Source organism: Anthonomus grandis, chromosome 4, assembly GCF_022605725.1.
Source record: "Anthonomus grandis grandis chromosome 4, icAntGran1.3, whole genome shotgun sequence".
Lineage (NCBI taxonomy): Eukaryota > Metazoa > Arthropoda > Insecta > Coleoptera > Curculionidae > Anthonomus > Anthonomus grandis.
Window position 1 is genome coordinate 3,983,640 of NC_065549.1, and position 51,749 is coordinate 4,035,388.

General features: G+C 30.7%; 1 protein-coding gene across 1 annotated transcript; it reads left to right on the forward strand.

Moving 5' to 3' along the window:
- The first annotated feature begins 23,018 nt into the window (after positions 1-23,018).
- On the forward strand, positions 23,019-51,473 carry LOC126735305 (pecanex-like protein 1). Its single transcript, XM_050439255.1, has 9 exons — positions 23,019-23,158; positions 25,210-25,286; positions 35,610-35,753; positions 35,806-36,160; positions 40,764-40,900; positions 41,303-41,416; positions 41,479-41,739; positions 50,946-51,130; positions 51,186-51,473. Exons 2-9 carry the CDS (start codon positions 25,260-25,262, stop codon positions 51,286-51,288), a joined length of 1,326 nt encoding a protein of 441 aa, XP_050295212.1. The 5' UTR covers positions 23,019-23,158; positions 25,210-25,259; the 3' UTR covers positions 51,289-51,473.
- Positions 51,474-51,749: the final 276 nt, after the last annotated feature.

The following is a 51,749-nucleotide window of genomic DNA, read 5'->3' on the forward strand; positions in this document are numbered from 1 at the left end:
CGTTTACATAATATATTTTTCTTTCGGTTAAAATAGAAAATATTTATTTATATTAAATAAGCAAGTTTAATAATAAATATCTTTCGTAAAAATAAATTTAATAAATTTTTTATTGTACCCACTACAAAAAGCATTAGCCACTACCGTTAATATCAGCTGATTTTAACGCCACTTGTCATTTTAACACACAGACGCCTGCAGTACCTTAACCATTCCCAGTCATATCACTTGTCATTTTAGTCACTATTTCTGCATGTCACTTGTCACTTGATACACCTTAGAAAGTTTTAACTTTTAAACACCTTACACACACCTTACACACCTACACACCGTACACACCTTACAAAGCTTTAACCGTTACCATTAAAATCCGCTGATTTCAACGCCACTTGTCGTTCTTGTCATTTTCAAATCAATTTCAAGCGGTCCTGGTTATAATACGCGGTTGGTTATTATACGGTCTAGGCACGCCTTGAATCATCTTGAAATTTCACTTTTCTTAAGTAATTGAACCTACTAGAGACGTAATGCATTATTTCATACGGATCTTCAAGGATTCATGTATCTCAGATAGGTTTAAAGGTCAAAAAGTCGTTAAAAAGTGCATTTGTTCGGTTTCTACCGCATCTCATAGTCTAGGTACTTGAATCATCTTAGGATTTTACTTTTCTTAAATGGTCGAACCCACTAGAGACGTGAAGTATCATTTCATCACGATCATGAAGGATTCATGAATCTTAGATGGATTTAAAGGTTGAAAAGTACACTTTTTCGGATTCTACCTCATCTCATGGTCCAGCCACGCCTTGAATCATCTAGAAATTTTACTTTTTTGAAGTAGTTAAGTCCACTGAGATGTGAAGCATCATTTTATAGAGATCGTTAAAGATTCATGGATCTCAGATGGGTTTAAAGGTCAAAAGTGGTTAAAAAGTGCACTTTTTTGGATTCTACCACATTTCATGGTCCAAGTACAGCTTAAATCATCTTGAAATTTTACTTTTCTTAAGTAGTTAAACCCACTAGAGACGTGAAGTATCATTTCATAGCGATCGTCAAGGATTCATGGATCTCAGATGGGTTTAAATGTCAAAAAATCGTTACGAAGTGCATTTTTTCGGTTTCTACCGCATCTCACAGTCCAGCCACGCCTTGAATCATCTAGAAATTTTACTTTTTTGAAGTAGTCAAATCCATTGAGATGTGAAGCATCATTTTATAGAGATCGTCAAAGATTCATGGATCTCAGATGGGTTTAAAGGTCAAAAGTGGTTAAAAAGTGCACTTTTTTCGATTCTACCACATTTCATGGTCCAAGTACAGCTTAAATCATCTTGAAATTTTACTTTTCTTAAGTAGTTAAACCCACTAGAGGCGTGAAGTATCATTTCATAGCGATCGTCAAGGATTCATGGATCTCAGATGGGTTTAAATGTCAAAAAATCGTTACGAAGTGCATTTTTTCGGTTTCTACCGCATCTCATAGTCCAGGGGCGCCTTGAATCATCTTGAACTTTTTCTTTTTTGAAGTAGTTAAGTCCACTGAGATGTGAAGCATCATTTTATAGAGATCGTCAAAGATTCATGGATCTCAGATGGGTTTAAAGGTCAAAAGTGGTTAAAAAGTGCACGCACTTTGTTGGATTCTACCGCATTTCATGGTCCAAGCACAGCTTAAATCATCTTGAAATTTTACTTTTCTTAAGTAGTTAAACCCACTAGAGACGTGAAGTATCATTTCATAGCGATCGTCAAGGATTCATGGATCTCAAATGGGTTTAAATGTCAAAAAATCGTTACAAAGTGCAATTTTCGGTTTCCACCGCATCTCATAGTCCAGGGGCGCCTTGAATCATCTTGAAATTTTACTTTTCTTAAGTGGTCGAACCCTCTAGAGATATCAAGCATCAGTTCATCGCGATCATCAAGAATTCATGGATTTCAGGTCGGTTTAAAGGTCAAAAAGTCACTTGTCATTCTAACACACAGACGCTTGGAATACCTTAACCATTCCCAGTAATATCACTTGTCATTCCAGTCATTATTTCTGCATGTCACTTGTCACTTGATACACCTTAGAAAGTTTTAACTTTTAAATCATATTTTCCCTTTCAGTTAAAATAAACAATATTAAATTATATTAAATAAACAAATTTAATAAATAACTTTTATAAAAGTTAAATTCTTTGACGTACACACCTTAGAAAGCTTTAACCACTACCGTTAAAATCCGCTGATTTCAACGCCACTTGTCATTCTTGTCATTTTCAAATCAATTTCAAGCGGCCCTGGTTATTATACGGTCTAGGCACGCCTTGAATCATCTTGAAATTTCACTTTTCTTAACTAATTGAACCTACTAGAGACGTAAAGCATTATTTCATAGGGATCTTCAAGGATTCATGTATTTCAGATAGGTTTAAAGGTCAAAAAGTCGTTAAAAAGTGCATTTTTTCGGTTTCCACCGCATCTCATAGTCTAGGTACGCCTTGAATCATTTTAGAATTTTACTTTTCTTAAATAGTCGAACCCAATAGAGACGTGAAGTATCATTTCATCACGATCATCAAGGATTCATGAATCTTAGATGGATTTAAAGGTTGAAAAGTACACTTTTTCGGATTCTACCTCATCTCATGGTCCAGCCACGCCTTGAATCATCTAGAGATTTTACTTTTTTGAAGTAGTTAAGTCCACTGAGATGTGAAGCATCATTTTATAGAGATCGTCAAAGATTCATGGATCTCAGATAGGTTTAAAGGTCAAAAGTGGTTAAAAAGTGCACTTTGTTGGATTCTACCGCATTTTATGGTCCAAGCACAGCTTAAATCATCTTGAAATTTTACTTTTCTTAAGTAGTTAAACCCACTAGAGACGTGAAGTATCATTTCATAGCGATCGTCAAGGATTCATGGATTTCAGATGGGTTTAAATGTCAAAAAATCGTTACGAAGTGCATTTTTTCGGTTTCTACCGCATCTCATAGTCCAGCCACGCCTTGAATCATCTAGAAATTTTACTTTTTTGAAGTAGTTAAGTCCACTGAGATGTGAAGCATCATTTTATAGAGATCGTCAAAGATTCATGGATCTCAGATGGGTTTAAAGGTCAAAAGTGGTTAAAAAGTGCACTTTGTTGGATTCTACCGCATTTTATGGTCCAAGCATAGCTTAAATCATCTTGAAATTTTACTTTTCTTAAGTAGTTAAACCCACTAGAGACGTGAAGTATCATTTCATAGCGATCGTCAAGGATTCATGGATCTCAGATGGGTTTAAATGTCAAAAAATCGTTACGAAGTGCATTTTTCGGTTTCCACCGCATCTCATAGTCGAGGGGCGCCTTGAATCATCTTGAAATTTTACTTTTCTTAAGTGGTCGAACCCTCTAGAGATGTCAAGCATCATTTTATCGCGATCATAAAGAATTCATGGATTTCAGGTTGGTTTAAAGGTCAAAAAGTCACTTGTCATTCTAACACACAGACGCTTGGAATACCTTAACCATTCCCAGTAATATCACTTGTCATTTCAGTCATTATTTCTGCATGTCACTTGTCACTCGATACACCTTAGAAAGTTTTAACTTGTAAATCATATTTTTCCTTTCAGTTAAAATAAACAATATTAAATTATATTAAATAAACAAATTTAATAAATAACTTTTGTAAAAGTTAAATTCTTTGACGTACACACCTTAGAAAGCTTTAACCACTACCGTTAAAATCCGCTGATTTCAACGCCACTTGTCATTCTTGTCATTTTCAAATCAATTTCAAGCGGTCCTGGTTATAATACGCGGTTGGTTATTATACGGTCTAGGCACGCCTTGAATCATCTTGAAATTTCACTTTTCTTAAGTAATTGAACCTACTAGAGACGTAAAGCATTATTTTATAGGGATCTTCAAGGATTCATGTATCTCAGATGGGTTTAAAGGTCAAAAAGTCGTTAAAAAGTGCATTTGTTCGGTTTCTACCGCATCTCATAGTCTAGGTACGCCTTGAATCATCTTAGAATTTTACTTTTCTTAAATGGTCGAACCCACTAGAGACGTGAAGTATCATTTCATCACGATCATCAAGGATTCACGAATCTTAGATGAATTTAAAGGTTGAAAAGAACACTTTTTCGGATTCTACCTCATCTCATGGTCCAGCCACGCCTTGAATCATCTAGAAATTTTACTTTTTTGAAGTAGTTAAGTCCACTGAGATGTGAAGCATCATTTTATAGAAATCGTCAAAGATTCCTGGATCTCAGATGGGTTTAAAGTTCAAAAGTGGTTAAAAAGTGCACTTTTTTGGATTCTACCGCATTTCATGGTCCAAGCACAGCTTAAATCATCTTGAAATTTTACTTTTCTTAAGTAGTTAAACCCACTAGAGACGTGAAGTATCATTTCATAGCGATCGTCAAGGATTCATGGATCTGAGATGGGTTTAAATGTCAAAAAATCGTTACAAAGCGCATTTTTTCGGTTTCTACCGCATCTACCGCGTCCAGGGGCGCCTTGAATCATCTTGAAATTTTACTTTTCTTAAGTGGTCGAACCCACTAGAGATGTCAAGCATCATTTCATCGCGATCATAAAGAATTCATGGATTTCAGGTCGGTTTAAAGGTCAAAAAGTCACTTGTCATTCTAACACACAGACGCTTGGAATACCTTAACCATTCCCAGTAATATAACTTCTCATTCCAGTCATTATTTCTGCACGTCAATTGTCACTTGATACACCTTAGAAAGTTTTAACTGTTAAATCATATTTTTCCTTTCAGTTAAAATAAACAATATTAAATTATATTAAATAAACAAATTTAATAAATAACTTTTATAAAAGTTAAATTTTTTGACGTACACACCTTAAAAAGCTTTAACCACTACCGTTAAAATCCGCTGATTTCAACGCCACTTGTCATTCTTGTCATTTTCAAATCAATTTCAAGCGGCCCTGGTTATTATACGGTCTAGGCACGCCTTGAATCATCTTGAAATTTCACTTTTCTTAAGTAATTGAACCTACTAGAGATGTAATGCATTATTTCATAGGAATCTTCAAGGATTCATGTATCTCAGATGGGTTTAAAGGTCAAAAAGTCGTTAAAAAGTGCATTTTTTCGGTTTCCACCGCATCTCATAGTCCAGGGGCGCCTTGAATCATCTTGAAATTTTACTTTTCTTAAGTGGTCGAACCCTCTAGAGATGTCAAGCATCATTTTATTGCGATCATCAAGAATTCATGGATTTCAGGTCGGTTTAAAGGTCAAAAAGTCACTTGTCATTCTAACACACAGACGCTTGGAATACCTTAACCATTCCCAGTAATATAACTTCTCATTCCAGTCATTATTTCTGCACGTCAATTGTCACTTGATACACCTTAGAAAGTTTTAACTGTTAAATCATATTTTTCCTTTCAGTTAAAATAAACAATATTAAATTATATTAAATAAACAAATTTAATAAATAACTTTTATAAAAGTTAAATTCTTTGACGTACACACCTTAGAAAGCTTTAACCACTACCGTTAAAATCCGCTGATTTCAACGCCACTTGTCATTCTTGTCATTTTCAAATCAATTTCAAGCGGCCCTGGTTATTATACGGTCTAGGCACGCCTTGAATCATCTTGAAATTTCACTTTTCTTAAGTAATTGAACCTACTAGAGACGTAAAGCATTACTTCATAGGGATCTTCAAGGATTCATGTATCTCAGATAGGTTTAAAGGTCAAAAAGTCGTTAAAAAGTGCATTTTTTCGGTTTCTACCGCATCTCATAGTTTAGGTCCGCCTTGAATCATCTTAGAATTTTACTTTTCTTAAATGGTCGAACCCACTAGAGAGTTGAAGTATCATTTCATCACGATCATCAAGGATTCATGAATCTTAGATGGATTTAAAGGTTGAAAAGTACACTTTTTCGGATTCTACCTCATCTTATGGTCCAGCCACGCCTTGAATCATCTAGAAATTTTACTTTTTTGAAGTAGTTAAGTCCACTGAGATGTGAAGCATCATTTTATAGAGATCGTCAAAGATTCATGGATCTCAGATGGGTTTAAAGGTCAAAAGTGGTTAAAAAGTGTACTTTGTTGGATTCTACCGCATTTCATGGTCCAAGCACAGCTTAAATCATCTTGAAATTTTACTTTTCTTAAGTAGTTAAACCCACTAGAGACGTGAAGTATTATTTCATAGCGATCGTCAAGGATTCATGGATCTGAGATGGGTTTAAATGTCAAAAAATCGTTACGAAGTGCATTTTTTCGGTTTCTACCGCATCTCATAGTCCAGGGGCGCCTTGAATCATCTTATAATTTTACTTTTCTTAAGTGGACGAACCCACTAGAGATGTCAAGCATCATTTTATCGCGATCATCAAGAATTCATGGATTTCAGGTGGGTTTAAAGGTCAAAAAGTCACTTGTCATTCGTAAAAAAAAATAGTTAAAGCGGCGTCCAGATCTGTACTACGTCGCGCAACCGTACCACGTCGCGAACCAATTTGGACGTCGAAACGCGATCCAGGGCGCTCGTCGCGATCCAGGGCGAGTCGGTTTTGACGAAACATCAAAGGATTGGTACGCGACGACGCCAAGCAAGTCTGGATGGGAAACGAACGACGAGACCGTACGATACGATTTGTTTCTTTATTTTAGTATTATTTTGGCTATCGGCAGGTGTCATGGAGTGGACTGACGAGCGTGTATCTCTTTTAATTGCGTTCTATAGGCATCATGAATGTTTATGGAATCCAAAACATGGATTCTATTACATTAAAAATAAAAAAATTGATTCTTGGACTCAAATATCCTCTAAGTTAAATACAACGGTGGATGAAATTAAAAAGAAGATGACTAATTTGCTTTCCTCATTTCGAAGGGAGTGCAGGAGCAACATCTATTCTGAGCGCTAAATTAACCACTGACAAAAATTAAAATATCAGTAAAATGGATCGCACAAACGGTTGCCATGCGAGGTGCGAGGCGTTGTTCGGTACGGCGTACGTGAACGTGGGTTTTCTGCTCGCATCGTGGTACGCGACGTGGTATGGTTGCGCGACGTGGTACAGATCTGGACGCGGCTTAACGTACACACCTGTAATGCATAAGGCACTACCACTAATCGCCTATTTATTATGTCGTTTGTCATTCTCGTCACTTTACTTGCATGTCACTCGTCACTATCGTTATAAATTTTTGACTTGAACGTCACTTCTCATTATACGATATTATTTAAAGTGTATTGTCACTTGTCACTCTTAAAAGTCTTACAAAATGAGGTCCTTGACGTTCACAGCTGTAATGCCTTAGACACTACTACTAATCAACAGTTATTAACCGATTCCAAGCGATCTATCGGTTAAGCCCTTGGTTCTTAAAAGAGAAAACTTAATAGCCATAATAAATTTTGTGTCATTTTTAAAAAGGAAATAATTAGTTGTTTGTTTTTATTTTTTCCCGCACTTATTTCAATATCTTTGACGTTTGACGTTTAGAAAACAGCTCCGGACGTGGGTAATTACTGTTCCAAATTGATGATGTATAAAGGGCTAATTGGTGACGTCACGTATCTCAAGCGGTTATAACTGTAACCGCTTGGACGTGTTTGGTTAAAATCATTTAGGAACGGTAATTACAGATAGACCGCTTGGAATCGGTTATTGTATTAACTGATTTGTCATTTTTGTCACTTTTCCTGCATGTCACATCATTGTCATTGCAACACACACACTTTAACCACTCCCATAAACTTCAGTTCCTCTTTACGTCGTTTGTCATTCCTGTCACTTTCGAAGCCAATTTAAAGGAGTGGTACCGCCTAAAGTTTATTTACAAAAGTGACGTAAACGTTAATTTTATTTAAAAATTATACGCTGCAAGGCTCTTAAACTACATTCCCATTACCGACGCTCAATTATAATTTGATAGTAAAACGTTAAATTAATGGTCTTTAGGGATAGTTTATACGTGTCTTAGATGAATATAATATTTAAATATACAGGGTAAATTATAAAAAGCTTACTGAAAAGCATAAAATAGGGAAAAATGGCACTTTGACAACCAACAGTTACTCATTTTTAACGTCCACAGTTATTACTAAAAGTAGAAGATTATGACGTTAAATTGAGGTTAATTTACGTACAAAGTAAGTTAAAATGTGACCAATGAGGTTAGTTTAAGGTTGTAATATACGTTTTTTAACGTTAATGCTAGTGAAGTCATTTATGCTTTTCTGTATGTTTTAGTTAGTTTACCTTAGAGTATATATGTCTTAGAAGAGTCTGATATTATATAATAATTGATGTAACTAGACATAATTTGGTAATTTTATTATATATATCTAGAAGTGCTATGGATGTCGATTATTAAACCTTTTATATAATATAATATGATCCTATAGTACTATGTGTATAACTATAATTGAGTCAAAATTACTCGTAAGTATATAAATATAACTAGACTGAATAGATTATAGTAAATAATGGTTTGTGTCAGACTATTTAGTATATAGTTCGGTTTATTATATGTTTTTCGAATGTCATAAGAACACTGCCAAATTTAATAGATTTCCTAATAACATCTGTTATATATATACTTCTGTTATATAGCCTATAGACTGTATATTTTTATATACAGGCTCATAAAAATAATAATGCCCTGTATAAACAACGTATGAAATGACGAAGAAACATTAAGTAAATAAATTTACATAATATTTTAACGTAGAGCAGTGCGCCTAGATACTTATGTAATATCATCATCCTATATTTTAATAAAATTGAAAATTATTTATTTATTTATTTATTAAACAGGGTGGTTTTGGTGTAAAGGGTGAATTTAATAAGCAAAAGCAAACAATTTCATTTAAAACCATTTATTGACTAAAGCACAAAATAAATAAATATAACAGCTCAATTACTACTCTCTATGTGCCAAATCCAAGTACATAAAAAAAATAATCCCATTCTATGTATTTAGTTATAACATAAAGATATTAATATATTATATTAAAACTCTAGAGCCCCTATTTTTGTTATATAACGATATGTACCTAAGCCTGAGTATCTTTACTATTTGTATTATATATTCTTATAGATTTCAAATATTTATAAAGGTGTGTGCATTTAGATTATTTATTTTTTTTGTATAGATCGATATTACTATCTATTGATGTGTCCTATAGAATGAAATGGATTTAGTGATGTAATAAAAATAGATAAAAAAATATGGTTTCATTTAATCGCGTATGTTATGTAAGAAAGGTGCCATTTCCAGGTTATCCAGGAGTAATTTTTCCCATTTATGATTTTTATATGTAGGTTTTTATTAATTTATTAAAGAAGTTATATTAAAGAGTTATTTGATCAAAACATAATTTAAAGCGTGGATTAACGTTATTAACCTTCCGGAGCTCGCGCTAAGTATTTTGGAAAGGACGCTCGCATGCGGACTCAGAGTCCGCAGCCTTCAAATGTGCATATTTCTAAAAATTATTAGCAATAGAAGCTAATTTTTATTTATTTTAAGATTTTATTCATCGAATACATTGATTTTGGCATTTTAACTAAACTTATTGCTACAAAAAAATTAAAATAAACATTTAACAACACATAAAACTTTCTAGAAATAAAAAATAAAAATGTGTTTCATTCTGAGCGGCATTCATGACAAATAACAAGTGAATGCTCTAAACAAACACATTTGTGGCATTCAACACCAAAAAAACGAGAAGGTCTATTTTTTTTTCTATCGCAGTATGACCAACGTCCACGTTGTCCTGCTCAGGTGTAGGTGTTTCCAGTCCGAAAAGTTCTTTTATTCTCAACTGCGTAGCCTTAGGAATAGTTTGCGTCATTCGACGGCGAATATAGCCCTCCACTTATCGAAATGAGAAAGATCGCAAAAACTTTCTTCGTCGTATACTTTCATTATTATTCATTAAATAATCAACAAAAGAGTTTGATCCCGATACATTGAGTAACGAATAGAACACAACCATGGGCTATCTTCTTGTATTACGTGCACAGTTATAAGACGCACATAGCTTGTCCACACAGTCAACACCTCCTTTAGATGAGTTGTAGTCCAATATCATATCTGGTTTTCCAGTAGAAGCATCTATCTTATCGTCAAAATGCATACTTGATAAAAGCAGCACGTTTTTTTTCTTTTTTGGTGTATATGATACTAAAGTACAGTTATGACGAAAGGCGAACATGGACGATAAAAGTGGACGACCCAAAGGATTCGAAAATTCAGGTGGCAATTCCCTTTTGTTTTTTCTAACTGTACCTAATAAAGTTAGCTTGAAATCGGACTAAAGGGAATTGAGTAGCTCCATATTCGTAAACCAGTTGTCAACTGTAATATTACGACAGTTTCCTTTTATTGATTGGCACAATCTCTGCACCACTGCAGTGGGAGAATTACTCGCTTGGAATAGACCCTCAGACTGCTTTCCTACGTAAACCTCCATGTTGCAGGTGTAGAAAGCCTTGGCGTCTACCATAGCAAATATTTTTAGCCCATATTTATTGGGTGTGCTAGGTATATACTGCCTAAAGTTGCAACGCCCCCGAAATGCTTCTAGCTTCTTGTCTATTGTTAGCCATTCAAAAGGTGTATAGGCTGAATCAAACTTACCAACAACTGTATCAAACTCTGTCCGGATGGCGGCTAGCTTGTCAGTCTGTTTTCGTTCGTCTCTAGTTGCCAAATTATCAAAACGTAAATGTTCTAGCAGAAATCGAAATCGACATTGGGATATCGTTAGTCGAAAAAGCTCGACGCCAGTACCATTCTGCGTCCATATTTCCTCAAAATTAAGTCGAGCAAAAAAGTAAAGCAATCTAATCAGTGCTTGTATTTCTAATATGTCCGTGTCTTTTGCATCTCTTTCACGTTGGTAATTGCCTCTACTCATGGCAATATGTCTGTTTGTATTTTCGACTATCGAATTCAGTACTTCGTCTGTAAAAAAAGCTTCCAAATGTCAAAGGAAGATTCTTTATCAAGTTCTCCGCCCTGGTTTTCACATTTCTTTTCGTCATATGTTTGGCCCACTCAGTTCCATCTTTGCCAATAAACACAGGGTAATGTCCCCTAGCGACTTCATCAGTGGCTTCCGTCTCCGAAGTTTCTTGTTCGGTATCACTATCCAAATCTTGCCTGTCTAAATTGTCTTCTTCTCCATCATCTTCTTGGTCCTCAACTTCACTCTTTGGCTCCTCATCATCTTCTTCCAAACATTCTTGCATGAGCTTTTGCAAACGAGGCTCCTTGGCTCCAGGAGCACGCCATCTATAAAAGTGTAGGGTAAACTGTCCAACAGTGAACCATTTTTATTTTTTACTCATTTTTTAAAGAAAATAGAGAAGGTAAAAAGTTGCAAACTTCAGTTTATATTAGTTATTATAATGATGTATTAAATACAGGCACCATTTAACAAAAAATAATATAGAGTTAATCTTTATAATTTTTTTTTTAAAACCTGTTTTGTGGTTTACTGTGTACCACCTTGTGGGTACAATGAACCATCTACACTGTTCACAGTGAACCAAAAACAAAAAAAAACGAATGAAGTATGATTATGTACTTTTCAATAATAACAACCAGTTTTAAAGTTTTAAATTCTAAAAATAAGTTAACAAAAATAAGAACTTCTTTTAAAAAACTAAGAACAAAAAACAAAACAAAAAAAACTTAACTTTTACAAAAAAATAGGAATTTTAACGAACATCTAATAAACCTAAATTAACATAAATTTAAAATAGGAATTTTGCCTTGAGGTACTTCCATTAATATGAGGCTTTGTTAAAATAGTTTTTATGTCCGCTAGATCTATATCTGCTATATCTGTAACAAGAGGCATGTAAAACATATTGCCTATAACTTTTCTACTCAAGAACGTTACAGAAAAACTATTTTTATTTTCTTTTAAAATTTTCCCCACATAATAAATAATATTTTTCTTTAATTGAAATTCTACAAGCACAAAGTCATCAGGAAGTGGGGCTCTCTCAAAAGCAAAGTTAATACCTGGCAACGCTTCATCTTCTGATGTCTCATTATCACTGTCTAAAACCAACGATGTGTCTGAGCTTGACGATGAACTTTCCATTAGGACTCTCTTTGTCTTCTTCGGAACTATTCGTCTTCTACCTTGTTGCTCCATTTCCAAGAGGTCCTTTTCAGGAGTGTCAGTTGCAATTAGACTCCTTCCCGCTTTGCGTCTTTTCCTTGTATTTTTTCTGGCGGCTGCACGGAGTGGTGGTTGAAATTCTTTGGGAGATATAAAAATATTTTCGTTGTTTTGTTGATACGAAGTGGATGGAATAGGAGACTCGATATTTAGGTTTTTCTCGATACCATCTGGTTGATTGGATATAGTAGCTTTTTCTTTTGACATGTCACGTTGTGAAGAGTTTGTGTTTTCTTCAATATCATCTCTCTCATCTGGGTTTCCATTTTCCACCTCTTGGTCCAAAATATATAGGTTTCGATCCCCAGGGTCAGGTCTATCGGTGACGGAGCTAGGCATAAAGTCAACTTCTGAAAAAATGTTACGATCAAACGGGAATATGCCTGTTTTCCGAAATGCATTTGTAATTGTAGATGGTGTCATAGCTTTCTGATAAGCTATTCCAATAAAAGATGCTAATTCATAAATAGTAACGGGAATCCCAGGATTTCTCAGCATCCAAGAATCAATAGAGGCATTATAATATTCTTTAAACGGCTTCATTATACCAACACCTAATGGTTGGGTTTTCTGCGTTGTATGGGGTGGAAGGGTTAAAATATTAACACCGTTTTCCTTTGTAATATCAATAGCTCTGATTGTCAGGTGCGATTCGTGGTTTTCCATAATCAATATGGATGGATTCTCTTTTGAAGATGAGCTATGCTTGACAAAATGAAGCATCACCTCGCTAAAGAGATCTGAATTCATCCAGCCACTGGACGTTGCCAAGCCCAAAGAGCCTGGTGGAGCTCTATTAAGCATATGCGGTTTAAAATGCACTCTGGAAAATATTAAAGCTGGCGGTAGACTTTGCCCACTTGCACTTACGATACAACATGTAATAACTAATGTTCCCTTTTCTCCACTGGTTACTTTGGGCAAGCATCTTATACCCTTGGGTGCCAAGACTCTTTGAGGTTTTTGCACGGTAGTAGTGGAAGTTTCGTCCAAATTAAAGATTCGCGTCCCATCGGCAAACCGTGGATCTCTTTGCAAAATATTATAAAGATTATCAAAAAATTTTCCCACATTTGATCGGTTAAAAGAGGTTGCTCTGGCTAGACTACAACGCTCTGGGCATCTTAGCGTCAAGGTTGGATGTCTTTAAAAAGAATCAACAATAGATGACACTATCAAACATTTCAAAATATTTGAGCAAACACCTCAAAAACATTGGGTAAATGAACAAACGAAATTTAGTTTGCTTACCTGAAAACACACAATTGCACGTGCCGCTTTTAAAATAATACTGATCGACGAGAATCGACTAGCATACGTTAGAGATGCTTTAAGCGGTCCCCACCACACACACTAACGACCGTTGGTAAATGTAGTTGCGCCAAATTTGAAAATGGTTTTCTGTGTACTGTGGTTCACTGTTGGACAGTTTACCCTACAAATAATAATAATCTATCTTAAATTTTAATAATAAAAGCTAACACTCACCATTGCACAACACTCCGTTGCGGAGTGAGAGTCCGCGCGCGACCTCCGGAAAGTTAAAGCTCATAAACTAATTTTAACTAATTTTTTTCCTGACGCTAAAAAAAAGCGTGACTAGTTGCCCCTAATTTAAAATTGTGTAACAGGAATTCAAAATTGAATTTTTTAGTATACACAAAATTGTGCCACCCTATACTTGGGTTACCGAACAGATGGAGTGGTCACGTGATCGTTCTGCGCCGGAGGTGTGGCCTAGAGCCTCGATAGGGTTCATGACTTTGATGGGGTTTTATTTAATTTTATTAGTCGAGCGGCTTTAGATCGTTTTGGTTGAATTTTCTGCTATTCGAATATTTGAATCTTCGCAATATTGAAAAGTTGAGATTGTGTTTATTTTTTTGTTAATTTGTTTGTTAACAAATAATGGCTGACGCGCCACGTACACCCCCATTGTCACCCCCCAAGAAAAGAGTACGAAAACATTTGACCATTGCTGAAAAGGAAGTGATTGTGAACATATATAAAACATATATGTTCATGTGACATATATAATTCGGTATTCGGGCATAATTTTGCATTTTAAACAACTTTTTCTTATAAACTTTTTTTACATCATGCCTAAAAACACTACTTTACCTACTCATAAAATTTTAGGTATAAATTCGCTCATCTTGGGACACACTATACAGCGTCTCTCCAATTAATTTATTATAATTTTTAAAGAAAGCTAATTTTCAATAAAAATTATTTTTTTTTAGAATATACGTTTTACACAAGTTTTTTTTTAGGAGTTGGTCGTAGTAGTGTTTATAACATTGTTCGGGAACATGACGTTTCTCCTCAATTTCAAGCGCCAAAACAGTACAATAGACCCCGAGCCATTTTGGATCATGTAGATGATGACACAAAATGTGCGATCCGCAGGACAATCCATTAGTTTTTTTTTTTAGAAATGAACCGCCAACGATTCAAAAGATTTTAGCCGCAATTGAAGAAAACGACGCAATTTCTATTTCTTTAAAAAAAAGCACCTTTCGACGCTTACTATAAGAAATCGGTTTTAGGTAAGTTTAAATGGCTTTTAAGATAAATAAAACCCTTTTGATCATAATAATAATTTTCGCTTTTTTTTTTTAATTGCAGTTATACAAAAAGGAGTAGAAATTGTATGCTTAAAGAAAAAAATTAGATAATTTGCTGGAGACGACGTTACTTGCGGTCTATTAAGAAATATAGAGAGCAAAATAAAACCATTTATTTTTTGGATGAAACCTGGGTCAACGCCGGTCATGTGGTTCAAAAAGTATGGAAAGATGAGACCATAACCACTGCTAGAGAAGCTTTTGTCAAAGGACTGTCGACACCATCTGGTAAAGGAAAAAGGTTAATAGTTCTCCATATCGGTTCAGATGAAGGTTTTGTTCCGGAAGGCTTACTGGCTTTTGAATCCAAAAAGACCACGGACTATCACGAAGAAATGAATTCTGAAATTTTTGAAGCGTGGTTCAAAAAAATTTTACCTCGTCTTGCAGAAGATTGCGTTATTGTGCTTGATAACGCATCCTATCATACCAGAAAGCTTCAGAAGATCCCAACGTTTGCAACGAAGTCTGACATTCAAGCCTGGTTAGACAGTAAGGCAATTTTTTATAAAGGGGATATGGTAAAAGCGGATTTGGTAAAGGCTAATCGAAGTCAAGACAAGTTTGTAATTGACGAGCTTGCAAAATCTACGGGTAGGATTGTTTTAAGACTACCCCCATATCAGTGTGAGCTTAACCACAAATTAAGGGTGAAGTAGGCAGAAAAATACTACGTTTACATTTTCTAAACTTAAACCACTTTTTGACGAAGCAATAAAAAATGTAACTGTTGAAAATTAGAAGAAAGCCGTTGGCCATGTCCTCAAGGAAGAGAAGCGAATGTGGACTATGGATGCCATGATGGAAGTCCAAGTAGAGCCGCTTATTATAAGTAATGTACATGAAGACTCATCAGATTCAGATAGCGAGTAATTTTTTAGGAAACTTTGATCTCTTCTTCATATACATATGTATTCACGTATTAGTATTATTTTCCATGAATATTTTTTATAAATTAGTTTAATATAGTATAAATACATTTACAATAAACTTTTTTAAAAATAAAACTTGTATGATATATAAATAATGTTACCTAAGTAAAAAATAATTTAAATTTTTTACATAATTATAAACATAATGTGTAAGAAATGTATTAAAATAAATGTAGTATTTATTCCTTTTTTAAATAAGGAACAAATATATACTTATATTCAATCTATAAATTTAAATCTCAGAGGCCTACCAGCGCAGCCCCTAATTTGTTATTCCTTCTTTCATTTTAAAACACATATTTAAAAAAAGATAAAAGCTACTTAAGTAATTCTCAAAACCAGATTATGATCATAAAATCATATTTTATAATGGGCGGGTTCATCAGAAAAAAGCGCTATCTGAGCGTTCGATTGTTGCTCAGGTATGACAATTTTTGTTGGTCCTTACTCTTATAGGCAAAAGTTCCAGCGCTCAGGTAGCGCTCGCTTCTGATGAACCTGGCCAATTACACCCTAAATGTTTGACCTGGCACGATTACTTAAAATGATTACCTATCCCTCTTCGGTAAACCCCAATATATTAACATAACTTTGCATAACAAAATACCTAAAAGGTATTATTATATCATTACAACCTCAAAATCGGTTTGGACCCATTTTACAGGCGACCGTATTATATTTAAAAAAAAGCTGCTTATAAAGCAAATCTGTACGGTAAAATAATTTAAAATAAGTAGGCATAATTCTCCTCATCTAAATCTGCCAAGGTTGCATCGATGGGCGGGCCTATATTTCGCGCACATCATTTACTCCATCTGTTCGGTAATACGACTATAGGCGTTTTTTAGAAAACATGATTTTTTGGCTAAACCATAAGTCGTTCAAAAAAATTTATAGAGACAAAAAACGAAGAGAATTAAATTCTCTATAACATACCTTAAAGGAGTACAACTTTACAAAAAACCGGTACAAAGTTAGAGGGAACCAAAGTTATAGTTAAGCCAAAAAATCAAATTCAAAAATTAATGGACGAATATTAAAAAAAAAAAATATATAAAATTCTTGGTATTGTTTACCAAAAAAGGAAATCCGCGAGTGTGTGTCCTTAAAACCGGCGATCAACCCGAAGACAATTTTTAACAACTCAAGATCATTTACATGACCCGGTTAAGTCGGCCGATGCCAAGGTTCTTTCACTCGTATTTAATATACCAACCATATGTTCGGAAAAATTAATTAATTAAACGTAATCAATGTGGAATGTTAACTAGGAATAATTGTCAAAAAATTAAACTCATTGTAGAATGACTTTAGGCAAAACTCGCTCAAAAAGTTAAAATATTACGACTTTACCATGACAGTGAGTCCAAAAAAAGAAACTATACAGGATAAATTCAATTTTTTTTAAAACGCTTATATTGTATAGAGCATGACTTCTTGACAATCTCTCCTAATATCTCTCCTAAGACAAATTTTAGTATTAAATTTATTTAATCACGCTTTTATTTGATTTTTCTTTCATACTAAATCTCCGCCCATGGGAGGCCAATAAAAAGATGGATTTTAACGGTAAATGACTATTATAGTCGATATATGCAAAACGCTTTAGCGACGATACCAATAAAATTATGGTGGTCTCGTGCTGTTTATCAATGCACTTTATGCGAGTCTCCATATCTAAATGACTCGTAATTAAATTTTATTGTTGCACGATTAATAAACGAGTGAGTGAGTAAAAAAAGGTGAATAGTTCATATGCAAGGGGGCAACTTATTTATATGATTTCTTAATTAGTTTTAAATTTATAGAGTTTTTGGACTAGTGCAGTTTATTTAAATTGACAGGAATATACTAAATTAAAATATTAAGGTTCCTTGAATTAAAAAATCATGTTGAAGTAGATAGAGAGTAACTTCAAAAAGAGATGTGATTTCAGACACTTAGGAGGAGTAAAAAATTACTTAAAATGTTTGGAATTAAAAAAAATAACCTGGATTACGTAAAAGGTTTAAAATAACGAATTATCGGTTTATTCCAGGCTTTCGGAGTCATTTTAATTTATGTTCCAGGCATTGGAAATTAGTCCAGGCGTACTATCTTAAAAAATAATGAACTCAGTAAAAAAATGACTGCTACAATTGGAGTAAAAGAAAAAATATTTACAATGTCAGTGATTCAATTTCCTGGAATAAAAAAAAATGTTACTGAAAGGTGTGAGATACATAATTCGAAGAACCTGGAAGAGTTATTTTAGATAACTAGGAAAAATGACTTCAAATGTTTGTAATTGGAAAAAAATTACCTCGAATGCTTAAAAGTATAAAAAACGATGTGAAATTTAAGTGGAAACGTACATACGTTAAATGAGTGACAGATAAACCAAACGTATTATTTTATTTTATTTAAAGAAAAATTTCTTATAGAAGGAAATTATCCTGAAAACAAAAGTGGGTTGAAAAATTTTAATTGGGGCAAAAATTGCATTGCAAAAAACAGCGAAAAATCCAGCGAAAATAATTATTTTAGAGGAATAAACGCGAAAAGCAATTTTTATTGTTTTTTAAAAAAAAAATCTCAATAATTGTCAAAAAATTGTTTTTTGCGAAACAAAAAAAATCTTTTAACGTATAACTCGAAGTTTATGTCAGCAACGTATCAATAGGAATTAAAATAAAAAAATAAATAGTACGTTTATTTAGCTAAAGGCTACATATTAAAACAAAATAAATGCTAAGCTAATACATGCTATTTCTAGTGTTACATTTATGAATATTTTTAAAACTTCGAATTTAACACAAACATAACTTGTAAACACATTATGTTTAATTTTAAAAACAACAATAAAAACATTAATTTAAATCTTTCGTTTAACAAAAAACGTATTTCCAATCAGGATAAATTTTCAAGAACATAATTTTCTCATTACAGAAATTTGAATATTCTTTTTTTCTGGCAGTTTACATATTCTTTATTTGGTATTAGGTTTATTAAATATTTATGTAAAATTGCTTTATTATTGTTATTTTTTTGGCTTTTGTATGTAGCTATTATGCTAATAAAGATAGATCATTATTTTATTACAGGTGTCTACGGTCTTTTTTTTCGTATGCCTCGACTCATGTGTAATGCCTGGAAGATCAAAAAACGACTTCGAAAGCCTGGAATAAAATAATAAATGTCTCGAAAAGTCATTAGACTGTAATATAGACGTGCATTAGAATGACTTCAAATGCATAGAAAATCCATATAATAAGGTGAAAACTTAATTTTAATGACATGGAAGATTGAAAAGTTGAGGGAAAAAATCCTTTAAAAAATTGGTTTAATTATTTGAAAGTTGTAAAAAAAAAATTAAAAACTAAAGATTTTATAAAACGTCAATGCCTTGTAATAAATTAAAAAAAACACTGAATTGAATTTAAAAAATAATATCTGAGGTACTGGACTAATTTTTTAACCTTAACTGGTTTAATTTAAGGATATTTTTAATATAAATAATTTAGTTGAAAATATAAAAATCTCATACCGAAATTTTAAATAAGTCCTTGCCTAAGCTTTTTAGGTCCGATTAAATTTTATTTTTCTTTCATTAAAGTAATTTTCTAACTTGAATTCTTGTTTTAAGTATTTCCTTTAAAGAAATTACTAGAGTTAATTTTCGGAAATTATTTTAAATTCTCTCGAAATTTTCTAAATTTCTCACAAAACCTAATTTTGTTTTATATTTCAAAATTTAGTTGAAAAAATAAGTAATTAGCAGAGTCTGTGATTTTTTTTAATATATTATTTTTTTAAACACAAACACGCTCTTTTTTATTTAAGTAGAGAGTTAATTTTGACTCTGTGTACTCAAATATTATGTAAAAATAGTTTAAGGCGTAAAATGCACTTTTTTCAAATGTTCAAATGAAAATCTTTAGCCTATTTCAACTCTGAATTCCTTAACTGAAGCATAACTTAAATGGATATTAGACCCATTTATTTTAATCGAACGTTTGGACTTTTTTAAAAGGGGTTTCACTTTTAAAGAATATTTCTTATTAATTTCAGTAAGTAGTTTAGTTTTTTACTTAATCAAGGTAGTTACAACAAAAGTCTTATCACAAAATGATAATGTATTAATAAAAAGAAAAAGGATTTTTTAAGCAAACTTGAGTATAAGTAACGTATTAGATGTATAATTTGTATATATTTTTAAAGCCACACTAAAATAAAATTGACATTTATCACGTCAAAATCATCCCCATGTTTCACACGATTTTGGATTAAGAATGACCATAATTGCTTTGAATATCATAAGAATATTTGCTTTAAACGTTTTATTTCAAGACGTGGATGCCCGGCAACAATTTTTAGTGACAATGGTACAAATTTCTCTGGTGCCAGCAATCAAATTAAAGAAGTTTATGACACGCTTAAGTCACAACAGACACAAGAGCAATTGACTGCATTTTTCTCATGCCATGAAATACAGTGGCAATTTATACCTCCTTTCTCTGCTCACTGGGGTGGTCTTTGGGAGGCAGCTATAAAAAGTACTAAACATCACTTACGAAGATTAATTGGAAACCAGAATTTAACCTTTGAAGATTTTTCCACTATTTTAGCACAAATTGAGGCTATTTTAAACTCCAGGCCACTTCTTCCCCTATCAGCTGATCCACTGGACTTAACTTGTCTTACCCCTGGACATTTTTTAGTTGGAAGTCCTCTCGTTTCGTACCCTGAGCCCAATGTCTCGTCAATTCCTGAAAACCGCTTAGATCGTTGGCAAAGGTTAAGTCAGATTCAACAATTCTTTTGGACTAGATGGACCAAAGAGTATCTCAACAATCTTCAGAATAGGCCTAAATGGATGTCCCCAGTCCCCAATATTGAAACAAATGACCTTGTTCTTCTTAAAGATGAGAACACCAAACCTCTTGATTGGCCGTTGGCCAGAGTAGTAGACACTTTACCTAATAAAGATGGTAAAATACGCTTGGTAAAAATTAGGACTAAAAATGGAATATTTACTAGAAATATAACCAAATTATGCCCGTTGCCCAAATCTGATAGTAACTTAGTTTAACCATAGTATTTCTTGATAAGTTTTGTCTATAAGTTATAATGTATAATGTTTGTTGAAGGCAAAGCCTTCAAAAGGGGGGAGTATGTTAAAAGTTAATTTTAACAATTTATTTTATTTTATGATTTTATGGAATCGAAGTTTATGGTTGTCAAACGAATAATACCTTTTTTCTCAAGTAAATAATTTTTGCCTGAACCTTCTCCCAAATCCCAACATGTGTTTTTACCTACTTTTTAAGAAATGCCTTTGTTGCCAGTTTAGCTTAAGTGCACTTAAAAATCCATTTTTCTCCTTAAGTTCACTTAAGTGTTGGCCCCATGACACACGTGCATCCCACATTTTTTACCCAACATTTCACCCCGAGTCCCACGAGAAAAAATCAGTATTCACTCAGTCACCGCAAAAAGAAGTACCTACTCTCGCGCCCTCGAAACACAAGGTTTCTCTCACCAGTGAAGAAGGAATTCACAAAGCTTAAAGTACCGAGAAAATAAGTTAGTCAAGAGCAAGTTGGCGCAAGCAATTCCTCTCTCTCTCACTCTCTTCCGTTTAAGTATTTGTCTAAAGTTCATATATGTATACCTAATTGTTACGATAAAGTAGTTTAAGTTATGTAAAAAAGTCTATAGTGAATAAGTGTGCGTAAAGGTGGAAAACTGAACTGAAAGTGAGTGCAACGTTGTGAGTGCAACAGTGGTTGTCAATAGCTGCACAAACCAAGGTGACGTTAGTGCTAATGCCGTTCCTGGTTCCTGCTAAGTTCCTGCTATTGGTCTTGTGATTCTGGAAGGCTGGTAACGTCAACTAATATTGTAAACCCTGGTAAATAACTAACTTCAACATTGTAAATCGTTCATTAGTCTATACCTGTTAATTATTACTAACCAAAAGGTACAATAAACCCTTATGTAATCGTAAATCACAACTGTGTAATTTATTGAACTGGACCTATGTCATCGAAGGGCTCGTCAATGCAGTAGCCGTTGCTCGAGCAGGTATAGGTAGGTTTTTTAAGAAACCCTAATCTATATTCAATATTCATTATCAATAAATACACACTCTGAAATATTTAAATATATACTATATAAGAACTTAGAAAAAGGTTTTCTAACCTTTGAGATGTGTTTCTTGTACCTTAGAAACTGATTAAGTAATTGCAAATTTTCGTTATAATTTTTTTCTGTCACAAATGTGAATTTGTGACACCTTTTAAATGTAAAATTTTGTCTTTTTATGTCGATTTCTTGCAATTTTCTAATTAATTTTTGATTTAATTATTTATCATATTTATTTAATTGGCAATTACAAGCTCCTGATCTGAGTTCATTTTATGTAATTAAAAAAAAATTATATAGGATAATGCCCTTTATCCTAGTCTTTTTAATTTTTTTAACTTGGTCCAATAATACATGCTGAAAACTCAAACAAAAAATAATAAGAATTTTCATATGGCACGTAAACCGGATAATACAAAAATTCGAAAAAGTAAATAAAAAACATTTTTTTTTTGTTTTATATCGCAATTAGAAAAAGTATAAAAAAACAAATAAAAAATAAAAAAATATTAATTGAATTTAATTGACCTTCTAACTCTACTACAGTTTTCAAAATCCATGGGCTTTCAGGTCTAATACGTTTTTTTGTCATAGGCTTTAGAATAATATGAAAAAAGTATTTTAAATTTTAAATTAAAAACAAGCATAATTAACTTACAATTATTTACTTAAGAATGTCAAAAATCATTATTATAGAACCGTTTCCACAACTGTCATTTTGCATTATAAACTTAGCCTATAAGTACGTATAATTCATTAATTAAGACTAAATAAAAAGTCTTTTTAATTAATAACTATACTCTTACTGAATGCATCTTACCATGAAACACCTTCAATCCCAAAAGAAGATCGAACTTTTCACCTTATTTTAATCAAGAATATGATAAGCATGTTCCTTATACACACGCATTATTTATTAAAGATTCAGGAAGTTTGAAAAACCTTAAAAATCAAATATTAAATTTAAAACGCATCCTCTATTATTAAAAAGCCGCAAGAAATGCAAAAATGATACATATTTGAGCGGTTAAATGTTATTGGTATTTATAAACAAAATTGTTCGGTATTAACTGCGCCTATGCACGTATAATATCGTGACGTTCGTTTGATTTCGAAGGAGAAGCAGCAAAATGTACTTCAACAAGTTTCGCTTTAGTCGCGGTTTTGCGGTTCTTTCGTTACGTCGCGCTGTCGGTCGAATAATAAACACAATTGACCTTTTTTGTGTTTGGGGAGTTTGGTGTAATACGTGAGACATTTTAGAGGTAAAATATATGTATAATTTGATATTTTAATTAATATAATAGTATTTATTTATTTGGCAAAAAGTTGCCACAATAATGTTTAAGAAATCTTCCCTTAGATTAAATAAATACCATGCGAACTTTGGATTAAATTTTACTATTAAATAGGTAACTTCTAATTCATTAGTATGGCAAACTTTTATGTGTTTGTACATGTCATTATTTTAAAATAAATAACCCCTATTGCTCTATTTTGTATTTAAAGCATTCTCTTTTAAACTAGATTTCTTCTTTAACTAATTTGTAAAATATTAAAGTAAATAAAAAATACTTAAAAAGTAGAAGGGATTGTTGGATTTTGAAACCTATGTTTTTAAAATTTTCCTTGAAATCTTAGAATTTTTCTTTATAATGTTGTAATTATATCTAGGTTATCTGGATGACTTACAAATTTAATAATTATTGCAAATGCCTGGAAAAAAGTGAACATATTTTAAAAAATTACTTTATTATACTGGATTAAAATAAAAAATGATTTTCACTGCTTTCAAATCATGGAAAAAAAACTATTTCAAATGCCTTCCATTATTTCAATATTTTCCATTATTTCAATCATTCTTAGCAAAAATTGCTGAGATAATCCAGGTGACTTAAAGAACACTGGATTTAATTGTCTTGAAAAATCAAAAAAAAATTTTTTAACTTATTTTAAGAGTCTTCTTTTTTTATATTTCTAAATTTGGATAATATGTAAATTATTTTTGAAATGACACCATTATTTTATTATATGTTATAGTATTAGTAAAGTATAACTAAAAAAACTCGTTTTCATGGCCACTTTTTTCGCCCCACATGATGGTGATGTAAAAATTATAGAGTGTTATTTGTACATTTTTTAATTAATATTTGTACAAATTAAAAAAATGTACTGAGGCCTAAAGTATCACTTTAGTTTTTAGAAGTTCTAAGACATTTATGTTTTTGAATTTTACGTAAAAATCCAAGTGAAAATTGATAGGCCACATGTCATAATTTGCGTAAACTATTTACGAGAAATAATAATTTAAAAATCCCAGAAAAATTTATATTTGCGAGAAACTATAATTAGCAAAATTTTAACAGTATAATAGAGCTATTGAGAGACATATAAATACAATATACCTATTTTGGTTTTAGCATTTCCAATTGTAAAAATTCACGACTGTTAAAAAACTATAATTAGGAAACGCTAAAAATTGTTCCTAAAATTACAAAAATTAAAAATAATATTTATTAAATGGGTTCGTTAGTTTATTTACCGCTCGGATATAAATTCAGTTATAATTTAAAAACTAGTTATTTGTGCACATAATAAGTATATAACTATATATATGGTTATAAATATTTCTGATGATTTCATACTGTTTTAACGTATTTCCTAGATTTACATTGACCAAGGCTGAAACGCTTAGGAATTTTAAATAAACAAATCGTTAAATATATACGGGGTAATCTCAGTGAGAATTAATATTTGTCATATATTGGTCTTAATGAGTCAACCCAATTTCTAACTAATCACTTACCCTCTGTATAACAGTTTTTAGGGTTGTAACGTAATGCCATATACACCCATTCCACACCTTAATAAACTGGGCTAGTCAAGATACCCCTTTGGCATGTTTACCAACCAATTAGCCCTAATTAAGTTCAATTTTAATACCGCAGGGTGGCCTCAAAAGTCGTAGACACCCTGTGAATCATTTATTGGCTGACCCCTAATGGGTTTTTACCCTGGTGACCCACATTAGGTCCAGAAATGGTCAATATTAGACAACAATTTTAAATATTAATCCATAGTTCGTGTCTGTTTGTGACATCGGACACGCAGGCAGGCCATTTCAGTCATTCACCCTTTTTATGCTAACCAGGGGGTTTAACCCAGATTTGCCACCCCTGAGTTGGAAATAGGGGCTAGAAGGAAACACGTTCAATGTGTCCCTATTTATTATTAGAATTTATTTTTGCGTAAAATATATTATTTAAGACAAAAATTACATATAAAAATGTGTACTAATTGATAACCTTATTTTCAGGATGATTTTTTAAAAAAACCGATTATAATACGGCATACAATTGAAAAATCATGACGTCGAGACTGGCTCAGATGCAAGTAAGTAAAAGTTAATTACAAAAAAATGGCTATAAAATTTTTTTTTAATAATTACTAATTTATTACATTTTTATGGGTTTGCTGCCTACTTATTAAGAGCATTAGCATGTCGTTAGCAGACGAACTAATAAAAAGTAAAAGTGACATTAAAAAAATAAGACCGAATGTCTGCAAAAAGGTTGTATTGTTGTTTATTGCTATTCAAGGAAAATCGTGGGTATAGGCGAAAATCCCACACTAATCCAGTTTAAACAATTAAAAAAAGACAGTTAAAAAAAATGGTTATATGGTAGTAAATATTTTTCAACCCACGGTATTGATTGTGTCAATTGCTTTATGAAAAATATGAACAAACATATTGATTAATTTACATTTTTACACTAAATAATCAAATACTTTCTAGATCAAATTAGTATTAAAAGCCTGAGAATTTTTTTAAATTTTCAAGTTTTTTTAGGAAAAATCGATTGTAGTAGCCGAGAAATGTCTAAATCAATAGTGCTAGTCGAATACAAAAGTCTTAGTAATAAATGATTCTTTGAAAGAATAATCCATACTCCTTCTCTAGAATATCCAAAATTTCTAAAACTTTTAAGCCCAATCAATATTAACACCCTAGATACCTTAAGGTTTTTTTAAAGGGAAAATTAATATTGCCAACCTTGAGTGACTTAGATTCAATTTTTTTCAATTTCAGTCATTCCTGTCAGAGTGTTTAATAATTAGAATTTGTCAATTTTTGAGGCAAAATCAGTATTTACAGTCTAGAAGATATCAGCAAAGTATATAGATTTCAACTTATTTTAACAATTTGTTAGACTGTGATATCAGGTTCAAAGTTTGTAAGAATAAATTAATATTTAAATATTTCGACCATATGTATCATCAATGTCAAATCAATAATGATATCCTAAAATGAAAATTTTTTCTTATAAGACAATATTAATTTATCCAAATCTTTAACTTTTAAACGGTTATAAGGGCAAATCAATATTTGTATTCTAGAACATCCTGAATTTCACGGACTTTTAAGGCTGATCTAGAATCTAAAATGATCAATATTGATTTAAAAGCTCTGAAAATTTGGGATATTTCCAGTTCAAGAGCTTTTGAAGGAAAAATCAATATGTATGTACCAAAAAAAATTCAATTTTAGTTTGAATTATTCATTAAATTTGAATTTAGTTAAAATTGTACAAACACTTCTTTTGATTCTCTTAGTTATTATTGTATTATAGCGCCCTTTAGATGCAAATACATATTGCTAGAGGAGGAAGTAATTCAAAACTTGAATTCCTCTCAGGCAAACTTTCTTCTATGCAAAAATTTTATATTTCTTTTATTATTACATTATTATTTCTATTTCTGTAATAGGCTGAAAATTTGCAATTTACGTATCCATAGTTAAATTGTTATTTTTGTAATGTATGGATTTCTTTGTAATTTCCAGTCAATTGAAGAAGTTTGTTATTTTTACATGCAATCCATCAAATTCTCATCTGTTTTCTAATTAAAATACATTATTTTCCCCTTCATCTAAAAAACTAACAATTTTTACATTTTTTTTTAAACATGTTAAGCAAAATTCATATTTTTTTTTTAAATTATTTTTAATAGGAATTTATTAAAAATTGCTTGTTTCCGAAAACGTATTAAATAAGGAATTTTGTACTTTTTTTTTCAGGTTTGATATTTTTAATTTTTTTTGCAGGAAACCAACAAATTAATATCCGCACCGGAAAATTGTAGAAACTTCTTATGTTTTTCCTGGAAATTTTAAAAAATCCAATTTCCATGAAATTCTAGAAATTTTCAATATTTCAAAGAAAACCAACATCTTTTAATTTTTTTTAGGCAATAGATGAATTTCTCTACTGTGTTTCAGAAAATTAAAAATAAGCTGAAAATTTGCAATTTATTTTATTAAACTCAATAAAACTCTTCCTATTTTCCTGATATAAACTTTTAATAGAAATTCAGGTTTTAATGATATTTCTTATGGATCTGTTGAAATTTCCAGAGAGTTGAAAACATTTCTTATTATGCTTTCCTTCCTATATTGCTTTCCAGAAAACTGAAAAGATATTTTTATGTTTTTTCAAAAAACTGGCTAAAAGTTCAATTTCCTTCCAGTAAAATCCAGCTATTTTTTAAGAATATTTAATTTTTTCCAGTTCATTTGATTAATTTATTTGTTTAATTTAATAAAATTCTATAATTTTCAATTTAGTTCTATATACTTTTTTGATCTCTAGTAATGAATTTCTTATTTTTCCAAGTGAAGTAAATGATTTTTCACTTAAGTCAGAAAATAATTTTTTTTCTAATTTTTAAATTTTCAAATTCAAATTCAAATTCAAATTCAAAACAAATTTATTTATCATGAAGGTAAATAAATAATGATATACAATATTGTAGCATAATAATATACATATGTTGTACAACCTATCAAATACATGATAAATAGGACCATGCCTCGATTATAGAGAACCGTTTACACAGGTTCATCATAAGATAGAACCTGTGTGGCATAGCCCTTCAAAAACCTTAAAAGTAAAAAGTAAAAAAAAAAAGATTTTCTTAATTAATCGAGACATGCATGTATTGAGTATCATATTTAAGTATTTAAGTAAGGCAAAGCAGGCGGGGGTTCTGAATATGCAGGAAATTTTTATGAAGAACATTCATATTATTTATTATTTTCCAGCTGAATAGAAATAAATTCTTTCTCCCAAAAAATGTAGGTTTTCTATTTATTGAATAGATTAAAACAATGTTTTATTTTCTTGTTTTTTTAATGCTGTTCGTAAATTTTATTTCCTACAAAATATTTTCCACTTTATTCTTTTCAAAAAATTAATTTTTTTCTTAAAGAATTTTTTCTGGCAAATATTTTATTGAAATTAAAATTTTCAGCTTCACGTTTTTTACTTTTTCAAGAAAATCCGAATTTTTAAAAAGTACATTTGCAGGTAATTAAATAATAAAATGTTTTTTTATTTCCTCAAGGATATTGCAAAAATTTTCTATTTTACAAAAAACTAAAAAAAAAAAACCAAAATGTCCCTAAAAATTTCCAATTTTCCCAAAAAAACTTAAAGAATTTGGTATTTTTTATTTTTTTTTAAGTAATCCATCCATGTTTCAATTGTCTTTTTTCAGGAATTTTTTTTCTGGTTTTTCTACGAAATTATAGAAATATATTTTTTTTAATTAATATCAAAAATACATTGTCTTCTCTTTTTGTTTTTCCTAAATTTTTTTCAAACAATTCATAATATTTTTCACCCCTTTCCAGGTAATCACATTCTCCAACAACATTTTTTACTTCTTCCAGGTTTTTAATAAATATAGTATGCTCTCCAAACAGTCCTTCCAGAAAGTCGATATTTTCTAAAACATTTTTTTTTTCAGACAAACCATGTATTTTTTAATCGTTTTCCAGATAACTTGAAACATAATTTTAACTTATTTTGTTGGGATCCCTGGAATATCTGACATTTAAAACCCAAATAATTTTTCATTATGCATTTAAGCCCTAGGACTAGTTACATAATATACGGGGTTTCTTATTAGAAAAAACAGCACATCCTACACGTATAAAAACGCCTATAAATGGTGCTCTCTTGTTGCTACGCCTCTGTTTATTATGCAATAAGACTAAATAAGGAAGAAGCTCACTCAGGTGAGTCAGACAGTGAAAAGTATATACGTGGAAGTGGGCGAAGACCATCAGAAACGCCTGGTCAGCCAACCTTAGCAAACGATTTGGTGAATCAACCAGTCAATGTCAACTTTTGCAGGTGTACGACCTGATACTTTTCTTTATCATATACAGGGTATACAAATTCACGTTTTCTCTCTAACCCCATAGATTAAGAGTTGCATTAAAAAAAATAATGGATTCTATATACGTATCAATAATAACAATCATTCAAGTACCCATCTTTGGAACTTAAACGTACCCACCTAAACGGTTTTAGAAAATGGTGATTTCACCAACACATGAAAAAAGTGACTCAACCATCCATTGTTTCCTTGTCTGCAAGTTAAGTAAGTAAACGTCATGCATCGTACGCCGACGTATTGTTAATTAACAAGTTGTGTTTTTTTTGTAAACAACAATTCGATGTGTAATTGTTATTTGTTGCTTAAGGATTAACAATTAGGCTTGGCGCCTCGTATTGGCGGATTAAACGGTCGTCTATACAAATACGAGTAGGTTCATAGGTTTCGGTTAAATTTTGAAATTTTATGTTAATATTGTGTAAAAATGTATATATAATCACGTCAATTGACAGATAATTCAATTTCTGGTATTCAATTTATTTGATGCTTTATAGCTCTAAAATTAAAAATTAAAAAACTTATCGATATTTAAAGTAGAAAGTGATCGATCGACTATTGGTTTTACATGAAAATACGACATAAGCGACTTTTGTTGTTTTTTCAGTTAACTGAAAAAATAATTGAAAAATTGGTCCTAAAAGAACAGATCTTGCAAGGGTTGTTTAGAGAGGATACTTAATTTTTTGAAAGAGTAATTGTAAGTAACTTAAAATAAAAAGCAGGAAACAGAAAAATTCATAGACTGATTGAAAGAATTAATAAATTCTTTAAAGAATTAATGTTTTTCCATAATTTCCTGGAAAGGGATTTTTTTTTAATTATCTAGAACACAAAGAGAAAAATTAATATGGGCTTAAAAAACAAAAAGTACCTAATTTGCTGTAAAAATTGTATATTTCTAAAATAACCTGGAAATTAATTTTTTTTCAGATCTTTGGGAAACAATAATTAAATAAATGTAATAAATTAAGTTGCAAATATTCTGCCTTTTAACTTAATAGAAGAAATATGAAATTGTTGCTTGGAAAAAAGTTTTCCTTATGCAAAAAATTATTTTAAACATTTTCTGAAACACATTAGACAAAATCATACATTACCTAAAAAAATATAAACAAAATTCCTATTTCCTTGGATTTCTTTGAAAAATTGAAGTTTTTAGAATTTCTTGGAATGAACGGATTTTTTAAAACTTTCTGAAAAACCTTGAAATATTTTTAAAAATTTTTTGGTGTTAAGGGGAAATTGTTTTTTTATTTTTCTGGAGAAAAGTATAAATTATCAGGTTGTTTAAAAAAAAACAAATAATACAAAATTTTATATTAAAATAAAATACAGTTAAAAAAAAGTGTGTCGTAACATGCAGGAAATACCCCAACAGTATCATCGATTTCCGATAGTTCACACGTAAGGTGAAATGCAACTTTTAGCAATTTAAATATTAATATGACAATAAAATTTGTGTTGTGGTTATGTATGTAGCACATGTTGCTAAATAAATATATATTATTATTATTATTATTATTATTATTATTATTATTATTATTATTATTATTATTTCCCGAAACAAACTTTTCCTACTTTTCCTAAAAAATTATTTAAAAAAAATATGAGTTTTGTTGATTTTTTGATACTTAATCAATAAAATTTAAAAAATCATCTTTAATTTCCTAAATGATGTGGAAAATAATTTGTTTTACTTGAAAAAGAAATTCGATGAATTGCCTGGAAATTACAAAAAAATTAATGAGTTTATCAGAAATAACATGAAAATATGAATTTCCCTTTGTCACTCTTGAAAAGAAAAGTCCTTTTTTTTTGGTTATTTTTTTTTGATATCCGTAAAAACTGAATAAACCGCCTGGAAAATAAAAAGAATTTAATTAAATTTAATTAATAAATTGCAAATTTTCAGCTTAATAAATGAATAAAACAAATACGAAATTTTTTGTTAGAAGAAAGTTTTCCTGAACGGAAATTGAAAGTTACTTTAATTTCCTGGAAGAAGGAAAAATTATTTTTTAAATTTCCTGGATCACAGTAGACAAATTCATGCATTGCCTAAAAGAGAAACCAAATAATATTCACTATATCTTAATATCTTAAAAATATGTATAAAGGAAAATAATTTAGGTAAATAGAGACATGATAAAGTTGTCAAATAAATGTGTCTTTGGTAAAATGTGTATTTTTATACAGAATATTCTCTACATAATATTTAGTAACCAACATCTGAAAAATTAAAATAAAGCAATATATACAGTGGTGGCCAAAAGTATGGAAACTTTAAACTTTTTCAAAAAAAGCAGAAAATATCGCAATGCGAAAACTCTCAAAAATATATATAAACAACTTATCAGCAAATAAAGAAACTCCAATGGAGGTAAAGCAAAAAAAATTTGTTTATTAATTTTTGATGAAAGAGGAGTTATTTCTCTGTGGCCAAATGTATGGAAACCTTTAATAAAATCATAATAATTGTTTACTAGAAGCTGTTTAACGGTACGATTTTGTTTGAGTGAAGACAGACATCAAATAGTTAAACTATACCAGAAGGGCTATAAACAAATTGAAATAAATAAAAATTTAAACATTTTAAAAGGCACTGTTTCAAAAATAATTAAAAAATTTGAAGAGAGAGGAAATATTTCGGTAGCTCACAAGCAAGGAAGACCAAGAAAGTTGTCCAAAAGGGCTATGAAGGTAATGAAAAGAATGTCGATGAACGACCCAAAGAAAACTTCTATAGATATTTCTGGAGAAATGAGTGAAGTGGGAATTTCTGTGTCTGCTCGCACGGTGAGAACAAGGCTAAATAAAGTGGGGCTTTTTGGAAATGTTGCTATAAAGAAACCACTAATATCAAAGAAAAATAGAAAGGATCGCTTGAAATTTGCACGAGATCATCTTACCTGGTCTCACCAAAATTGGAATACTGTGTTGTCTAGTGACGAAAGTAAGTTTCAATTATTTGGGAGTGACAAGAGACGTTATGTCCGGCGACCAAAAGGTACAAGGTACAGCCACAAATACCAAATGCCTACGGTAAAACATAGTGGTGGAAGCGTAATGGTGTGGGGTTGTTTCTCCCGATCAGGTGTTGGCCCCCTGGTTAAAATTGATGAAATAATGGACCGTTTTCTATACAAAGACATATTGGAGAACAACATGTTGCCTTATGCTGAGAAGAAAATGCCATTGAGATGGTTGTTTCAGCAAGACAACGACCCTAAACACAAGTCCCAATTTGTGAAAAACTGCTTGAATGAACAGAGCATTGCTTTAATGGATTGGCCTTCACAATCTCCATCTCATAGAAAATTTATGGGATCATTTAGACAGGAAGATTCGAAACCATTCGATTTCAAACAAGGCTCAACTGTGGGAAATACTGCAAACTGAGTGGGCTGCCATTTCCAGTGAAGACTGTGCAAGACTTGTTCATTCTATGCCACGAAGATGTAGAGAAGTAATAAATTCGGAGGGATATGCCACAAAATAGTAGCAGATTTTGATTTAGATGTAATTTATATAAATAACTTTCTTCAGTTTCCAAACTTTTGGCCAAGAAAATATTAATTTTATTTCATTTTCTTTTTATAATACGTTTAATTTTAAATTAATATGTTAAGTTAGGTAAAATATTATACATACTTTATCACAATATGAGTAACTTTATTATAGTTCCTGGTTTCTTAAAAAAAATACAAAATAAAAAAGTTTCGGTAAAATTCATTCTGAAAAAATATATGCTTTCAGTAAGATATTAAGGAATCACATTAATTTCAGTTATACGTCAGATAAATTTCGTTTGCAAAATGACTGAATTTATAAAGAAACTATAATAAATTAAAAGTATTTATAACAGCAAATTTTACAAAAGCCGTAACTGAAAAGGTAAAATTCCTTAACACTGTCCAAATAAATACACAGTAATTTTCCGGTACTTTGTATCTTGTGAAACTCAAATTAGAACCTGAATAACATTTTTATTTTTTATTTTTCAGGTAATTAAAAAAAATTTAATTCTTTCGGGAAATTGTAGATTTTCTATTTCGTGAATAATTTTTCGCACCAGAATAATAATATATATTTACGACACACGTTTTTTTTTTACTAACACTAATTTAAAACTGTTTATGGTTCTCTAGGATATTTAAAAAAATATCCGCTTCTTACAGGCGATTTTAGAAAGTTCCATTTTATTTAAAAAAAAAAAAATTCCAGGGAAATGGGCGTTTTTTTATTGGGCAATTCATGATTTTTTTCTACTGAATTTTTAAAAATAATTTTTTGATTATTTCAGGAAATTGAAGTAATTTTTAATTTTCTGAGAGGTAATTTTCCGGTACTTTACGTGAGTGAGTCCTTTATAGCCAATGTAGTTAATGACATTTACGTATATATTTTTTACAGTTTGTATAACTTGTGAAATTCAAATTAGAACTTGAACATCATGTTTTTCTACTTTTCAGGTAATTAAAAAAAATTCAATTCTTTCGGGAAATTGTAGATTTTCTATTTCGTGAATAATTTTTTGCATCAGAAAACTAAAGGAAAACCGTTTATGGTTCTCTAGAATATACAAAAAAATATACGATTCTTGGAGGAGATTTTACAAGGTGCCGATTTTTATCAAGAAAATCCAAGGAAATGGGTGTTTTTTTATTGGGAAATTCATTATTTTTTCTACTGTTTCAATGAATTTTTAAAAATAATTTTTTGATTATTCCAGGAAATTGAAATAATCTTCAATTTTCTCTGAGGCAAACTTTTTTCTAAGCAAACATTTTATATTTCTCATATTCCTTTAATCTGAAAATTTATAGAATACAATTTGCAAAACTGGTGACTTTTCTAGTTTCTTGGAATAAGGGAAAAATTTTGGAATACAGTAGAAAAATTGATGGACTGCCTAAAAGAGAAAAAAAAATACTGAATTTTTGAATCTTAGTTCAATTTTAAATTTTATTCATAAGGTATAGGTAAACGAATTATACACACATTAGGAACACCGGAAATAACTGAGATCTCATTAGAGTTGTAATGACACAATGCCAAATTGTCTGTTACTTAATTCAGTGATTAGTAAACGAGCAAGATAATCATGCACAATGTATATCTAAGTATAAATATTTAATAAATATAAAATGTGCCTGGCAAAGATTTTTCTTATAAATTTGCCTTGAAAATTACTTCTTTGAAAAATAAAAAAACGTTTAAATTTCTGGAGAAAGTAAAAAATAACGTTTTTTATTTAGAAGTACACGAGTAAAAGAAAAATAAGAGAACTCTAAAAATCCCTCTAGAAATTTCCCCAAAAAAATGGGTTCATCCTGGAGAAATTATATTAAAAATCGGCAAATGGTTAGAAAACGAGCTAATGATGACAGAAGATAATAATGCACAATAAATATGAAAACAAAGATAATAACGCACAATAAATTTTTAAGTATTTAATAAATAGAAAATGTGCAATTCCCTGAAACAGGTTTTTTTTTTTGTAAAATTTGTCTAGAAAATTATTTTTTTGAAAAATAAGAAAATTTTCCAAATCCTTGTAAATTTCCCCAAAAAAATGGGTACAATCTGGAGAAAAAAAATGTTTTTTTGCTTCCTGGAGAAATTATATTAAAATTATAATTTTATTTAATAAAAAAAAATCTGTACCAGAAACTGCCTAGAAACTCAAACGATTTTCGTTAAATAATTCACAAATTATCTTGATATTGATATAAAAAATTGACAATTTTACTGGAAATCATTGGAAAATTTTCTAAAAGAAGTAGAAAATTTGCAATTATTCAACTGCCTATTTTTCTGAATGATTTGAATTTTTTAAATTAATTGAGACTATATTCACGAGGTCCCAAAAAACCTTGATATTTTGAATATACCAGTATCAATTTTATACTGACACTTTCAAAAAAATCCTCAAATAGGCATTTTTCTTACAGGATAGATAATTAATTCCGAATATTTTATATGCCTTTTATACCCGAATTAACATTTAAAGTCGAAAGTGATGAGCGACTAGATCGCATATTTTTAACATAAAAAAAATATAATATAAACTCCCTAAATCAATATTTTGCTCAAAAAAAACAACCTTTATAGGTCAAAAATCCTTCAATTCACCCCTCAATAACCCCTGAAACAAATAATACGCATACACATTCAAATTAAACGTTAATGACGTCAACAACGACTCAGATGGTCGATGTACACACAATACAAATAAAGCGAGCCCTCAATTTAATATATAAACGCGTGCGATAGAGTTTAGAGGTTTTTTTTTTAAATTTTTTATTCAATAATGTCGTCGAGTTTAAACGATTTAACCGCCATCAATTGGGACTCGAATCCTCCCTCGTTGGTCACCAAAGGGTTATTAGAAAAAGTGGATCAAAAGTATTATATTGTAGGTCTGAGGGTGGCCGTGGAGACGAAACCTCTTAAATTTTTGAATTGTTCCAGGCGCGTTTCCAGCAGAAGCAAATCCAAGAAAAAGAAGAAAAACTGCTGAAACTTTACGAGAATCAGCAGCAGAGAGCTATCGAGAGGGTGGGGCGTAGTAGTGCCGGCAGTATTACCACTACTAGCACTGTTGGAGCTACAAAAGTAAGTGATTTAGATTTTTTAACCTTTTTTTTTAAAAAAACACACTTTTTAGCCTCGACTTAGCCTGGATGACCGAAGGCAAAAAGCCGGAGTGGACAAAAGCTACCCCCTGCAACCCCTAAAAACCAACACGAGGGTAAACAAAACAGTTGCCAGCAGCAGGACGACGACTGTAGTAAAATCCAGTGCGAAAAAGACAGTTAGTCAAGTGAACAATAACAAGCCAGTGGTTAGTCAAACTGGATCGTATAAAAAAGTGACAAATAATAATTATAAAAACGGTAATTATGAGGAGGAGGCTCAAGTTATTGATGGGTATGATACTGTTGATAATGGACGTGATCATTTGACTGATTTGTTAAATGATAATGATGCGGGATTGGATGATGAGGAACTTCCAAAAATAGGTGAGCTAAAAGTTTGTTTTTTAATTATATATAAATAACTATTTAATAATTTTTTTATAGCTCGTAGACAGTTTTTATTTGACTATTCTATCTTAATCGTGAAAATAGTTATCTGAAAGAGTGTTGGCATAGCTGTCAAATAATAAAAAGTTATATATAGATAACTATAATAGTTACAAGAAAGTTGTTTAATAGTTTTTTATAGCTACTTAAATTGTTTATTAGAGAGTTTTTGCTTTACTCTTTTATCTTAATTCTGGAAAAAGTTATCTGGGAAAACGTCGAGTCAGTTGTCTTGGAGTCTATCTGACGTCAGCCAAATAACAAAAATGTATATATCGATAACTATAACAGTTACAAGAAAGTTGTTTAATAGTTTTCTATAGCTACTTAAAATATTTATAAGATAGTTTTTATATTACTTATTTATCCTAATCCTAAAAAGAGTTATCTGGAAAAATATCAAACCAACTGTCTTCGAGTCTATCTGACGTGAGTCAAATAACAATAATTTATATATAGATAACTATAATAGATACAAGAAAGTTATATTATATTTTTTTATAGCTACTTAGTTTTTCTATTACTCGAGTTTTATTTTATTATTTTATATTAATTATGGAATAAGTTATCTGAAAAAGTGTCGAGCCAATCCTCTTGGAGTCTATTTGACGCCAGCCAAATAATAAAAATTTATATGTCGATAACCATAACAGCTACAAAAAAGTTGCCTTATAACTTTTAATAGCTACTTAAATTGTTTATTATATAAATTTTACTCTACTCTTTTATCTTAATCCTGGAAAAAGTTATCTGGAAAAACGTCGAGCCAGTTGTCTTGGAGTGTATCTGACGTCAGCCAAACAATAAAAACTCATATATCGATAACTATAATAGTTACAAGAAAGTTGTATAACACTTTTTTATAGCTACTTAAAATATTTATGAGATGGTTTTCACCTTACTCGCTTATCCTAATCTTGAAAAAAGTTATCTGGAAAAATGTCAAACCAACTGTCTTCGAGTCTATCTGACGTCAGCTAAATATCACCCAATATTCCCGCCGATACATTTATTTTTTTTTATTATACTAATTACCCCTATCACGCGCGCATCCCTATTACTTGGTATAAGTCTTATGATTTATAAAAAACTCTTATCCCTGGGCGTAAATAATAATCCCCTAAGCGTAATAAGTATTGCTTCTATTAATACAAATACTGTGCTTTTATACTTTCTGGACCACTTTTTTATAATATTTAATATGTCCTTTAATTAATAGTGGAGTTGAGATCAAAATGTTATGGAGTTAAACGTCAAGAAGTGTCAATTTTTGGTTTTGAGCGGTGGTAGAAATCCTATTGAGCATATCTACGACATAAATGCATGTCCTTTGGTTAATGTGTCCCAAATTAGAGATGTTAACAACTAACTTGATGGTTAGTTATTGGGTACTGTGTGTGTGTCTTTAAGTAAGTATGACTTAAATTTTCTCCAGGAATTCTCACATTAAATACAACAGAAAAAAAAGAAAGAACAAAAAAATTTATTCTTGGCCTAACTGCCTGGAAATAGGAAATTAATTAACGGTTCAACTGCCTGGAATTAAGGAATGTCTGCAACTGAAAACCCACTGCCTGGAATGATAAAGCAAATAAACTATATCAATAAACTGGAATTAAAACATGAATCCATGATTCGCTGCCTGAAATTGAGAAATTAATTAATCTGAATCCTGTCGAATAAACTCACATTTGATTTTTAAGCACTTTTTCGATAGACTTTGGCCATATCGATATGAGAGATATGAGTCCATAAATTTGACAGAATATAGGATTTCATTAAAAGCAAGAAGAAGTTACTTGGCCTCAATAGCGTTGAATTAAACAAAGTGGAAAACAGAAAAATTTACCAAGTAGCTTAGTCGGTCCTCATCAAAAGGAATATTCGCGATATAGTAATAGTAACACTATAATAAAATCCCTAATTTGTTTAATTCACTTGCTTGTACGCTCAGGACTGCATATTTTGGATACCACTACAAAAAGACGTACTGTTTGTTTAGTTCGTTTAACAGTCGAACAACGTACTAAAATTATTAAATAATTCTATAAAAATGGTGATTCTCCTGTGGCTCAAAGTGTGGAGAAAGACCCAAATTTGTCAATTCCTCGGCGTGCTCAAAATTTGGGTTTGTCTTACAGCTCACTGTGGCGCTTTGGCATTTGGATTTTCAGCTCCATCCGTACAAAGTCCAACTCACTCAAGAACTTAAGCCTACAGGCCATGGGCAACGCAGAACATTCGCAAATTGGGTGCTTGAACAACAAGCTAGAAGAAAACAAGATTATTATTCTTTTAGATTCTGTATTGAGTGATATGTATTTGCAAGGACTACGTATAGGCGAAAATTTTGTAATGTTGGTTCGGGTATTGAAAGGTAAAAAGTTTGAGGACTGCGAGCTGACAGCCGAGGAGTGCGAGTAAATTTAAAAGTTGCAAGATCTCTGGCAAGTCAATTACGCCATTAATTAATTATTTATGTAAGAGCTATAAACCTGCCGAATTTCCTTTTTCCTGTAAGGGTTTTACCTGAAATCTTTCAAGCAAACGATCATGTGTGAAGCCGATTTCCGGGTACGCTCTTTCGCAATAAGTTTTTTTATATTGTTAAGTATAATAGCTACAAGATATTTTCTTTATAGAATATATCTAAGTTATCTAGTAGATAGTTTTTATTGGACTCCTTTGTCGTAATTATGGAAATAGTTATTTGGAAAAATGTCGAGTCGGTTGTCTCGGATTCTATCTGACGTCAGTCAAATAAAAATAATTTAGATATAGATACCTATAATAGTTACAAGAAAGTTGTATTAAACTTTTTTATAGCTACTTAGTTTGTCTATAACACAGTTTTTATTTTATTATTTTATCTTAATTATGGAAACAGTTATCTGAAAAAACGTCGAGCCCATCCTCTTGGAGTGTATTTGACGTCAGCCAAATATTAAAAAATTTTGTATCGATAACTATAACAATTATAAAAAAGTTGCTTTACAGGTTTTAATAGCTATTTAAATTATTTATTAGATAAATTTTACTTTACTATTTATCTTAATCCTGGAAAAAGTTATCTGGAAAAACGTCAAGCCAGTTGTCTTGAAGTCTATCTGACGTCAACCAAATAATAAAAATTTATGTATTGATAACTATAATAGTTACAAGAAAGTTGTTTAATAGTTTTTATTAGCTACTTAAATTGTTTATTAAATAGTTTTTATTTTATTCTTTTATCTTAAACCTAGAAAAAGTTATCTGGAAAAACATCGAGCCTGTTGTCTTGGAGTCTATCTGACGTCAGCCAAATAATAATAATTTATATACGGATAAATGTGGCAGATACAAGAAAGTTAGATAATAGTTTTTTATAGCTACGCAGATTATTTATTAAACGGTTTTTATTTTTATTTTGAAAAATATTATCTGAGAAAATGTTGAGCCAATTGTCTAAGAGTCTGTCTGATGTCAGCAGCCAAATAATAAAAATTTATATATATATATAACTTTAATAGTTAAAAGAAAGTTATATATTACTTATTTATAGCTACTTAGTTTGTCTATTATATGGTTTTTATTTTAGTCTTTTGTCTTATTTAAAGAAAAAGTTATCTGGAAAAATGTTGATGCAACTGTCTTGAAGTCTATCAGACGTCAGCTTAATAATAAAAAAATTATATCTCCATAACTATAATGGCTATAAGAAAGTTGCTTTATAGGTTTTTATAGCTATTTAAATTAATTATTAGAGAGTTTTTATTTTGTACTTTTATCTTAGTGCTGGATAAAGTTATCTGGAAAAATGTCGAGCTAGCTGTCTTGGAGTAGATCTGACGTCACACAAATGATAAACAATTATATAATTATATCTATAATAACTACAAAAAAGTTACTTTATAGTTTTTTGTATATAGTTATTTCGATTATCTATCAGATGAATTTTATTTTACTCTTTTATTTTAATTCTGGAAAAATGTTGATTTAACTGTCTTGGAGCCTATCTGACGAAATTTTAGAAAGCTGCATTATTCTTCAAAGATTGAAAATTTTTAGTTTTTTTAATTTTACTTTTTCGACGATTTATTTTCAAAAATCCAGAAATTATGACATTTTAATAAATTATTTTTTTGTTCACTTTTTTTTTCAAATTTTCTCTTAAACTGTCTTTTTTACGTTTAAAAATGTAAGTACCAAAAAGAGAGAAAATGCTACAGTCTACATAAAAGCCTATTTCACTTTTTCTCTAAATCAAACCGAAAATCGGAAAAATTCACTTTTTAATTTAAATTGTTATTTTCAATTTTTTACAAATTTTTTTGCTTTAAAAAAAAATTAATAAAAAATTTTAGTGAATTAAAATTTTTTTTAATAATTTTCTCGTAAACTGCATTTTTTATGTAAAAATTCCTAAATATCCAAAAAATTTAAATTTCTATGATCTACAAAAAAGCCTCCTTCACTTTTTACATAAAACCGATAAAAATACAGTATAATTGACTTTTTCATGACAAATTAAAAAAATATTATTCCAAATGCCCTCTTTTAGGTTTTAATGACGATCATTCAGAAATTATTAGCAACAAACCCATCCAGAAAAATCCAGGCAAGAAACCAATAGAGCCCAAATCCACACCTAACGGACCACCAAATCAACGAAATGGAATTTCCAGGACAGAAGCAAAAGTACGTAAATACACTGTCTAATAAAAAAAAAAAAGACAAATTTATATATTTTCTCTAATAAACAACATTTTTATTAAACTACAATTTGTCCAGCAAAACTGCCGTTATTGACTTTTTCCTTATGGACAAACACACGCGCTAATGATAGTCATCCATGAATAACCTTCTTGGAAGTGAGTCAAGGTTAAATTATGAATCATTTACGTGGGGTTTGTCTATGTTATAATAAATAAATCAATATTCAGGAAAGTTTATAGGACGGACATATTTGCTTGTCAACGCTTGTCATTGTCCTGTCACCGTCATTTTTGACCGCATCGAAAAAATTCCAAATGAATCCTCGCAACTAAATCCAAATTCCTCATTTAATTTAAAAAGAAAAAAAATTGCAAAAATTCTCAGGTACCGCCAACGAAACCCGCCCCCCAAAGGTCCAGCTCGAGCGTATCGTCCGCCTCCAGTCACTCATCCAGAAACTCACCGCCAAGGACAAACGACAATATGAGCTCGAAACAAGTAAGAAAATTCAATTTTCAGGGAAAAACAAACGGTTTTAATATTTTTTGTATTAATTTTAGGTTAGGGCGCCATCTAATAACCGCCCCTCATCGAAACAACTTACCCCCAAATCGCCAGTGGTAAGGGATGATTTGGCGGAATGTCGATTTTGTGGTAGACGGTTTGCTAGCGACAGGTTGGGAGTCCACGAGGATATTTGTGGTAAAACTGGAAAGAAGAAGAGGAAGACTTATGATGCTACTAAGCATAGAGTGTTGGGTACTGAGTTGGAGTCTTATGTGCTAAAACCTGGGAGTAAGAAGGCTGGAACCAGTAGTAAGGTATGGAAATTTGTGAATTTATTTAAGAGGGTTGGTGAAGGTCATTTGGCATGCCTGGAATATTCCCGAGTGCCGATAGAAAGGAGTTATGTTCGGAATATCCTTGGCATTAAGTGTTTCTTTCTTTGATTATAAGAAAGCATTATATTTAATTTGATAATATTTCTTTACAGAAAACCAAGGTAGAACCTATTGGTAAAAAAAACGAGAAGGTATTTATTAATTAAGTTTAAAAGAAATATTTTTTTAAATTTTAGAATATCTAAGACACCCAATAAATGCTTAAGCTATCATGCTTTTTAGAAAAAAAAAATCAAAAACATGTCTTAAATGAATTAAAAAAAAAAATATATTTTCACGCAGCAACTGTAAGTAAGTTTTTCATTTTCCAGGGAATTTAAGTAGTTTTTTACTTTTTCCAGGCAGTTGAAGCCACTTTAAATTTGCTTTTCTGGCACTTGGAAGTTTTAAAACGGTACGAATTTTTAGTTTTTTTCCTGGAAATTTAAGTCGCAGTTCAGTTTTTTAGGCAATTTAAGTGAGTTTTTGATTTTTTTCCAGGCACTTGAAACTGTTTTTTTTCCAGGGAATTTAAGTCATTTTTAACGTTTTCCAGGCAGTTAAAGTCACTTTAAATTTGTTTCCCTCGTACTTGAAGTTTTAAAACGGTACGAATTTTAATTTTTTTTCCAGGGAATTTAAGTCGCAGTTCACTCTTTTAGGCAATTTAAGTGAGTTTTTGATTTTTTTCCAGGCACTTAAAACTGGTTTTTTTCCTGGAAATTTAAGTCGTTTTTCACGTTTTCCAGGCACTTAAAGTCACTTTAAATTTATTTCCCTGGCATTTAAAATTTTAAAGCGGTACAAATTTTAATTTTTTTCAGGGAATTTAAATCGCAGTTCACTCTTTAAGGCAGTTTAAGTGAGTTTTTCATTTTCTTCGAGGCACTTAAAACTGATTTTTTCCAGGGAATTTAAGTCTTTCTCTAAAATTGTTGAAGTCACTTTAAATTTGTTTCCCTGGCACTTAAAGTTTTAAAACGGTACAAGTTTTTGTTTTTTTTCCGGGGAATTTAAGTTGCAGTTTACTCTTTTGCGCAATTTAATTGAGTTTTTGATTTTTTTCCAGGCACTTGAAACTGTTTTTTTTTTCAGGGAGTTTAAGTCGTTTTTTACGTTTTCCAGGCAGTTAAAGTCACTTTAAATTTGTTTCCCTGGCACTTAAAGTTTTAAAACGGTACAAATTTTTATTTTTTTTCCGGGGAGTTTAAGTCGCAGTTCACTCTTTTAGGCAGTTTAAGTGAGTTTTTGGTTTTTTCCAGGCACTTGAAACTGTTTTTTTTCCAGAGAATTTAAGTTGTTTTTCACGTTTTCCAGGCACTTAAAGTCACTTTAAATTTGCTTCCCTGGCATTTGAAATTTTAAAACGGTACAAATTTTTATTTTTTTTTCGGGGAGTTTAAGTCGCAGTTCACTCTTTTAGGCAATTTAAGTGAGTTTTTGATATTTTTTCCAGGCACGTGAAACTGTTTTTTTTTTCAAGAAATTTAAGTCGTTTTTCACGTTTTCTAGGCACTTAAAGTCACTTTAAATTTATTTCCCTGGCATTTAAAATTTTAAAACGGTACAAATTTTAATTTTTTTCAGGGAATTTAAATCGCAGTTCACTCTTTAAGGCAGTTTAAGTGAGTTTTCCATTTTCTTCGAGGCACTTAAAACTGATTTTTTCCAGGGAATTTAAGTCTTTCTTTAAAATTGTTGAAGTCACTTTAAATTTGTTTCCCTGGCACTTAAAGTTTTAAAACGGTACAAGTTTTTGTTTTTTTTCCGGGGAATTTAAGTTGCACTTCACTCTTTTGCGCAATTTAATTGAGTTTTTGATTTTTTTCCAGGCACTTGAAACTGTTTTTTTTTTCAGGGAGTTTAAGTCGTTTTTTACGTTTTCCAGGCAGTTGAAGTCACTTTAAAATTGTTTCCCTGGCACTTAAAGTTTTAAAACAGTACAAATTTTTGTTTTTGTTTCCGGGAAATTTAAATCGCAGTTCACTCTTTTAGGCAATTTAATTGAGGTTTTGATTTTTTTCCGGGCTTTAAATTTATTTTTATTTTATTTCCGGCGGAAATTTAAGTCGTTTTTAACGTTTCCCAGGCAGTTGAAGTCACTTTAAATTTGCTTCCCTGGCACTTGAAGTTTTAAAACGCTAGGAATTTTTATTTTTTCCAGGAAATTTAAGTCGCAGTTCCCTCTTTAAGGCAGTTTAAGTAATTTTTTGATTTTTTCCAGGCACTTGAAACTGACATTTTAGGTAACTTTAATTTTTTCCATGACACTTGAAGTTTTGAAACTCTATGGATTTTTATTTTTTTCGGGAAATTTAAGTCGTTTTTCACTTTTTACATTAATTTTTCATATATCCAATTCTCTTGAAGTAGTGTTTAATTTTTTTTAAGAAATTTAGTCGTAGTTCGCTCATTTAGGCAGATCAAGTGCATTTTTGGCGTTTTTTCAATCATTTAATTTTTTTTCCGTGCATTAATAAATAAAGATAATGCACTAAAAATAAAGAAACTGATACTTTTTTCGCCAGTTTTTTCGTCTATAAAGAGTATTATTGTTGGAATTATTTGATTTTTCTACGTTTTTCTTCAAAATTTTACCTTAAGATCTGTCCTTGATTATTTTTCTATGAAATTTTTTTATTAATATCTTTCCAATTTTTCTTTATAATTTTACTTAAAAACTTGATCCTTTTAAACCTGCCTGCACAGCCAAGCTTACTTAATATACAAATAATAAATATTTTCCCTTTTTGCGTCATAATTTTGGCCAAAAATGTATTTATTGGAATAGCACTATGTTTTATTTTATTGGAATTCTCTTATTTTTTCTTGTTTTTTGTCACAATTTTACCCAAAAAGACATCTCAAAAAAGTCAGTTTCATTGGATTTTTAATTTTTTTTGATATTTACTGACGTAATTGTTTATTTTTGCATATTTTTTTAAATTCTGATTTGTTGTTATCATAAACTCAGTTTAATATTATAGCTATAAATAAAATTAGTAACTTCTACCCGAAAGAATTATTATCCATTTTTTTTTATCTCAGATCCAGATACCCGTATAGGGATATTCAAAATAGTGAAAACCATCAATTGAACGAAATTATCCATAAACATCCAAAGTGCTGCTTTACGTGAATTTTTACCACATTTATTTAGGCGTTTCCTCAAAGTTGTTACGTTTCTTTAATCCTTTTATTATTTCCTCATTTAATTTTTTGTTTTAAATAATTTTCACTTTGATTATAGCTGCAAAACCCATCTTTATTGGGGTTTTACATGTTTTATCACAATTTTTCTCCTAAAATTCAACTGTGTTTCATGTAACGTAACTTTTTCAAAATGTTTGTCGCAATTTTATCTCATAATCTGCTTCTAAAACCCATTGTGACTAGATTACAAATCTACTTTTATTAGAATTTTAATTTTGCCCAGTCTTATTCGATTTTTTTGAATTATTATCATAATTTAATCTTATCTTTGGTTTTTATTTTTATTTTTTTTATCTAGAAATTTAAATTTAACCACTTTCACTAAAAAAAAAATCTTTTTTTTTTCTCATTTTTTTTTCCATAATTTTGCGTATACAGTGGCGGCCAGCTAATTAAAAACGACACAAAATTTAATTTTTTTGGAAAACCATTTTATGCAGTTTTAGGAATGATATTTATTTATAAGGGTTAGACATATTAAACACATTCTACCATAAATCAATAGTAATCTATTCAAAAATCTAGGGAAAAAAAATGTTTACAAAATTAATGGACAACAAATTAAAAACGAATTGAATATTTTAATTTTACACCAAAAAAAATCAGTATTTGGTAGGATATCCTTTAGCTTCTTTTATTGCTAGACAGCTGAATTATTCTTTTAAGAACATTCCACAGATTCTCTATTGGGTTGAAGTATGGACTACACGAGGGCCATTCAATTACATCAACGACGTTTTGTTCAAACCACCTTTTTACTGAACGTGCTGTATGCTTGGGGTCATTATCCTGTTGAAATTTCCAGGTAATAGGTAATTTTTCTTCTGCATATGGAAGCATCACATTTTCTAATATAGATTTGTATTTCTCCTGATCCATAATTCCATCTATTTTATAAATTGGTCCAACTCCATACCATGACATGCAGCCCCACATCATGATTGAACCACCTCCATGTTTAACAGTTAATTTTGTGAATCTTGGATTTAATTCCTCACTATATCTACTGCTGTTAAATGGGGCGACTTTTTTGCTAAACGTACCATAATTTTATCCTCTATTGCGGTTGTTATTCTAGGCCTTTTCTTCCTAGGTACATTTCTAACCGTGCCGTGAGTTTTATAATGTTTAATAGCATTATGAACCATAAATTTGGAACATTTTAGCATTGCTGCAACTTTACTGTATGAATGTCCTTCTTGAATCAAATTTAAAATTACTTGTCTTTTTTCAGGGTCACAACTCTTTTTTTTACCCATAACGTTTGTTTTATATTGACCTTGTATTACTTAAGTGAGACACCAACTAAATGATAAATAAATGCTACACATTCATATGCGACAAAAATTGATAAAAAAAAACAAAAGATGAATCGTTTTTATTTAGCTGTCCAAGGTATTTCTAAATTGTTAAAATGTCAGATTCCAAATCTGTTTCAAATCCAAATATTTATGCATGTGCAAGCTTAACATGAAGTGATAAAAACATTTATGTGCAAATAGAAAATATACCGTATGATTTTAGCATAAAATATTAAAAATTGTATCGTTTTTAATTTGCTGGCCGCCACTGTATATCTGAATTTAAAAGTCACTTTTATTGGAATATTTGAAGTTGTTATCAATATTTGCATGAAAACCTGCTTTCAAGATTACTGTATTTTGTATTATTTATATTATTTTTTTGTCGCATTTTTTCTTATGAATCTGCCTTTAAGCCTTTTTCGAAATTTTCAAATTTTATTTAAAAATCTGCCTGTTAGAAAATTCAATGTTAAAATAATTTTACTAGGTTATACTAGGTGTCCCGGTTCATGTGGGAAATCTCTCGGATCCAGGTAGAACATCGAAAAATAATACCGAATGTTCCTATAAAAAAAAATCCTACAGGCCTTCTTTACGAAGATACAGCCTCCTAAAGGACGCTGCTGGAAATTGGTTTTTCATAAATTACTCTTAAACTACCCGGTAGAATTTAATAAAAATTTTAGGTGATGAACACTATTAGGGACCTCTTAAAATGACATCCTTAAAATACATTTACCTTGTTTACTTTACCAGGGGCGGACTAGGTTGTACACTTTAATGCGTATATTTTTAACACCCTGTATGTTAAAGTCTAAAAAAAAAATAAATTTGGATACCTTGAACCCTAGGCTAAAAAAAAGATACTCTAGTTCATTATCGATAAAATGAACCGTTTTGGAGAAAAAAAATAATAAACGAGCCAATGTTTATTTTTTAATTTTTTTTTTAAATGAGATAAGTACGCTAGTTATTTAAAGAACAGAGAAATATCGATGTAAGTCATTTAATTTAAAATAATACATGTTCCTAAAAATACAGAGGTGTCCTAAAAAATAATTTTACAAAATAATAAAAAAAAACCTATGATGAGTGTATGTTTTTAAATTAGAAAAAACAACTTACAAAAAAATTCCAAAAACCAAATATGTAAACAAAAGTTAAATTCTTCAATACGAGCAATAAACAATTAATTATTAAACACTTCAGAAGTAGGTTCGACGTGGGCTCTGTGAACTCTAACACAATCGAGGACTGCTGCACTCGCCACAATAACCTAAGATTGTTTTTTATATTATTATCACAATGAAATGTAATTCTTTGGAGCAGTTCTTCCCGAGTATCGACTGGGGTAGAATACACCAAGGTTTTGTGGTGACCCCATAGATAAAAATCTAATGGCGTTAGATCGGGAAACCGAGGATGCCAAGCAACAGGTCCTCCTCTACCTATCCAACGGTTTTCAAAAGTATTAAGTGGTGTCTTACAGCAAGACTAAAATGGGGTGGGGCTCCATCATGCATAAAATACATATCTCGGCGGGTTGCAAGGGGCAAATCTTCTAATAAATCTGGAAGATTGTTCTGGAGGAACTTCAAATAAAGTTCTCCGTTTAAACGTGGTGGCAGTTCAAATAGCCCAATCAAAAAATTGCCAATAATTCTTGCCCAGATATTTATTGATTGGAATTGATGTTGATGATGAGAAATAATAATATCACGGGGATTTTCATCAGCCCATACATGCGAGTTATGTAACTTTTCAATTCCATTTTTGTTTCATCGGTAAAAAGAATCGTGCTGATAAAGTTAGGGTTATTTCGCTGCTGATCTAGTTTGCGAAGTCTATTCTATGAGCAAAATCTCTGGGCAGTAGTTCATGCACTTTTTGTAAGTGATATGGGTACAACAGTTGTTCTTGAAGTACCATATGTACAATTGTTTTGGACGAATGAAGCTGAGCGGCTAATTTTCGAGTACTCGTTGTAGGAGTGTCAGCTACAGCGTTTAAAATATTTTCTTCCAATTGCACTGTATGTGCTGTTCTCCGACCACCATTATTCTTTTTTTTTTTCAAAACATCCTAAAATTGCATTAAGGAAATTTAATAGTGTTACCTCATTAAGTGGAAAACAGAAACCTACCAGTTTCTCTTAGACGTTGATCAGCACGTTGAAATGTTTTCTGATCCGGAATAATGCGATTGGGAAATCTTTCTTTGTACAATCTTTTTGCTTCCAATGTAAACTCCATATTTTGACGTAATTTAAATTAAAAGTTACCAGAAAATACAAAAATTTAAAAAATATTATCAAATAAAGGATGAATATGTTGATAAAGATTAGGTTTAAATGATTAGGTATTTGCTAAATTTGGAGTATAGCAACGTTTGTAACAATATAGCAATGTTTGTTCATAAATGCAAAAATTCCGATAAATAAGTCAGGTACAATACAATTAGTTTACATTATTTTTTTAGTTTTTTTTTATGTTTAGTTTTTATCTTAAGAATAACAAAAAAGAAATAAACGTATAAGAAATAAGAAATATTTTGTAAAAGTATTTTTTAGAATACCACTGTATTTTTAGGAACATGTATTTTTTTTAAATTAAGTGACTTACATCGAAATTTTCTGGTCTTTGAATAACTGGCGAACTTATCTCATTTAAAAAAAATTAAAAAAAAAAAATCATTGACTCGTTTAATTTTTTTTTCTCCAAAACGGTTCATTTTATCCATAATGAACAAGAGTACCTTTTTTTTAGCCTAGGGTTCAAGGTATCCAAATTTATTTTTTTTAGACTTTAACATACAAGGTGTTAAAAATATACGCATTAAAGTGTACAACCTAATCCGCCCCTGGTAAAGTAAACAAGGTAAATGTATTTAAGGATGTCATTTTAAGAGGTTCCTAATAGTCATCACCTAAAATTTGTATTAAATTCTACCGGGCAGTTTAAAAGTAATTTATGAAAAACCAATTTCCAGCAGCGTCCTTTAGGATGCTGTATCTTCGTAAAGAAGGCTTGTAGGAATTTTTTTTATAGGAACGTTCGGTATTATTTTTCGATTTATATTATTCTACCTGGATCCGAGAGATTTCCCACATTAACCGGGACACCCTGTATAAATAAAACTATATAACCGATATAATCACCAATTCATATATTAACGCATATAATAATTCTAAAATTTAATATTATTGGCATTCGTTTCTACATTTTATGTCAAATATTAAGCTAAAAATTTAATAATCTAGTAACAAAAAAAATGCTTTTAAACCCAGTGTTATTGGAATTTTCCCTTTTTTGCTTGTTTATTGTCTCACTTTTGCCTAGGAGCATAAATTTAAGATTTTGTTTTGATAAAACGGAATTTTAATTTTTTTAACATTTATAATAATAATATTAATAATCTTTATTTAGCAAGAAGCTACATAGATAAATTCAATATCAAAAAAAAAATTAATACGCGTACAGACACACAAATTGTTAGTCGTGCTTTAATTGCATTTCCAAAGAATAACCATCGGTCACAATTTTGCCCTGGAATTTTTCTTTCACGTTTTTTGTGTAATAAATTAACAAAATCTTATTGAAATTTTTTGACTTGCTATTGAAATTTAACCAAAAAATTTGCTTTTAAAACCCTAGTACTATTACATATATTTCTATAGAAATTTTCTTTAAAATTCATTTTTATTGAAATTTTAGGTTTTTATCATAACTTCATTAAAGAATCTGCTTCTTTCAGTAACATTATGTTTTGTATTATTAATTTTTAAATTTATTTTAATGTTTTCTGTCAGAATTTTATCCAAAAATTAAACCTGGTTTTATTAAATTTTTTAATATTGTTATAATAATTTATTTGAGAGTTTGCGTTTAAAACCCACTTTTATTGGACTTTTTGAAATTTTTTTCATCATTTCTCCTAAGAATCTGCTTCTTCCAGTATCATTGTATTAAGCGTTATTGGATTTTTTTAATTTTTTTAACGTTTTCTGTCAGAATTTTATCCAAAAAACTGCCTCAGTTTTAATGGACTTTTTAAAATTGTTATCAAACTTTTAGTTAAATTAAAACGTTTTTTTTTTACAATTTTTCTTAAAAAATTGATTTATAAGAATACTGCGTTTTATGCTCTAAAATCAAATTTAAAGTCCTCTCTGACTATTTACAGAAAATATTCGATATTTTACCCAAAATTCTACCTCTAAAACCTAGTTTTATTAGAATTTTTGTTATAAGTTTACCTCCTAAAAGCCTTTCAAAATTTAGTATTATTTTTTTTAATTTTTATTAATTGTTTTTCTTTACATTTGACCCTTGAGCACTTTTTTTGTGTAAGTTTGAGTACTCAAAATTTTCAAATTTCTTACAAGTTTTTGTCATAATTTTACTCGTAAAACCAAATTTTGTGCAAATTTTTAACTAGATTTTAATTAGAATTTTCAATCTAACAATAAGATGTTTTTTTAATTTCGTTCTCATCAAAAACAAAAAAAAATAGCAAACTTCTCAACCAGTTAATTATCCTCATCTGTCTTTCAAATGGCTTAAATCACTTCAAATTTAATTAAAATTTACCGGATTCTTAACTAAACTAAACTTCCCGAAATCCTTCCAGGCATCCGCCAAACTTTCCGCCCCAAAATCCACCTGGAGAAAAACCCACGAGGAATTCATCGCCGCCATAAGGGCGGCCAAACAAGCGCAAGCGTACGTAGCAAAGGGCGGCAAACTGACCGACCTGCCGCCGCCCCCACCGTCCACCAATCCCGACTATGTACAGTGTCCACACTGTGGAAGAAGGTCACTTACTTTCTCTTCAATTGTATATTTTATTTATATATTTATTTATTTTTAGGTTTAACGAATCTGCCGCCCAAAGACACATCCCCAAATGTGCCACCTATGAATTTAATAAACCGAAGGGCGGGCAGGCTAAAGGGCGACCTGGAAAGAGATAATAGAACAACGGGTTTATCATTATTTTAGTCAACGAGAGAGAGAGAGCCATAGATAGTGTCTGACAGTGATGTCGATGGCCCTCTTTATATCTAAAATAATTTTTTTTATACAGGTTTTTATAGAGTTTATAAACATATTAAATAACAATGTTAAAAATATAATTAAAACAAGTCTCATAAGTGCCTTCAGTCGTATTAAATGAATTATTAATATCAATGCCTGAAATTTTGAAGACTGTGAATGTGGTTGTGTGCCAGTGAATTTTAAAAAAAATTAAGCTTTTAATTCATTAATTTATAACAAATTTTGCTTAATATCTGTGGGTTTTCTGCTAAATGAATTTCATTGCACAGGGGTTGCAAATTCACTGAAAATTTTGAAATCTTGTAATTTTTGCTCTAGTTTAACCTTCGTCAAAGTTGTGTTATTTGAGACACCCTGTGTATGTGATCTGGGCGCT

Bases quoted from the DNA above. Each gene is read 5' to 3' on its own strand.
- LOC126735305 (XM_050439255.1), top strand. From the start codon at position 25,260: ATGACGTCGAGACTGGCTCAGATGCAA. The intron at 25,287-35,609 runs GTAAGTAAAAGT...GAATTGTTCCAG, and splicing joins CGAGACTGGCTCAGATGCAA to GCGCGTTTCCAGCAGAAGCA. The intron at 35,754-35,805 runs GTAAGTGATTTA...CACACTTTTTAG, and splicing joins GCACTGTTGGAGCTACAAAA to CCTCGACTTAGCCTGGATGA.